Source organism: Tupaia chinensis, unplaced genomic scaffold (assembly GCF_000334495.1).
Source record: "Tupaia chinensis unplaced genomic scaffold, TupChi_1.0 Scaffold000541_1, whole genome shotgun sequence".
Lineage (NCBI taxonomy): Eukaryota > Metazoa > Chordata > Mammalia > Scandentia > Tupaiidae > Tupaia > Tupaia belangeri.
The window spans coordinates 2,893,929-2,956,322 of NW_006160054.1; the positions used below are offsets into that span (position 1 = coordinate 2,893,929).

Sequence of the window (62,394 nt, forward strand, 5' to 3'; positions counted from 1 at the left end):
GATAAATCAATAAAAAATAATAAACTGTGATAAATGCTAAGGCAGAAGTATGTACAATTACTATATTACACAGCAGTGGCAACCAGCACACTTCTTTTTTATTAATTAATTATTTTTATTATTATTCATACATTAAAATCTCTATACATCAGTTAGATTGTGAAGATAGCTTACCCAGCATGATATGCACCTCAGTACAGCCCAGCTGAGACTACCATACACATCCTTGTCAACAGATAATTAATCTTATCTGTGTCCCACAAGTGTCTTACCTCTCCATTTTTCCACCAAATTTCCTATGCTCTTCCCCTCCCACACTCTATTTCCACTTTGTCTCTAGGGTCCATTACAATTTTTAATACTTTTATGTTCTCTAGTCTTTCAGTCTCTACCATAGAATGCGGACAGTCAATATATGTTATGTGAAGACATACAATGTCTCTCTTTCGTAACATGTTCTCTTCACTCAGCAACAAATCTTCCATATTCATCCACTTTCTATCAAATTCTGGGGCCTTGTTGTTTTTTATGGCTGAATAGTATTCCATGGAATGTATGTGCCACAATTTTTCAATCCATTCATCTGTCTGTGGACCTTTGGGTTGATTCCATGTCTTAGCAATCATGAATAATGCTGAAATGAAAAGAGTGTGCAAGTGCTTTTCTAACTGAGTGCTCTGCTGTCCTTTAGGTAGATAACCAGGAGTGGAATTGCTGGATCATATGGTAGTTCTATTTGAAGGTCTTTGAGGAGCCTCCATAGTGGCTGGACCAATTTATATTCCCACCAACAGTGTAGGAGTGTTCCCCTTTCACCACATCCCCTCCAGCACTTATTATTATTTGTTTCTGTAATCTTCACCATTCTGACTGCAGTTAGATGGTATCTCATTGTGGTTTTGATCTGCATCTCCCTTACAATGAGGGATGTTGAGGTTTTTTTTTTTTTCATATGCTTTTTGGCTATTTGTATGTCTTCCTTAGAGAGTTGTTTATTCAGCTCATTTTTCCATCTTTTACTTGGCTTAATCATTTTCTTCTGGGTAAACAGCTTGAGTTCCCTGTGTATTCTGGTTATCAGCCCCTTAACTGAGGCAGTTAAAAACATTCTCTCCCATTCTGAGGGTTGTCAATTCACTTAATTACAGTGTCCTTTGCTGTGGAGAAACTCCTTAATCTTGTGTAATCCCACCTGTCTATTTGGGGGATTATTGCCCATGCTTTGGGGGTCTTGCTTAAGAAGTCTTTGCCTACCCCAATATCTTCCAGAGTCTCTGCAGTATTTCCACCAGTAGTTTTATAGTTCGCAGTCTTAGGTTTAGATCTTTGATCCACTTTGAGTTGATTTTTGTTAATGGGGACAGATAGGAGTTCAGAGTTCAGAGCTTTCTGCAGGTGGATACTCAGTTTTTCTAGCACCATTTGCTGAAGAGGCTTTCCTTTTCCCACTGGATTAACTGGTAGCTTTTGTCAAAGATAAGTTGGCTATATGTTTTGGGGTTTATTTTTGGAGTCTCTACTCTGTTCCATTGGTCCTCATGTCTATTTTTGTGCCAATACCATGCTGTTTTGATTATCACAGCTTTGTAATATATTTTGGGGTCAGGAAGTGAGATGCCACCTACTCAGTCTTCTTGCATAGGATGGCTTTAGTAAAACAGTCTTTTATGGTTCCAGACAAATTATATGATTGTTTTTTTCTAGATCTGTGAAGAATGTCTCTTGTAATTTTATAGGGATTGCATTAAACAGGAAGATTGATTTGGGCAGGATTACCATTTTTATTATATTGATTCTGCCAATCCTGGAACATGGGATGTCCTTTCACTTTTTAATGTCCTTTTCGATTTCCTTTTTAAGGTTTTCATAGCTTTCCTTGTAGAGGTTTTTTACTTCCTTGGTAAATTTATTCCTAAGTATCTTATACATCTTGTGGCTATGGTTAATGGAATTACATTCTTTGGTTCTGTCTCCACCTGCTTGTTGTTAGTTTACAGAAATTCTGTAGATTTTTCTAAGTTAATTTTGTATCCAGCTACTTTACTGTATGCCTTTATTACTTCCAGAAGTTTTTTCAGGGATACTATTGGGTCTTCTATGTATACAATCATGTCATCTGCTAACAGAGATAATTTCAGCTCTTTCCTTCCCTATTGGAATGCCTTTTATTTCCTTCTCTTTTCTGATCACATTGGCTAGAACTTCCATTACTATATTGAATTGGAATAGAGAAAGTGGGCAGCCTTGTCTTGTACATGTTTTTAGTGGAAAAGCTTTCATCTTTTCCCCATTCAGTATAATGGTTAGCTAGCACACCTCTTTGAGAATGTGATAGATGAGCTGAGATACAGGTTTGATACACCCAAATACCCAGTGAAGGAATTACAAGCAGTTTACTTTGGCTGAACCAGACAGATGAAAGATATGGGGAATAGGCAGGGTGAAGATAATTACATGGGACTGTGATAACTATTTAGGAATGATATTTGGAGGTAAATAGGTAATAGATCATGAAAGTTTGTGCAATCTATGCTAAATAATTTAGACTTAAGCCTTGAAGAATTTTGTGTTTGGAAATTATAAGATTCATAATTTAGAAAGCCAACTGGTTGTATTGTACTGTACCTACTGAAGAAAGGACAAGATGATTCATCTCTAGGAAGACAAGTTACATCTTGTGGCAGTAATCCAGGTGAGCAAAGATATGTGCCAAGGGACATATAGAGACATTTATAGCTCAGAAAGCTTAGAAATGACCGGAATTGTTGACAGGATGGATATGGATATGAGAGTAAGAATAAGCCCCATTTCTAGACTTTGGGAAAAGTTTGTACTGTACTCTGAATTGTGAAATAAGGAAGAAGACTTATTTGGAACAAGAATAGTTGAATAATGGTGAATATAGTTTGGAACAGGTTGATACTGAAGAACACATGAGGCCTGGTTGTAAAGGCCCAGTAGCAATTACATATTTAAATCTGAATCTCAGAAGAGATCTGGGCATGTGATATAAATGAGAGTATTGGGAGTCATTGTTGAAACCACAGGGATAAATGAGATCACCTCCTAAATATGATCTAAGATCACCTCTTCTAAAAAGAGAAGAAAAAGAAGAACAAAGAAAGGGAGGAAAAGTAGTATGGGGAAGGGCAGGAGGGGAGAGTAAAGTGGGTTAACATTAAGAAATCCCAACATGTAAGTGGCATGCTAGAGGCTTAAGGAGTTTCAGAAAAATACAAACAAAAGTTTGAAGGAAAATGAGAAAGTGTGGTGTGAGGAAATTTGTAGAGGAAATTACTTATAAAAGATTAAGAGAAAGGTTAGAGATGGGCCAGCTAGTGGTTAATGCAGCTGGATCCCACATGGCCAACTATATGGTATGAATCCCAGACCCAGCAACCTAAAAAGCATACAGTCTTCCTCAGATCACTAGGAATGTGGTGCTGAGAACAAGACAGCTAGATACTTAAAGCTAAATAGAAACAGCTATTTTTCCTTTGACGCTATGGGTACTTTAAGGAGTCCTCAAACAGTTTGTGGGAGATACGTATTATGAAATAACTATACATGGATTTCTAAATTTTTTGTACCAAATAAATTTGAACTTTCAATATTTTTTTGCAAAAGTTTTTAAGTGCCCTTATACACTGGAAACGACCATGTTTCTATTAAAATACCTAAGTCAGGAACAAGTAGATCTTTTCATAACCTCTGAAGACTTGCCTATAAATTTAAAGCTAACATTATATAGAAAATATTTTTTATAAAAAAAAATCTTTGGAATTTTCGATGAGTAGAAAATATCTTCTCAATAATTACATATCAATTTATATATATATGATTCTTTTAAAATCTGAAAACTTATTCATAATTGGATGACCCTTAACTTACCTGAACAAGAGATCTTCCTTTGTTAAATGTTAGGCCTTCCAATAAATATTACAAAGTCCAGGAATATTTTTCAGTCCTAAACCTTGCAACCAAATAGAAAGGGATTTTATTGGTCAGAACTAGCCTAAAGAAGAAAAACCTAGTAATCATTAGTGATGACAGGATTCATGGGCTGAGAAAGCTGACTGACCTAAAGTTGACCCATACTGTAGGGAGAGACTGAAAATGCAGGTTGCAAGAGAGCAACCAATCAGAATAGCACCAGGTTCAAACCTTTATTTGCATAGAGAGCTTAATAGAACAATGGGACAGTGGCTCAAGTTGCAATTCTTTATTTGTTTGACTGGACCTGACTGAAAACTTGGATAGTAACTAAATCAATTAAAGACTTAGTCTTTTTACATTTGGGGATGCATATTTGAGATGTGAGTTGTAACACTGAGTGGTACTTGCCTGCAAGTCATGCAATTAAACTGTCTTGTTTGCTTCAAGATTCAGTAGCATGTTGATTAGCATATATTACTGACTTTCAAGCATATCTGACTATGGACACCACCTCCCTTGAGTAGTAACAAGGAGTTTTTGTTTTTGTTTTTAAGAATTATTTTATTTTATTTATTCATTCATTTATTTTTAAATTTGACTTGGGGAGAGAGAGAGAAAGTGAGAAAACAAGCCACCAGGTCCAGGACTTGAACCGTAGTCAGTCATATGGGAGTGTCTAGCACCTTAACCACCATGCCACCTGCTGGTCCCCATACAGGGAGTTCTTAAAAATATCTTTCTGAATGTTCTTCTCTGGATCCTGACATGAACTAACATTCATGTCTCCTAAATTTGAGAGCCTAAATGTACTTATAAATCATTCTTCAGCTGAGTAAATTATGGCCCAAATTTAATTTATGCCCCTTAAGCACAAATTTCTAGAATCCTCATCCAAAATATAGGGTCCTATTAATGCAACTAATAGGTAAACTCATATCAAAGCTATAGAACAAAAACCATTAGAGGTGAAATTGCATTTCTATTTCAAACCTTCTCAAATAAACTAAAATGGCATTACTTTTATTTCTATCTTTCCTGTATACTATAACTTAACTAAGTTAATTTCATGTGGTCAGGTTTTAATTCACTGTTTTACTCTACAGTCTTTATTCTTCATTTTACATCTTTGAACACCATTGTATTGCAGGGAAGTGACCAAACAATGAAAATCTCATATCTCATGTGCAGCCTAATGACTTTTTGGTCAACAAGGGCCTGCATGAAGGATGGTGATCCTGTGGGAGCATATACGCTATGCCATATAGCCTAAGTGTACAGTAGACTGTACCATGTAGCTTTGTGTAAGTGTACTCTATGATGTTCAACAACAAAATTGCATAATGACACACTTCTCAGAATGTGCATCTGTCATTAAATGATATATGACTGCATCAGGAACAATAGTTTTAAGATTATTTTCATATATTAATTTACTATTTACTAAAATCATATTTTAGGCACCAGGGATACACCTGTAAATAACGAGTAAAACATTTCCTCTTATTTACATTTTCAAGCATTCAGAGGTTAAGAGGTAAATAGTAAAAAGCAAGTGAATAATGCAAATAATTAAATGAATAGCACAAATAGACAGGTGACCAGAAGAAAATACATTTGAATCTGTGATTTTAAAAAAGAGGGCTAAAGGGACCAGTAAGTGGTGTGATGATTAAGGTGCTGGATTTTCACATGGCCAACTATAGTCTGAGTCCCAGAACTGATGGCTTGAAAATCACATGGGGTACATGTGCATGACTGTCCAAAATCCCAAGAAGAGAATGGAGGAGAAGGGATTATGGCATGGCCATCCTCCCTGAGGGGTGATTTCTCACTTACTTTCTCTCTCTCTCTCTCTCTCTCTCTCTCTCTCTCTCTCAGGAACATGCCCTATGGAAAAAAAATTTAAAAATTAAAAATAAATAAAGAGGTAGGGTGAAGACCACCAGACTAACTGATTGGGACAGCTGAGACATGACATGCTAGAAGGAACCACCCAGGCATCAAATGGTATGATTAGAAAATTACAGATAGAGAAGAATAAATAAACCATTCCTAAGTCTAGAACTACACTTATGTGTTTTAGAAATAGAAAAAAAAAAAAAAAAAAAAACAAGATATCTAGAACATGTAGTGATGATGAGAGAATAAGAGATAACAGAGAATGGAGGAGCCAGGAGGTAGCACAGTAGTAAGACAGCTGAATCCACATGGGAGGTTTCCTAGGGTCAAGTCCCAGGTCCTCTCTGTACACACTAGGTACACATGTGTCAATGGTCTGGGCTGGCTAGGACTGATGGTGCTTCACAGCACGGGTACTCTGTTGCCTATTTGTGGTACCAGTCTCTCTCTCTTCATTCTATCTCCCAGTTTCTCCCTCTTTCTCTCGCCTTCTGTCTCTTTTTATCATGGAAAAAATAGGTTAATATTTAAAAAAAAAAAAAAGATAATGGGGACCAAATTATTTTGGTACTTTGAAGTTATTTTAAAGATGCTTGGAGTTTATTCCAAGAGCCATGAAAACTCCTTGATAATGAGACAGGGTATTGAGAAGGGTTCAAGGAGAAGACTGACAAAAACTAATTCATATCATGATGATCTTTCCTGGTTGCTATTCAGAGAGTAGACTGCAGAGGAGCAAATAGGCAGCAAGGAGACAGTTGGAAAACCATTTTAATAGCACATTCAAAGGTAACTGGCTAGAACTAGGATGGTTTTAGTGAACCTTGAGAGAGTCAGCCAGACTCAATACAATTTTTTGTGTTCTTTTTTCTTCTTTCATTGAAGACTAAATATATAGGATTTACTAATTAACAGGGTATGGGAGATGATATTAAAAGGAGGAATCAGGATTACTCTTGATTTTCTGCTTGAGCAACTGGAGAGTTGGCTGATCAAAAGAGGTAAGAGTTGGACAGGCAGGAAAATAGCAGTATATCTTCTTGACCAACGTAATGTGGGCTGTTACATGATTTCTCACTGCAGTGAGCAAGTCTGGGCTGGTATTATAAACAAAAGAGATAAAAAGAGGTAATGTTTCAACTTGGAAAGAATAAACACTTAATAGGATTCTGTTAAGAAGAGAAGCATGAGCAAAGTCCTGCTAGATTTAGGAACTTTATTCTGAGAAGATTTTTTTTTCTTTGAGAGTTTTTTGTGCTAGAGGACACATGTGCTCGCCAGAAATACAGAGAGACAGAAAGTATGAAATCACCCCCTCGGGGAGATGGACCCAACACAATCCTTTCTCCTCCATTCTCCTCTCAGGATCTTGGGCATGCATGCACACACACCCAGTGTGAGTTTAAGCCACTGGGCCCGGGGCTCAAACTGAGAGACTGGTACCACCAACAGGCAACAGAGTACCCATGCTGTGAAGCACCATCAGTCCTAGCCAGCCCAGACCATTGACACATGTGTGCCTAGTGTGTACAGGGAGGACCTGGGACTTGACCCTAGGAAACTTCCCATGTGAATTCAGCTGTCTTGCCACTGTGCTACCTCCAGTTTTTTATTGGTGAATTGGGGAGGGGAAGTTCCAGCATGCTTGGAGTGTCCTATCAAGGAAGGAGCTCAGTGTGTTCACCCTAATATGGAGCTGGCAGAGAAGCAGGAACTCCAGTGTGCTCAAAGCCTCCAGCCATTTAACAGTTCAGGGAAGGGACAGCTAGATTACTGGGGAACAGAAAGCCCAGGCAGCTATCATCCCTGGGTTGCTTCAAGGTTGTTCACAAATTCCCCCAAATCAGAACAGAAGGTTCAGGCAGTTATCAGCCTTGGGTTGCTCCATATCATTCCCCACTCTTGAGCCTCCTTGACCATTACTTGAGGAGGGTCAATTAATAGGAGGGCAGTAAACATAGCTTCCTAGGGTAGCCACAAACAGTTGATATTTGATGGCTTCAAAGTGGGAGGTTGTAAGGGTATTGCTGGGATGCCATCCATCACTGTTCTTCAGTTTCTACTGTGTGTAGATTGGTCAGCATCTGGAGTGACCAAAGTAGGACTGTAGTCTCCTCAAGCTTCCACTGTGCATAGAATAGCCAGCCCAGGAGTGACCTCAGCAGGGCTGTAATCCTGACAAAGGGTCCTGGTCCTCTGGAAGGTCACCTTGGTCAGCTGCTCAGGACAGCTTAGCATCATCCAAGTCCCAGGGTCCTCTGGTATTGCGGCTCACTTCACTCATGAGTGATAGATCAATGGGGCTAGCCCTGCAAACTTAACTGCAGTGTGTGTGTGTGTGTGAGGGGGGGCTAACAAGCACAACAACATATGGCCACAACCAGGTGGGCTGCAATGATTTTTTTTTTCCAATTTTTAACCCACATAAAGTCCCCAAGCTCATGTTTGTTTATCCTGTTTCCATGGGGAATAGAGGTTCTTTCTAAGGTTACATAGGCTATTTCCTTTAAAGTTTTTCCAAAGGTCACCAGATCCCGAGTCAGGATTGCCTCACCTATCTGGGCCTGGGTGACTAGAGGGGGGTGGCCAGCCAAACAGGATCTTATTCGGGGAATAACTTTTTCTTTGGTGGGTACAACGAACTCAGAGCAGGGCCAATGGGAGGATATCCACCCAGGGGATCCAGTGTCCTGACAGAGCTTAACCAAGGTGGACTTGGTACAATTCATTCATTCAACTCTCCCAGAGCTCTGAGGAAGGTAAGCAGTGTGAAGTTTCCATTTTATGCCCAAAACCTTGCCACTTCTATGTAACTTCTGCCATGAAAGCAGGGCCCATTGTCCAACTCAATCATAAAGAGAACCCCCAACAGAGGTATAACTTCCTTCACAAGGGCTCTAGTGACTTCTCTGGGTTTTTCAGTGACTTCTCTGTTTTTTTTTTTCAGTTCAGAAGGCTTCTACTCAGCCTGAGTAAAGACTAGTAAGTATTTATAGCTCCAGCATGGTCACACTCCTGAGAAGTCTGCCTCTAGTAACTCCAGGAGAGTTGTTCCCGTGGCTTGTATTCCAGCCTGCTTAATTGGCCTTTGGGTGGGGTTATTTCTGGCACAAGTCTTGCACCACATGCTCACGGTTGTGCATAATGATGGTAGGTGACTCAAGAAAGAGTATCAGCTCAATAAGCTCTCCAGTTTAGTCTTTTCCCAGTGAGTCAACTCATAGCGCTGCTTTATTAATGAATATCCCAGAGACTGAGGTATGTATATTTTTTATCTGTCCATCTCCAACTTCGTCCTCTTCCAGGGTTGATCCCTCTGACTTTGTCCAGTGATGTCCCTCAGAGGTATGGTGGTGGAGGGCTTTTGGGAGACTCGTGAGTGGCAACATGTCAGTTACAATGGTCGGGGCTTGGTTGGCAGCAGTCTTGGCTGCCTGGTCTGCCAACTGGTTTCCCAGGGTGATGGGATCCTCCCTGCTCTGGTGTTCTCTGCAATGGATGATTGCCACTTCCTTTGGCTCCCAGATTGCTTCTAATAATTGGCAGATATTTTTTTCTTTGTTTCCAACTGTCTTTCCTTCTGCCAAGAGGAGTCCTCTCTCTCAATATAATGCCCATGAACGTGTAGAGTGGCAAAGGCATGTTGTAAGTCCATGTAGATGTTTACCCTCTTATTGGCTGCCAATTTTAGGGCTTGGATTAGTGCCCAGAATTCAGCCTGCTGAGCTGACCATCCTTGGGGCAGTGTCCCAGGCTTGACACTGTATCTTGAGAGGTAATGGCATAGCCAACATGTTGAATTCCATCCTTCATGTAACTGCTACTATCAGTGAAAAGGGTGATCTTGGGTGACTTCCAGATACCACAGGGTCAAGTCTCTTAGACAGGTAGGCAATGGGTCTCTCTCAAGGTCCAATGGACTGAGTCAGAACTCCTAGTGCTATCTGACCTTTTTATACATGAACAGACTGAATTCTCAGGTGATATCTGAGAGTCCCAAAACTGGGACTTTTCCAAGACTTGACTTGAGATCCTGGAAAGCCTGCTCTTGGAGGGGTCTCCATTTGACAGGGGCCTCTTCTGGGCCTCTGAGTAGCTCCTACAGTAGTCTGGCCTTCTCACCAAAGCCCAGAATCCAAATCCTACAGAATCTTGCTGCTCCCAGGAACTCATGCAATTGTCTCCTGGTTGTGGACTGAGGCAGCCCACAAACCACCTATTTGTGTTTGTGCCTGAGAGCACAGTGTCCTTTAGTCAGAATGAATCTTAGGAACTGCACCTGAGTACAACAGATCTGGACCTTCTTCATTGAGACCTTGTATCCAGTATGGGAGAGAAGCTAAAGCAGTGCTTGAGTTCTCTTCTAGCAATTCTCAGGTCGCTCTGGTGAGCAGGAGGTCATCAACATATTGGAGCAGAGTACACCCAGTTTCCTGACCTAGAAAATTCTCTAAGTCAGTAGCAAGTGCCTCTCTGGGGGCGAATATTAGCCATTCTTCCTCTTAGGGCATTGTTGTAGTCAGGATTTGGGCAGGCTGACAGTCAATGCAGCAGAGCTTGATGAATCAAAGCTAATTTGCACTCTAAGTTTAGTTAACAGGTCTCTTCACAGCAATGGGACTAGGCAATCAGGCAAGTACAGGAACTTTTGGGTAACCAGGTGCCCCCCAGCTAGCAGCTTCTTGCCTCTAAAAAGGGCTGTCTTGATGTTTCCAGTGGCCTCCATGATGTTGGTTTCTCAGCCCGACAAGGGGAGCCAGGGGCTGGGTGACAATAGATTGTTTAGGTCTGATATCTACCATAAATGCCACTGGCTAGTCCTCCACTTTAACATTGACCAGGGGCTCCCAAGGGCCTAGGATCATGGAGCCCAGTCAGCCCTATTCTGATTTCATCATAGCCAGGAGGTCTCGTGGGGGCTCTGGCTGGAAAGTCTTGTGAGCTCCTAATTGTTCTTCCTTGGTTTGCCTTCCACTTGGGTCATTCTCCTTTCCAGTGTCCATTCTTTTTACAGTATGCACACTAGGTTGGTCTAAGCCTGGGGCAGGGCATCCGGTTGTCTGAGGGCAATGGTCAACAGGGTTGCCTTCTACTTCATCCACTGGTCTGCTTCTTTTTTTTCCCTTTCAGTCTCGGTTCACAAAGACTCAATTAGCAATCTCCAGGAGCTGGGTGGCATTTATTCCAGCAAAGCCTTCCCACTTTTGGAGTTTTCTAAGGATGCTAGGGGGTCAATTGGGTGACAAAAGCAGCATTAATCATCTGCTGGCTTTCAGAACTCTCCAGATCAAATGGAGTATAGATCTAGAGTGCTTTGCAGAGCCTCTTATAAAAATGCCCCGGTGGCTCATCTGTCTTCTAAATTATTTCTGTAGTTTTTCTGTTAGTAGATTTCTTTGCACCAGCTTTCATTCTCTGCAGGAGTGCCTCTCTATACTTGCTGAGATAGGTATGTCCACCCTCAGTATTGAAATTCCACTCATCCATTAGGAGAAACAGGTCTGAGCCAAGTCTCGGAATCTACCACATAGTTGGGGCATGCTCTTGTAGCCATTTTTTTGCTGCCACAAGGACTCTGTGGCACTACTTTGTGTTAAATAGGGTGAGGAGTAGTTGCCAACAGTTGTCCCAGGTGGGATGGTGGGTTTGGAGTATAGACTCCATGAGATCTATCATTGTCTGGGGCTGTTTCGAGTAGGAGGGGATGTGATGTTTCCATTTAAGTAGATCAGTGGTGGTGAAGGGCTGGTAATAGAGAGTTGCTCTGCCTTCTGTGATAGCCCCACCCCTCGGGGTGAGCCCTTGGGTCTCCCAGAAGGGCATGTGAAGAGTGAGGTTGCCCCTGGCTGCAGCAGTTTCCCGGGTGATTGTGGGTGAGACAGAATCTGGGCACGGGATTTGAAACAGTTAGTAGCCTCTGCCCTGAGCTGGCAGAACTGGTGCTGGCTCTTCAGGCTGCTTTTCAGATCCAGGGAAACAGACAGGGACAGGGTTTCAATTATTGGCTCAGCCGGGACATATTGGGGTGGAGCTGCTAATGGCGTCTCTTCTGAGAAGCCCTGCAGGATTGGAACCATGGGTTTCTTTTGGTAAGAGGCGGGAATGGGCAGCATAGCACGAGCAGCCAAAATAGTCCATTGGTTTTTCCCTCTTATGCAGATTTGGAATGTCTTGGGCTACCTGTAGCCAGAAGTCAGCATAGGAAAACTGGTTGGGATGGCCTGGGGTGCCAGTGACCACATTGTATATTGCCCACACAGTGGGGAGATATAATGTTTCCTCGAGTAGCCATCCCACTTTAAAAGAAGGCCATTAATCTCATAGAGGGCTCTTAACTCCTCTGGTTTCAATTTTACTCTACAATCACCAGAGAAATCCTTTGTGAAAATTAGTCAGCATACAATCCAGCACAGTAGGCTTGGAAGACTTGTATTGAGGTTTTCCCATCATATCCCAAATATCTCTGACCTCTCTAGCTATCAAAAGCTTGCACTTCCCAGAAGGGTTGGGAGTATATGATTAATGGATTAATGCTGCCAGGCAGTGCTCCATTGATGTTATTTTTGAGTCAAAAAGTCAAATTTCAATTATTTAATTTGAACATGATTAGGTAGAGGCACTTGGCAGCACACATGCTCAGTTCCCCCTTTTTTGTTTTGCATAAATTGTGAGAGTTTGTTTTATATGTTGATGCATATTTTACAAACAAACAAAAGCTGTTCAACAAATTTCTTAAAATAGAACAAAACATTCTTATTGATAACAGTTTAAGATTTTAATCATTTGAAAAAAATCTTTAGAAGGCAAAAACAGAAATCTCAAACCAACTGCCCATGAATAGAAAGTCCTGAGCACCCTAGGGATGAGAAGGGGTTAACTCAGTGTCTGTCAATACTAAACAGAGTTATTAGACTGTTATCAGGGATACGAGGGTTTTTTTGGGTTTTTTTGTTTTGTTTTGTTTTTTGTTTTTTGAGGTTTCTGCTATAGGGCACGTGCACACCCCAGAAAGTCAGAGAGAGAAAGTGGGAAGTCACCCGCCAGAGGGATGGCCATGCCACAATAGCTTCTCCTCCATTCTCCTCTTTGGATCTGGGCATGCATGCACATGCACCCAGCATGAGTTTAAACCACCACGACCAGGACTTGAACCACAGTCTACTACATGGGAGTCCAGCAACATAGCCATTACACCAACTGCTGGTCCCAGGGGATATGAGGTCATTAAGAATTGCTAAGTTGCTATGGAGACTGAGCTACAAGGTCACCACAGACCATAAATTTCCTTTAACATTTCTTGACAATACACATTAGCATTTTCAAAGACCAGTTGCTTCAACAAGGTCACAGCTACATCTACATTCTCTACCTGCCTTTGTAAAGATTTTTGCAACCTATCCATAAATGAGACACAATTGGTAGAAATTTGTGTACTAACTTCCGGGGGCAAAATCTACAACCTGACATTCATTTTTCTGCCTACCCACCTCTAAAGGGAAAATCCTCCCATCGGCCTTTGTGTCCCCCCTCCCATGAACAGTGTCATAACAGACAAAGGAGTGAGTGACCCCCAGAGGGGATCAATCAGGCATCTGTCTGGCCATGTCCTTCACGGGCTTTGTGTAGTTCCTAGGCAATAAGCAATTGGATATAGAACCTTCATCAGATTGAATGTATAGAGAGGGTCCCACAGTGCCATTTCTGCCATCTAACCTTTATGGAACTATCATGGAAATGCTAACAGACCCAACCATGCTCCATAGAGAGAAGCCATGGAGCCACAAACATTTGCTCATCACAAACACTCACATTCAGAGGTTATACATTCCCTCTCCACACCAGCCTGGTCCTGCGACCAAAGGAGAGGATCGGGTCTCCTCTTCTACTCAATCCAAGTAAGTCTGTCTGACTAGAACAGTACAGATCCCCAGGGTCTTACTAGATTACTAGAGTTGACTATGGTTGATGCATCAAGGTCCACAAGTTGGTCCTTCTCTCCAATTGGAGTCCAATGATCTAGGAACACTCAACCTCTGGGCAGGCATCCTAGCTGAGGAATGCCATCAAACAAGATGGAGGTGTGCCTATCTATCTCTTCACACCATAGTGGCCGTCCTGGGGAAAAATGCCCTGGGATTGGTGGCTCTAAGGGCCAATCTGATTTCATTTCCAGGGCAATGCACCAAAATGTTGCAGAAAAACAGATGCCAAGGAATGAAAAGCGGCACTACAGAGAGAAAGAAAAACTCTTTAATTCATCGGCGGGCACAGAGGAGTTAATATTCTGAATCTCTGGTCTCGACTGAGAGTTGGACAGTCTTTTACAGGTAATTAGGGAGAGGCAGTTTCAGCACACTTGGAGTGTCCTATCAGGGAAGGAGCTCAGTGTCTGCCCTAATATGAAGGTGGCAGAGAAACAAGGACTCCAATGTGCTCAAGGCCTTCAGCCATTCAATAGTTCAGGGAGGGGCAGCTAGCTCATGGGGTAACAGAAAGCCTAGGCATCTATCAGCCCTGGGTTGCTTCAAGAATGTTCACAAGTTCTTCCATATCATAACAGAAGGTTCAGGAAATTATCAGTCTTGGGTTGCTCCACATCAAGACACAGGGTTTTTTTGTTTTTTGTTTTTTGCTTTTTTTTTCGCTATAGGGCGCATGTGCTCACCACACAGACCGAGAGAGACATAGAGACAGAAAGCGAGAAATCACCCCCCAGGGGGAATGGTCACGCCACAATCCCTTCTCCTCCATTCTCCTCTCAGGATCTTGGGCATGCACGCACACGCGCCCGGCATGAGTTTTAAGCCACCGGGTCCAGGATGTGAACCGTGGTCGACTACATGGGAGTCCAGTGACATAGCCATTATGCTTACTGCTGGTTCCCAAGACACAGGTTTTATAAATATATTTTCCCCATATGCAATTTGCCTTTTAATTTTATTAATGGTGTCCTACAACAGCAACAAAATTTAGTCTTATTAAAGTCCTAATGTATCAATTTTTAGATTAATTAAGATATTTTAAGATGTGGAAAAATCAAAAAGGAATGGAGAGCAACTGTGGATACCAAAGACAGTGTTGAGGAGGATGAGAAATGGCAGAGGGTGAGAAATACAGAAATATAAATATATAGATTATAACATGTATGACTAAGCCACTTTACAGTGTATTCTGGATGGGAAATTGCCTTGTGTATGCTGTGATGATGTTCAGTGAAAGAATGTAAAAATTAATTAATTAATTAATTAAAAATTGGATCAATTTTTCCTTTTCTTACAGTTAGTGCTTTTTGTTAGAACTAAGGAACCTTGGGACCAGCAGTTAACATAATGGCTATGTCGCTGAACTCCCATGTAGTCGACCATAGTTAGAGTCCCAGACCCAGTGTCTTAAACTTATGCACTCACATGTGTATGCGTGCGTGCCCAAGATCCTGAGAAGAGAATGGAGGAGAAGGGATTGCTGTGTGGCCATCCCCCATGGAGTAATTTCTTGCTTTCTTTCTCTCTGTCTCTTTCTGTCTTTCTGGCAAGTGCACATGCCCTATAGCAAAAACCTCTTCCAAAAAGAAAAAAAAAAAGAAGAACTAAGGAAACTTGCTTTCCCATAGTTCATGAAAATATTCTCCTGTCTTCTTCAAAATAACGCCCTGATTTCACCTTTTATATATATAATCCATCTACCTCCATCTATCAGCTTATTTATCTACTTCTGACAGTCTGTATGTACCAATATTTTGTGACATTAAGAAAGTTTGTTTTCAAATTTTCTATGTGTCATATAGAAAAGAAATTGTCAGAGCTTGGTTTCATCTATTCGGTGGTTAAGCTTAACCTTTTTTACATATATTTTAATAGTATATTTACACTTTTTATATGCTCTCAGTTCATATTTTATGTACATATTTATTCCTTTTTTTACTCCTTTCCTACTTTCTATTGGGTAGATTGAGTTATCGCCTGTTGGTTTAATAGTTATATTAAATAGTAATAGTAATACTGGTTGTCACAAAAATCATGATGTATTTTTTCTGTCAATATCTATATCTTCTCCCTAACAAGAAATATCTGTTGCTAAATCTCATGTCTTTTTGATTTCCAAAGTCTTATGTTTATAATGTCTACAATTATAGTTTGTTTTTTGTTTTGTTTTGTTTTGTTTTGTTTTTGTTTTTTAGAGGGAGATGTTTGCTATAGGGCATATGCATTCACTGGAGAGACAGACAGCTAGAAAGTGAGAAATAATCCCTCCCAGGGCGGATGGCCACACCACAACACCTTCTCCTCCACTCTCCTCTCAGGATCTTGGGCACACACACACACAGGCACCCTGTGTGAGTTTTAAGTCACTGGGTCCTGGACCAAAACTGCAGTCAACTGCGTGGGAGTTAAGCAACATAACCATTTTGCTACCTACTAGTCCTTACAGTTATAGTTCTTGATTAATGGAATTTATGGTGACTTTATTCTTTTACTTGTTCTTAGTTTTATTTATTTTCTTGTTAACATGGCATTTATTGTTGTTCGGGGTTTGTTTTTTGTAAAATAATAAACTTTACCAAGACATTTTATCACACATAATTCCTTGCAGTGTCTCCAAAATCTATTTGTCTTCTAGGAAAACTTTCTCCAAAAGTATTTTCAGTGTGTGCTTTATGTATGCCCGTAAATATTTTTATGTACTAACATTTGAGTGAAAATCTGGCCAAATATAAAATTATGAGTCCAATTTTTTTAATTTTAAAATATTTTATATGACAGTCAATCTGTAAAATTCAGTCTAGAGATCTAATGTATAATGATGACAAAAATTAATAATTTTGTACTACATATGACATTCATGCTAAATGAGTATATTTTAGTTGCTTTTATCCTAAAAATCAAACAAATTAAACAGAAAACACTGTAACTGTGAGATGACAGACATGTTAATTTGCATCACCATAGTAGCCTTTTTGCTATTATGGTGATTCAAATAACATAACATCATATCGTATACCTTAACTATACATAATAAAATTTATTTTTAAAAAATCTCTGCATTGTCACTTTATTATTTTTAAGTTATGCCACTCATACAACTCAATGAATCATCACAAAACAAATGCATACATGTTACCACCACTGAAGCAAGAAGTAGAACACTATTAATATTCTCAAAGCCCCCAACATGGCTCCTCTCAGTCACCCTCCCACTACCTCCTGAAATGTAGCAAATATCATACTTCCAGTATTATAGATTATGTATAAGGAGTTTTTTTTTTTTTTTTGAGAGATTTTTGATATAGGGTACATATGCTGGTTAGAAAGACAGCAAGACAGAAAGCAAGAAATCATCACCACCACCACCCGCAGCCTCTCCACCCCCACAGGAGGACAGCCATGCTGCAATCCCTTCTCCTCTTGAGACTTTGGGCACACATGCACAAGTGCCATTGAGTCAGGACTCAAACCATGGTGGACCACGTGGGAGTTCAATGCCTGACCACTACACCACCTACTGACCTCACTGTGGTATGTGTGTGTGTGTGTGTGTGTGTGTGTTTGTGTGTGTGTGTGTTTTAAATAAATAGAATTAGGAGATAGAAGAGAGAAGGAGCAACAGGTAGGCCCAAGACACTTGGCTTGAGCTCCTCAGGATCCTTGCCGAGCCTACTGTGGTGGAGGAGGGACTACTGTAGCCTTGTTTTAACCTCCAAGAATCAAAACTTGATTCCTGCAATCCCAGAGACAGAAAAGATAGAAGGTAGGAACTACTGTCCCACCTGTGCTGATGCTGTTCAGCCCCTCAATCATCTAGGAGCAACAGGGAGGCCAAAGTAACATTCTTTAGCTCCTCAGGTACCCCTATTTGGCCTATTGTGAGATAGGAGAGGATGCTCTGACCCGTGTAGCTGCAGACCTACCATCTTCCTTTCTACCTGTCTAACTGAACCTCCAGCCACAGTGAGGCAGAAAGGTTTAGTTATACAGGAATCAAGCACCTGAAGAAAGGAGACTCTGGAGGAATTCTAGCCTCACAAACCCCATAGTTGTAAAAGGAGAAAAACTCCCCTCTGAAAACCAGAACCCCAAAATCCTACTGTGGATTCCACACTTCCACCCCAAGTAAAGAAGGAAAAGTGGTACGGTGCTAACACACACTATAGGGAAGAGCATGAGCACACAACTACAGAAACATACTCTATAGGAATAGGAAGAATTGAGTATATTAACCAGATGACTAAAAATCAAAGCAGAGCCCCCAAAATAAGAGGAAACTAAGAAGTACCTACCTCTCTACAACAAAAATCAATGAGATGCAAGGAAAACAGACAACCAATTCCAGGAGATGAGAAAATCCTTCCAGGACTTGAATGAAGAATTCCATAAGGGATAGACACACTGAAAAAGAATCAAATAGAATTTCTGGAGATAAAGAATATGATGCAGGAAGTTAAAATCTGTCATGAAAGTATCAACAGAAGATTAGACCACACAGAAGAAAAATCTTGACCTTGAAGACAAAACCTCCAATTTAGTCCATGTAAAGTCCTGTACAGTAAAACTCTCCTGAGTGACCATTTGGTATCACTGCAGGCCTGACAAGGAACCAAAACCTAACTTCTGCATAACTGGTCTTGGCAAGAGCCTGCACTCCAGGTCCTAATACTGCAAGGTCACACAGACCCAAGAAGTAGCAGATAAAGACCCAAATCGAGTACTGGGAGGTCTAAGCTCCCTAGGAATGTATCCAAAAAGACCTACTAAATGTTTCATATATGCTTATCTCACTATGCCTAACTCCCCTGCATATCAGTCACATATACGGTCTCTTAGAATACATTAATTGCCCTATAAAAGGAGCTCCTCTTTTCTGGTGGGGGTGAGGAACCTCCGGTTTCAGTCCCTCCAGTGCTGTTTATCTCAAACAACTTTCCTTTTTTCCTGAGATGATGTCTCCTGAGTCTTACTCCAGACCATGAGATTTGGTACATTGGCCAGGAAGACTCACCAGAGGTCTCAAGAAGTATTCATACACTTGCCAGAACTCTCTGCTGCATACAATACCAGACCTCTAATTTGGGTGAGTGATGAGACTGTAGCCCCCACAACCAGGAGGTATCACCTGGGGACCAGATCTTCTCACCATGAAAAATCCTAGCCGTAGGTCAACACGTCTTCTTTGCCAATTGGGGCCAGGTCCCTTACTGACCCTCTTGAACTGGGGGAAGCCCCTTTTCAAGTGAGGTCCACTGCTCACTGTCAGAGAATTTTCAGACTAAGTGATGCTCTGTCCACTAAATTATCCTTTTATGTCTCTTGTTCTGTCACTTCTCCCATCATGAGCAACACCCAATCACATATTCCAAAGGACACCCTTTGACCTGTCTCCTGGAAAACCTCAATGCAACATACCTCTGAGGTAAAATCAAACCCTGCAGTGTCATCTTTGTCTGTAACTTGGTATGGCTTCAATACAAGCTTGACAATTATTTTCAATGGCCAGAAAATTATACTTTTTATATCCAATTTCTTTGCAATCTTAAACTTTTTCTCCATCTTAATGGAAAGTGGCCTGAGGCTCCATATCATCAGGTCTTTTTCTATCTGCATGCCTCCCCTCTTTGCCAGGCCAGTACTCCTTACCAGTTCCTCCTTCTCCAAGAACTTCTTCCTGCCCTCTGAGAATCCAGATCTCACAGGTCCCTGCAAACCCTGAAGATTCCTTTAACCTGTTGATTATACTCCCCTCCCTACAACCCTTCTCCTCCTTTGTTTCTGTTTCCCCATTACCAGGAATCTGTCACCTTCCTCCCCCTCCTTTTCTCCTTCCTATACTTGCTCTTGCATCCTTTCCTCTTGTCCTGATAAACCCCCTGCTCCTCTCCTGCCTCTTCAGAAAGTTGTAGGTGCTGAGGGCATTATTCATGCCCATATTCCCTTCACCCTCTCTGATCTCTCTCAAATTTAAAAGAGACTAGGTCCTTTTTCCACTGACCCCACTTTGTTTATCAAAGAATTTCAACCTCACTCTATCTTATGACCTCACCTATCAGGATACATATTTTATACATTCCTCAACCACGACCCCCAAGGAAAAGGGCTGCATTTGGAGCTTAGCCACAGCTTTTTCATACTCCCTACATACCCAGAGACCTAACAAATATCCCGCAGGCCCCGATGCAATCCCCCTGATTGGCCCCAAGTGAAAACATCAGTCAGAATTCCATGATCTTGACCTCATGCTCATTTTTCAATCTGTCTTATTAAAGGTATGAATAAGGCTGCCCTCAAAGTTGTTAATTATGACAAAATTCAAGAGGTTACTCAGCACCCTGATGAAAATCCAGCAGCTTTCATGAGCAAATTAACAGAAGCCCTTCAAAAATGCATTACTCTAGATCCTAATTCTAAGGTGTTCCTCTTATATCTCCATACTTACTTCATTTCCCAGTCCTACCCAGATGTTAGTAAAAAAAATTCCAAGGCTTAAGAAGTATCTGCAAACACCATAAAAAAGACTTTATTAAAATATCCTTTAAAGTCTTTTACAATAGAGATGAGGAAATGCCAAACAAAAACTCATAAGAGTTCAGGCTAAATTTCAGCTGCTTGCCACCACCATCCAAAGCAGCCATATGAAGACAACAAAGTGATTACCAGCAGCACAACCACCACCAGCACCTTGCTTCAGGTGCAGCAAACAAGGCCATTAGACAAGCACCTGCCCTATGACTCCACCTGGGTCATACCCAGTGTGTAATTTTCAGGGAATTGGAAGTCAGACTGTTGCAGGAACAATGTCTGGAGGCCACCCCTTTAAGGCCCTCAGCAGAGCCAGGGTTCTGTCTGCCAGAGCTGCTAGGCCTAAATATAGAAGATTGCCAATACCCAGGATCAGATACCCTCACCTTAAACCATTACCAAGGCTGAACCCAGGGTAAATGTTGTGGTGGCAGGAAAGTCAATCTCCTTTCTATTAGATACAGGGGCTAAATGTTAGGTCTTACTTAATTATGCCAGACTCCTAAATCTTTCCTCAGTCTCTCTTGTGAGGGTTGATGGTCTTATCTCAAAGCCTTTACAGACCCCTCCAATCCCTTGCCTCATTGGAACTACACCCTTCACCTACTCCTTTCAGGTTATATCCACCCACCCTACCCCCTTAGTCAGGAGAGACTGACTTTGCCAAACTACACACCTCTGCCGTCATTAAGCCCAATAAAAACCTCATTCTGCTTCTTTCTATGCCTTCCCTTGAGCCTTTCCTCCAGGAACACCCCTCAGAACCTCCCTTTTTTTTTTTAAAGAGAGATTTTTGCTATACGGTATGTATACTCTCTGGAGGACCAGAGAGGTAGAAAACAAGAAATCACCTTCCAGCGTGGATGGCCATACCAAAATCCCATCTCCTCCATTCTCCTCTTGGGATTTTAGTCATGCATGTACAAGTGCCTGGTGCGAGTTTTAAGCTCCTAAGTCCAGGACTTGAACCACGGTAGACTACCTGAGAGTCCAGCTATGTTGTCATTATACCCTCTGCTGATCCCAACCTCCTTCTAATATTGCAAAACCAAGTGGACTCCAAGGTATGGGACACTGACCACCCAACTATAACTACCCACCACTCTCCTATCAGAATCATCCTCGAATAGCCACACACAGTTGTTAGTAAGTCACAGTACTCACTGGGAAATTTATCTTCACAGGGACTCCTCTCAACCATTTACAAACTCATAAGGCATAACTTCTACACCTCATTGAATCACCCTTTAATATTCCCACTTTAGCTGTAAAAAAAAAAGCCTGATGCCTCTTATCACCTAGTTCAGAACATACAGGTCATCAATGACATTACCCTCCCATGATTCCTACTGTACCTAATCCATTCTCCTTCCTTTCATCTATTCCCCCAAACACCACCCACTTTTTTTTTTCTTGACCTCAAAGACACCTTTTTCACAATTCCTTTAGAAAAAAGAATCACAAAATCTCTTTGCCTTTACTGGTTGGACCTCAATACTGGAAAGGCCATCCAATTAACATGGCAGGTCCTCCCCCAAGGTTTTCAAAATTCTCCCCACTTCTTTTGCCTAGCCCTTTCTTCAGATCTCACTCAAATGTCTCTTCAGCTTAGTATCCTATACCAATATGTAGATGAACTACTTCTCTGCAGCCCTTCCCTAAAATTCTCTCAACTACACCCTATTTCTTGCAATAATGGGCATATAGAGTATCCCCTAAAAAGGGCCAATTCTTTACATCTGAAGCAACCTATTTCGGTATTCACCTCACCCTCTCCCATTGGAGAATAACAAATAAACATAAACAATTAATCTCTTCCTTATCACTTCCAACTCCCAAATTGGAATTACTTTCCTTTATAGGTTTAGTAAACTTCCACAGGCTTTGGATCCCAAACTTGGTGTCCTTGCTAAGCCTTTATCACCTCACAAAAAGGGACCCCAATGAGCCCATAGACCTGCCCCAGGCCACTCCAAAGTCTTTCAACTTAAACAGGCTCTGCTCTCTTCCCTTGCTCTAGCATTGCCTACCTCATCTAAGTCTTTTTACTTCTTCATTGAAACGAGACAGGGCCATGCACTGGGATTACTGACTCAGTGTTATGGCCCCACTTACAGGACAGTGACCTATTTCTCTAAATCCCTGGACCAAACAGTACTGGAATGGCCAACTTGTCTCAAATCTCTTGCAGCAACCGTAGTACTTATTCAAGAAACTACTAAACTCACACCCTTCTCTCATCTCCATGTCTACTCCTCTTACACTATTCAATCCTTACTCTTCCTCTTTCCATGATTTCTACAACCAGATTGCAATCTATACATCGACATCTCTGAAAAAAATCCTGCTGGGACCTTTCACAGCTGCAGTTCTATCAATCCAGGCATTTTATTACCTCTCCCAAACAATTACGCTTCCAAAACACAGAGCCACATAATTGCTCAGAGATTATAGATCACTTCCTTATCCCGTTTTCCAATATTCTAGACACAGCTTTACCATTACCTGCAACAACCTGGTTTGTTGATGGTAGTGCTTCAAAGGGCTCTCAGCCGCAAGCAGGCTACACTATACTCACTCTTCATGAGGCACTTGAATCTGACCCACTTCCACCAGGTAAAACTTCCCAGCAGGCTGAACTCATAGCTCCAATACAGGCCCTAACATTGGCAAAAGTAAGACATATTAACATTTACACTGACTCAAAAAATGCCTGCCATATCATTCATTCATATGCCTCAACTTGGAAAGAAAGGGGATTTCTCACTGCATCAGGAATCACCATTACTAAACACAAACTCATTTTGTCACTTTCAATATCTTTTTTAAGATTTTCATAGTTTTCTTTATAAAGGTCTTGGATTTTCTTAGTTAGGTTTATCCCTAGGTATCTTATACACCTTGTGGCTACAGTGAAAGGGATTCCTCTCTTCAGCTCTGCTTCATTCAACTTGTTGCTCATAAATAGAAATGCTATAGATTTTCGGATATTGATTTTGTATCCCGCCACCTTACTGTATTCACTTATTACTTCAAGAAGTTTTTTCATGGATACCTTTGGGTCTTCTAAGTATACCATCATGTCATCTGCAAATAAAGATATTTTCAACTCTTCTTTGCCTATTCGAATGCCTTTAATATTGTTCCCTTCTCTGATTGCAATAGCTAAGACTTCCAGTACTATATTAAAGAGCAGTGGAGAAAGTGGGCAGCCTTGCCTAGTACCTGTTTTCAGAGGAAAAGCTTTCAGCTTTTCCCCATTCAGTATAATATTAGCTGTAGGTTTTTCATAGATTGCTTTTCTTGTGTTCAGAAATGACCCTTCTATACCAATCTTACTGAGAGTCTTAATCATAAAAGGATGTTGTATTTTATCAAATGCTTTCTCCGCATCAATTGAGATGATCATATGGTTTTTATCTTTCTTTCTGTTAATGTGGTGTATTACATTTATGGTCTTGCGTATATTGAACCACCCTTGCATCCCTGGTATAAAGCCTACCTGGTCGTGATGAATGATCTTTGTTATATGTTGTTGGATACGATTTGCGAGTATCTTGTTGAGAATTTTCGCATCTATATTCATCAATGATATTGGTCTGTAGTTTTCCTTTTTTGTCATATCCTTATCTGTTTTGGGGATGAGGATGATGGAGGCTTCATAAAATGAATTTGGAAGGTTTCCTTCCTTTTGAATCTTTAGAAATAATTTTAGTAAGATAGGGGTTAATTCTTCCTTGAAAGTTTTGTAGAATTCACAAGTGAAGCCATCTGGGCCTGGGCTTTTCTTTGTTGGGAGATTATTAATTACTGATTCAATCTCCTGGCTTGTTATAGGTCTATTCAGATTCTCTATGTCTTCCTGATCCAATCTTGGTAGTTTATATGCATCCAGGAATTTGTCCATCTCCTCCAGGTTATCTTGTTTGTTGGCGTAAAGTCGCTCATAGTATCCTCTAATGATATTATGTATTTCTGCTATGTCCGTGGTAATATTGCCTGTTTCATCACATATTTGATTAATCTGGTTTCTTTCTTTCTTCTTCTTGATCAGTCTAGCCAATGGAGTATCAATCTTGTTGATCTTTTCAAAGAACCAGCTTTTGCTTTCATTTATTTTCTGTATGGTTCGTTTATTTTCTATTTCATTTATTTCTGCTCGAACCTTTATTATTTCTTTTCGCCTGGCATTTTGGGGGTTCGTTTGTTGTTGTTTTTCCAGTTCTCTGAGGCATGATGATAAGTTATCTACTTGCCATCTTTCCATCCTTTTCTTATGTGCACTAATTGCTATGAATTTCCCTCTTATGACTGCTTTTGCTGTGTCCCATAGGTTCTGGACACTTGTGTCCTCATTATCATTTGTTTCCATAAATTTGTTTATTTCAGCCTTAATTTCTTCAGTAGTGAAGAAGTCATTCAGAAGTAGGTTGTTCAGTTTCCATGTGTTCGTGTGTTTTCGGGGTTGTTTCTTGAAATTAATCTTGAGTTTAATTCCATCATGGTCAGAGAAGATGCTGGGTACAGTTTCTATGCCTTTGAATCTGTAAAGGCTTGATTTGTGTCCTAATATATGATCTATCTTTGAAAAGGTTCCATGTCGGGGTGAGAAAAATGTATATGTTGTGGATGTAGGGTGGAAAGTTCTATAGATATCTGTCAAGCCCATTCCATTTATAGTATCATTTAAGTCCTGTATCTCTCTATTTATTTTCTGTCTAGAAGATCTGTCTATAGGAGATAACGGGGTGTTGAGATCTCCAACAATTATAGTATTTTTCCCTATGTCTCCTTTTAGCTCCAGCAGTCTTTCCTTCACATATTTAGGCGCACCTGAGTTGGGTGCGTAGATATTTATAAGGGTTATATCTTCTTGCTGGATTACCCCATCTACTATTATATAATGCCCTTCTTTGTCTCTTCTTACAGTCTTTGTTTTAAAATCTATTTTGTCTGAGATCAATATCGCTACTCCAGCCTTTTTCTGATTTCCATTTGCATGGAATATCTTTTTCCAGCCCTTGACTTTTAGTCTATGTATATCTTTATCCATAAAGTGAGTTTCTTGTAGGCAACAGATAGAGGGTTTCTGTTTTCTTATCCATTCAGCTAGTCTATGTCTCTTAACTGGGGAATTTAATCCATTGACATTCAATGTAATTATCGATATTTCCATACCTGATCCTATCATTAAGTGAGCCATTTTCTTAGTTGTTTTTTGTTCTCGTATAACTGTCTCTGATTTTTTAGTTTTCCTGGTATAGTACTCCCTTCAAAACCTCTTGAAGAGCTGGTCTGGTGTTGGTAAATTCCTTCAAATTTTGTTTATTTGAGAATGTTTTTATCTTTTTTTCCCATATAAAAGATAATTTTGCCGGGTATAGTATTCTTGGTTGAAATTGTTTTTCACTCAACACTTTGACTATGCTTCCCCATTCTTTCCTTTCCTGCATTGTTTCTGCTGAGAGATCCGATGTTAGCCTGATGGGGTGACCTTTGTAAGTAACCTGGCGTTTCCCTCTTGCCAACTTTAGTATCTTGTCTTTATCTGTTGTTTTTGCCAGTCTGGCTATGATGTGCCTTGGAGATGATCTTCTTGGGTTGATTCTACTTGGGGTCCTCTGTATTTCTTGGGTCTGGATATTTGAATGCCTTTCTAGATTTGGAAAGTTTTCTTCCAGGATCTCATGGAATAAATTTTCCAGGCCCTTATTATTTTCTTCCTCCTCCGGAATACCAATTATCCGAATGTTGGGGCGCTTGATGGTGTCCAGTATTCCTCGTATATTATCCTCATTTTTCATGGTTGTTTTCTCAATCTTCTTGATACTTTTTTCTAGGTCAGATATTTTGTCTTCTACATTAGAGATTCGATCTTCTGCCTGGTCTAAACTACTTTTAATACTTTCAAGGGAGGTTTTGATTTCCTGTACCACATTCTTCAATCGTAGAAGTTCCATCTGGTTCTTGTTTAAGGTATCCATTTCTTCTTTCAAGGCATGAAAGGACTTCTTCATCTCCTGGAGCTCCTTGTCTCTTTTCTCTTCCATCTCAGTTAGTTTAGTCACTACAAATATTCTGAATTCCTTATCAGACATGTCCACGACGTCCATTGTATTGACTGTGGGTGATGTAGGTTTGATGATTTCCCTTGAGGGAGAGACCTTTTGTTGGTTGCTCATATTTCTTGAGCCTCTGTGATTGTTCCTAGTCATCAGGTAATCTATATGTTTCTTCCTAACTTATTTAAGGTATCTCTGATTGTTAAAAGTTGTACAGGATTAGAAAATTGATGATTTCTCTTATGTTTGGCCTACTTGTTGCTCACAATTACCATTAACTGTTGCCACTAACCCTGGATAGCCCAAAGTTCTTCCTGTTTCTAAGGAGTGGTGAGCCTCCAACTGACCTAAAAATCAACTACTCAAGAGCAAAGAAAAACAAAATGAAGAAAGGAAATTGTGTGGCACGCAATGTGCACTGCATGCTATTCAAATCACCAAAATTCAAAGAGTCCAAAGGCTAGTGGGAAAGGGTCAGAGGATGAGTGACAGGACCAGGTTGGTCGGGCCTGCAGCCTTAGTCCGCCTGGTGTCTGGAACTATTGGCCGGCTTGATCCGGATTGCAGGTGGGGTAGGGGGGGAGTTCACCTTAAAGTCCCAGACAACCAACCTGGGGTGCAAGGAGGAGTAACGGTGGGGATGCGTGAATATTCGGAAGGGTCGGGCCTGTAGCCTCAGTCTGCCTGGTGTCCAGAACTGCTGGCTGGCTTGATCAACACAAACCCATTTTAAAATCATTAATAGCAGCCTCATATCCAGCACAAGCTGCCATTTTACACTGTAGAGGTCATCAAAAACCAATGCCCCTGTAGCCTAGGGCAATTATAGAGCCAACAGTGAGGCCAAGTTACAGGCCACAAATATCCACATTAAAGTTCTTGCCTTGCCATACTGAGCCCTTCCTTATGGAGACCAAGAGGCCCAACATTTGGTTAGGGCAGGAGCTAAACAGTCTGAAGGTTGGTTCACAACAGATGGAAAAGAAATTTTACCTAGAGAATAGTAACATATCATCTTAACTCATTTTCACGATCAGTATCATGTAGGACCCAAAACTCTTTACCATCTCTTCTCATCTGTTATCCTTAATGCTTCCCTCCTTGAAGACCTAATACAAATCACCAAACATTGCTAAATCTGTCATACTAACTCCCCTCAAGGAGGTCTTTAAATTCCATTTAAGGTGAGAGGAAGGAAATCAAGGAGAAAAATAGAGAGGCAAGACATTTAAGAGATACAGAAATAGAGGATTGTCTGTTGATAACATGTATAATATCTTTTACTGAACTGGTGTGCAGTATATTCACGCTAGGAAAACTCATTTTATTAGCCATTATGAGGTACAATGATTGAATGTATACTTTTTTTTTTTTAATTCTGTTTAAAACTCACCAAATGAATGGCTATTTCCCTGGCCAAGATTGATAGGTAGACTTCATTCACATGCTGACAATTACAAAACTCAAATATTGGGATGAGCAGGTGGCATGGTGGTTAAGGCACTGGACTCACATGGCCGACCCAAGGCTTGAGTACTCGACCTGGTAGCTGGAAACTTAAACCATGTACATGTGCATGAATGCCCAGAATCCCGAGAGGAGAATGGAGGAGAAGGAATTGCTGCCTGGTCATTTCCTCCTGGGCAATGATTTCTTGCTTCCTTTATCTCTCTGGCAAGCACATGGACCCTATAGCAAAACTCTCAACAACAACAATAAAACTCAAATATCTCCTAGTTTTTATAGACACATTTTTAGAATAGGTTGAGGCTTTCCGGGTTTGCCAGGTAACCGAACACCTCCTTACAAATACCATTTCCCAATTTTATCTCCCCCACTCCTTACAATCTGACAATGGAGCTGCATTCACAGCTTGGATAGTTCATGAGATAACACAGTCCTTAAGTATTCAATGGAATCTACATATCTCATATCACCCCCAATTCTCTGTCAAGGTTGAGTGAATAAGTGGGTTTCTTAACAACAGTTGACCAAATTAGCTTAAGAGACACAAACTGACACTTTTATCAATTGCATTCATATGCGATCTCTCCCCAGGGCTCCCCACTACCCAATCTTCTTTGAAAACTCCATTATAGTAATGTATAGCTGTCAGTAACACTGGCTAATATCCACTTTTTTCATCTCCACTGTTAGATTACTTCCAGTTTTTATACAGTTTTCTTAACTTTTAAAACACTGGGCCAGTCAGATTTTACCTAAAACTCCCTCATATTCCCAGCCATCCAGGATTACTCCTGGAAATCTGATATATGTACAGGGCCTTAAACCTCCTTGACCTTTATGACAAAGATGGGAAGGGCCTTACATAGTCTTACTAACTACACCAACAGTTATAAAGCCACAAGGTGTCCATCCCTGGAAATACCTCACCAGATCAAAAATTGCATAACCTGAACTCTATTCCAAAGGAGTCTGACATTCCTTCCTTGAGAAGATAGTACTAAGAACTTCTCCTATGAGCCACCAAACAGATTCAAACTCCATTTCATTCAAAATACCATTAAATAATTATCCCCAAACAGGTTGAGAACATCTTGCTCCTGTAGAGCATACTATTTACACCTGTCTCTGGAGGGCCCACATCTCTCCCCATCCTCCTAAGAGATAATGCCCCCTATTAAGCAAACAGCATCCCCAGAAGACTGACTTCAATCTATACCTCTTCCCTAGCTCCAACCACTCTTTCTTTCACCTATTTTTCCTATACATATATTAAAAGGCTGGAAATGTAAGATCCCATACAGTAAAACTCTCCTGAGCTCTGTTTGGTATCACTCCAGGTCTGACAAGTAACAAAGGCTAAAGTTCTGCATAATTGGTCTTGGTGAGAGTCCACATTCCAGTTGCTGCTACTGCAAGGTCACATTGACTGAGGAAGGAGCAGATAAAGACCTAAAGTGACAGGGCCAACAGGTGGTATAGTGGTTAATTTTCTGGACTCCCATAGTTCAAGTCCTGGACCTGGTTGCTTGCTTTCTCACTTTCCTTCTTTCCCTCTCCCTCTGTCTCTCTCTGCTGGCTACAGCAAGTTAAATAATAAAACAAATCTTTAAAAAAGAGACCCAAAGTGAGTACTGGTGAGGTCTGATCCATCCCCAGAGTTGGATTAGAAAAGACCCACTAAATGTTTCATGTATTCTTATCCCATTATGTCTAACTCCCCTACATATCAGTCACACATACGATATCCAAGAATGGTTTGATTGCCCTATATAAGTAGCCCCTTCCTTCCTGGTGGGTGGGTTAAGGTACCTCTGGCTTCAGACCTCCTCAGTTTATTTCTCTCAATAAACTTTCCTTTTTTCTTGAGGTGATATCTCCTGAGTCTTATTCCAAATCATGACAGTCCCAGCAATCAAAAGCAATGGAAGAATAAACACTGAAAATCAGGACAACAGATGGAAAATCCTAAACACTATTAAATGGCCAAATATTCACATAATAGATATTCTATAAGGCAAAGAGACAGACAAAGGCATAGAAAATCTCTTTCATGATATACTATCTGAAAACTTTCTGAATCTAGAGGGATGTGAGGACATCCAAATCCAGGAAATACAAAAGACACAAAATAGACATAACCTAAGAAGATTTTCTCTAAGGCATACATAGCCAAATTGGTAAAAATCAATGACAAAGGCAATATTCCAAAAATGGCAAGAGAGAAACTCCAGGTTACTCACAAAGGTTGCCCCACTAGACTAGCATAAAATCTCTCAACTGAAACAATGTAGACAAGGGTAAAAAGGGAAGACATTTAAAACACTGAAAGGAAAACAATTTCAGCCAAGAGTACTATACCCAGAAAGACTATCCTTCGAATGAGAAAGAGAAATAAAATAATTTCCAGGTAAACAAATGCTGAAAGAATCTGCCAAAACTAAACAAGTCCTTTAGTAAAAACTTAAGGGAATACCACACTGCCAAAACTACAGAGATAAATGGAAGTGAGAGAACACAAATAAGTAGGAAAAAAAAGTAAGTTCACACATATTTATAATAACATTGAGTAACAGGAATACATTTCTCAACTTAAAAGTCAAGAATTCAGATTCAACTATTTTACACACAAGCAGGTTTAAGACTAACTATATTTTTTTGTGTAAATACTTAAGATTTACTCTCTGAGCAAATTTAAACCCTATAATACATTATTATCTACTATAGTCACCAAACTGAACATTAGGTCTCCAGAATTTATAATTGTAAGTTTGCACCCCTTGACCAACATTTCCCATTTTCCCCAATCCAACCCATGGCAACCAATTATACTCTACACTTCTATATATTCAACTTTTTAAGATTCCACATATAAAGGAGATTATCTAGTATTTGTCCTTTTGTGCCTGACTTACTTCACTTAACATAATGTCCAATAGGTTCATCCATGTTGTTGTAAAAGGCAAGGCCATCTTATTTTTTTATTTTATAATTTCTGATTTATATTTAATCATACACCTTTGTCGGACAAAATATGATTTTTCAAACCATACATTCAGTGTGTGATAATCAAATCAACATATTAACATATTCTTTATCTCCAACAAATAACATTACATTATGTTGTGCATCTTTGCTATTCTTTTCTTAAGACTGAAAATTAGCATCATGAAGAGATATTTATGTTCCTGTATTCAATGCAACATTATTCACAATAGCCAAAATATGAAAACAACCTAAGGATTCATCAACAGATGAATTAATAAAAAAATAATTTTGTGATAAATAATTTAATATTATTCAGTCTCTAAAAAGAAAATCCCGCCATTGACAACAAAATAAGTTAAACTGTCAGGCATTAGAATAAGTTTATTTTTTTATGTATGGTATAAGATAAGCTCTCATTTCACTCTCTCACTTGTCAATACATTGTTTATCCAACACTATTTATTCAAGAACTTTTTTTTCTCATAATGTACTCTTGATGACCTCAATGAAAATTACTTGAGCATCTGTACATAGGTTTATTTCTGGGCTCTATGTTCTGTTTCATTGGTCTAGGTATCTTTTTATGGCTAGAATATGCTAATATTTAACTTTAATAGATAATACAGTAGAATTCACCTCCCCATGGTTTCATATCCTGAATTTTGGTCTTTCTGGTCCTTGTTACTGCAGCTGCTTTCCAAGACTTTGAAAGAATAATTTTACATTTCATGTGGCTTTTTTAATTGTTTATAGTAGAAGTGTTATTCTGCTTCAAGATAACTCAGAATGTTATAAAGCATAACTAAAGTCATTTTGATTATCCTTTAAGTAATGAAAATATTTGACTAATTAATTTACTTATAAATATATCCTTGAATTTATCCATATGCCATACATTTATATAAAGTTTTTATTTTCTAACTATTTTCTTTTAACTTTTGAACAACTAGGGAACTAATTTTAATGTTTTCATGGTTAATTGTGACCTCCCAAGTCTACCCTGTTTGTTAGTTAAAAATTTAAGAATTCAGAGAATGAGGTAATTTTTTTCACTAAATTATTAAAGACAACCACATTACCTGCCATAATTCACTGAAGAATTTTTAAATTGTCAAGTTGACTAATTCATACTCATTTATCAAATAATAAATTGCACAGCACACTTTTGAAAGACTGTAATTCTTCTTTTAAATATGCTACTGAATTTCGCTACTGGGCATTTTCTTTCACTAGGTTGTCACTTACTAATATCTTCAGGGACATGAGAGAGGAAGGTAAAAATGAGCAAATGGCATAGCCGAGGGATAAATCTTGACCTTAAGATAAATCTGGGATCTTAAGCAGGAATTCCAAAGGGGTGATAACAAAAGAAGATAACATTAGTTAGACATCTCTCTCTCAAAATAATCAGGCTTACTGTCAAAAAAAGAAAATGGAGAGAGAGTAACTAAATTCTTCTATTAACAATTTTTTTCATGGTATAATTGAGTTAAGTTAAACATGATAAGTAAATAGTTCTCTCTTTTTATAGAGCATTCACTTGGTAAGCAAAGAAATGAAAATTTGCCTCATAAAATATGCATCAACTTCCAGTTATTAACATTTCATATAGCACATTTTCATTAATTATGTACATTAATAGTCTTCTATTTTATTGTGCCAGAGATCACTAGTTATTAATTGAATATTTCTTCTTCTTCCTGAAATCAGGGCACTTCTCATTTTTTAAAACATGTCTACATTTAAAACCTACATTTCTCAACTTCCTTTAAAACAGAGATAGCCACAGAACAGACATTGATTTATAAACAGGTCTTTAGAAAGCTCATTAAGCTTGGAAGAGGTACCTTTGCCTTCTCTCCTTCTTCAAAGAAGAAACCATTTACCTCATGGTTTCTTGAGGTCATTTTGGGAAATGTAAAAGGTCCTATGAAAGAAAGGTGTGTGCCATACTGTAATAGTATATTCTGAAGCTGGTAACAGCAATAACATGCAATGTGATTCTCATAATTTGGTTTCACAGTGTTCTACATTAATTATAAGCTACTATCTGTGAATATTTGTATAAGTAACTCACGAGGTAAAATTTAGATTTTGAAATAAGCTAACAAAAAAGTATGTATTATTTCAAACAAAACTATAATTTTCTGACTTGATACAAAGTACTAAAGTAGAATGGAAAATTTAAAAAAAGAGGTAAGACATTTGTGAGACACAAACATGGTTTATTATCCGTTGATGAGGATGTGTATGTATAGTATTCTCAACAGGACTGAATTGAGGTTTATATCATGCTGAGTAAAGTCTCCCAAAATCTAAATGATGTACAGCAATTGAATGTATAAAGAATAATAATAATAAAGAAAAAAATTTTTAAAAGCACAATAAGATTCATATTCTTGTGGAGTGTGTGTGAGTATGTGTATATTTGGGCTTTTAAAACTATTTTGACTTCTTTCTAATATATGATCTACTTGTAGACAAAAGCACAGGAAGCACTTTCACTCTAGTTTTTAATCTTTCAGCTCCTGCTTAGTTTTAGCTACTAATATTTCCCAAGGTCGTATCTCATAATACTTTATAGTTTGTGTAATGTGAAGAAAATGGAACCATTAATATTTAAGTTTGTGTAGCAATCAATATTAATGGGAATATTTTCCATTTGTCTTTAAATAATATGCACTATTGTTTTCAAAAGAATTAGAATATATTTATAATCCTTCACAGTAGAATTGTGAACTATATAAATATCTTATAATTGTTAATTATTGGAACAGTGAAGCCTTATTCATTTATTTTCCTTAATTGATAATTAATGCCAATTTGGATAAGATGGATATTGTAGTTTATATTTACAAAACTTGTGTAATAAGAACTTCTTTTAAAAAAAGAAAATTGATTTCAGGGAGTATGTAAAGGTATAAAGAAAACATATTATATGCTTAATTTTGAGATAAGACCCACAGAGGCCAGAAAACTCTCTAATGTCATGGATAAATAGAAAACTTAGACATACAATTTATATTTCCTAACAGGAATATAATGCTTTTTCCCAAAGTTTCTCTAAGTTTTAATGCCTTTGACTAATTCTATCAGTGAGAGCATCTTTTTACTTGATTCTCTTCAAATGTTAAATATATTTCTTGAATATTTTCATCTCAGCTTAGTATGAAATTGGAAAAACTCAAAGGATTGTAAGATAGATACATATTAACATAGCATGTGGATATATATTTTAATCATGTATGTATGCTCAAATATAAAACACATTTTTATATTCAGCATTTATGCCCAAATATACATATGAATTTTTATCATGTATGTAAGAAACTTTTTAAAAATGAAAACAATTAAATATTTGCCCCCTTAAAAGATAATTTTATTGGGGCCAACAGATGGTGTAGAGTTGAGTCACTGGACACCCACATGGCTGACCATGGTTCAAGTCCCAGACCTGGTAGCTTGAAACTCATGCCAGCCATGTGTGCATGTATGCCCAAGATCCCAAGAAGAGAATGGACAAAAAGAGATTGCAGCGTGGCCATTCCTCATGGGGAATGATTTTTCACTTTCCCTCTCATTGTCTCTGTCTCTCTCTCTGGCAAGCATATGAATCCTAAGGCAAAAACCTCTTAAAGAAATAAACTTTATAAAAATAGCTTAAATTTAAAACACCAATCAAGCCAAGGACCAAGGATTAGCAAAAATGTAAAGCAAGGGCCAGCTCATGGCATGGTGGTTAAGGAGGCTGTGTTCCACATGACCAACCACACTGTTTGAGTCCCAGAACCCACAGACCTATATGATGTGTGTATATGTCCAAGATCCTAAAAGGAGGGAAAAATGGAAGAGAAAGGATTTGGGCATGACCATTCCCCAAGCAGAGGTGCTTTCTCACTTACTTTTTCTCTCTCTTTCTTTCTGTCTCCCTCTAGCACATGCAACTCTGGCAAAAATTTAAAAAACATATGTAGAGCGGGAACCAGCAGTTAGCGTAATGGCTATGTCGCTGGACTCCCACGTAGTCGACCGTGGTTCGTGTCCCGGACCCGGTGGCTTAAAACTCACGCCGGGCGCGTGTGCATGCGTGCCCAAGATCCCGAGAGGAGAATGAAGGAGAAGGGATTGCGGCGTGACCATCCCCCCGGGGGGCGATTTCTCGCTTTCTGTCTCTATGTCTCTCTCTGTCTGTCTGGCGAGCGCACGCGCCCTACAGTGAAAATCTCTCCAAAAAAAAAAAAAAAACATATGTAAAGCTATGGGAACCCTTATATACTTGGGCTTGTATAATGGTTTAAAAAATAACAAAAATAAATAAAAATAAAGCACTTGTAAATGACTTGGTAGATTTATACAAAGTTGTATGTACACCTAGCAGATAACTATTGCACTCCTAGAAAAATGGAAAAAAAATAGTAAAGACTTGTACATGAGTGTTTCTAGAAACTCTATTTTTAAATACCTAAGATCTGAAAACAACCCAAATATCCAATAGCAAACAAATGGATAAACTAATTGTGATCCATTCAGACAACAGAAGTATACTTAAAAATAAAGAATGAACTGTTATGAAACTCAAAATAACTATGCTTCATGAAAGAAGCCAGATAAAGAACAATGCATATCATATGATTCCATTTTATATAAAATTCCAGAAGATGCAGATTAATCTTTAGTGACAGAAAGAAGATTAGCGGTTGGTGGAGATGGAAGGGCATTGTTATTGGGAAGAGAGAAAAGGAGAAATTTAATACAAAACATGAAGAAACATTTGGGAGTGAAAATAAGTTCATTATATTAAATGCAGTGACAGTTTCACAACTTTATACATACTCAAAATGATAAATTATATACCTTAAATATGAGCAGTCTATTATACACTGTCATTACCTCAACCTGTTCAAATAAATTCCATTGAATTAGAAGCTAAAAGACATATATAAAAATAGTTTATATTTTACAAATATAAAAGTTCTAACATTTAAAGAAAAATATTTGCACAGCTTGGGGTTTATTTAAAAAAAATAATAAATATACAAAGTACAATCATAAAAGTGAAAGCTGGAAATTTTGACTGTATTATTTTTTGAACTGTAAAAGAGAAGTCACAATAAACTAAAGCATGGCCAGAAAACAGGAAGCTTGTTTCTAGAATGAAGAATTTTTTTTATTTAAATTTACTTATTTTACATTTATTCACTGTACACCGTTACAGCATACAAAATGAGTTTTCCCATCCAGAATACACAGTAGACTGGCTCAATCAAAGAACAAGCCACAGTGGCAATGCAACGCTGAGGCTACATCGCGAGGTCCCGAATCTGTGAACCAAGATCTTCCTGCACACACCACGCATGCACACGTGTGTGCCTGTGATCCGGGCTGGCTGAAGTTGGGGGAGGAATTATAGAGTGAGAACTATATTGCAGCCTCCTGTCCTTGTTTCTCTAGAAATAAATAAACTTTTAAGAAAAAGAACTTTTAAAACAAATGAAACCTAATTTGAAAATAGGAACAGGATATGAGTAGGCAATTCACAAAACAGGAATCAAAAGTGGTTAATTAAATGTTGAAAAGATGCTCACCCTCACTGGTAACCATGGTGATAGAAATTAAAATTATCTTAAGTTACTGTTTGTACATGAGAGACTGATAAGAATTTTTAAAGTCTGATAAAATAAAATATTGGCAAAGACATGAAACAACATAAAGTCTATACATTGCCATTGATTGTTTAGATTTGTTTAATTATTTTCAAGTTATTGATGTTCCTTTTGAATTTGAAGATGCACATTCTTAGCAAATATACTAGTAGGTATGTACTTTAGGAACATTCTTATGTAAGTACACAGGAGATATGTACTATATCTTTGCAGCATTTTTGAGATACTGAAAACTATAAACAGGCTAATTATCCATCAAATGAGAATTAATAAACTTTTCTTAGAGTGTTTTACTACACATTAATTTAAAACAGCAATTCTAAACTAGGTCATTTTTGCCTATTAGGGATCATTTGGCAATGTCTGGAGACATTTTTGGTTGTTATAACTGGGAGTGGAGGATGCTCTGTTGCTATGGTTACCAGTAAGATAATGGCAAACACCTTTTCAAACATCTTTTTAATAGGCAGAGACTAGAAATACTGCTAAACACTCTGCAATGCAAGGACAGTTGCCTCCCAACCATTATCTGGCCCAAGATGTCAGAAATGACAAGGTTTAAATTGATTTAAATTAGTTAGCAAAATTTATACAAAAGGGATTTCAAAAATTTTCTTATGGAAATAGACCATAAAAATTAAACACACACACTTTAGTTCTCAGCATAAATTCCATCAAGTTCAAGACACTTTTAAAATGATACCAGTCATTTAGTCCATCACAGAACTGAGGGCCCTAGGGATTTTTTTTTTTCAATTCACCCATTGTATGTCCACATTTAATATATACTAAATGTCTGAACTCTACGGCAGAAACTGGAAGATATAAAAGCATGAGAACAACTATGGATACTAGAGACAGGAGGAAGGTGTGAATTGGGGCAGGTGAGTGGAAGGGAATGAAAGGTAAGAAGAAAAAAAGCAAAACATTTAAAGGCCACAAAAATGGAAAATTATCTCTTGATGATAATGTGTATGATAACATCTTTAATATGTAGTGTTTTCATGCTGAGAAAATTCATTTTGTATGGTGTAATGATATATGGTAATTAAGTGTATAAAAATACAAAATATGTTAAAAAAGAAATTAGTAATTTCATGATAAAAATATTTATTTTTACATTGTTTTTAAAAGCGAGTACTGGAAATGTGATTCTTTGTTGCTTTTTTCTATGACTTACCCTGCCAAGCCTCTAGAGCTTAGCTGAATTACAATGATGAATATTTACAACTAAACAATAAAAATTTAAAATTTAGTTAGTGTTTAAACATTTAGATGGTTATGGAAATAAAATAAAGTCTGAAATGATATTTTCTGTAGTACTCAGTGGTCACTGTGGATCTTAGTTGGCAGATATTCCTAGAAGCCAGTCATGGGCTGGGAACATTTGCAAGACTCACAGTCATTAAATGTTGATTTTTTCATAAAAAATTTTTAGTGGACCATTATAAAGTTCAATAAAGCTCTGGTCAAACATTTACATCAATAACTAATGCTGCTTCTGAGCCTAAATTTTTTATGTATAATTTTGGTAAGAATTATCAAAGCACATTGTGACAGAATACTGATCTTTTCTAAATATATTATTCTGAGTTCCATCTACAATGTGTGTGTATGTTGAGATGTAAGATTAATCTAATTACTATTTCTTTAAAGAATTATTTTATTTAACTTATTATTTATTTTAATTTGACCAGAGAGTGAGAGAGAGACAGAGAAAGTGAGAAAGCAAGCTGCCAGGTCCAGAACTTGAACCACAGCCTACCATGTGGGAATCTAGTGCCTTTAACCACCATGCCACCTGCTGGCCCCATCCATTACTATTTATCACCTATGTGTGCTTAGATCTGATATGCACTCCTAGATGAAATTTTGGGAACTTCATATACTATCTCATTCAATTATCTTTAAATAAAGAACTTCTGCCACCTGAATTGCCTAATAATTAAGTGGCAGATCCTCAGAATTCTAAACGTATTTCATATACTAATGTATAGGTTTGTATCACTATAGATAACAGTATCTCAAGGTTCTCACAAAGTCCTGGGTTTGGGATATTGATGGCACCGAGATAAATGGTACACAAATATCTCCTAGCTGACACAACTTTCACTCATTTATCCCTTTCAACAATTAAGTGATAAACAAGGACAAGAATGGAAAAGGGAGAGAAGGTATTAACTTCCTGGTCCAAGGATTCAGTTTCTGCTCACCTTTGACCCACATATCTTGAATCAATGAACTTTTTCCTAACAAGTGATCACTGATTGTGATAGACCCGATTCATTGGGGAAATGATCTTTTAATAACATTCAGTATTTGGTGATGGATTTTTTTTACAATAAAAAATAATAAGTATATGGTATATTTCCTAGTGAGCCACATTGGATTTTTCCTAAAGTAGCATTGTTTTTGTCTATTGCCGCACTATTTCTCAAGATTTTAGAATTTCGGTATGAATAGGTAGAGCATTAATGCTCAAAGAACAGCACTTTGCTATTGTCTCAAAATAGCTTCTGTAGGATCAGTGGTCATTACAGCAGAGAAATCCAGCTGTGGTTACACAGTTCATCACAGCTGCTTGAGTCTAGAGTAGGAGTTTTGGTTTCAATGACAGGGTTTTAAAGTCAGTTCCATAGAGCACCAGAGCCCGTTTCCTGCTGCTCAACACAAGTGATTCTATGTCTTGAATGATGAAATTTCCATTACTTGCACTTATTATGTTTTGTAGTGAACATGTCATATATTTTGTTGCTAATTTGGGGACCCAAGGGTACCCATCATTTCACAGATGAACATCTGAATCACACTTGGTGAGTTTAAATCACACAAGTCCTGCCTCCAAATGATATGCTATGTTAGTTTAATGATTTTATACAATTCAGGATAAAGATAATGTTTAAAAATTAACAATTGTTAAAAGACTTTATGTTGCATAGTCAGGCTCATAACATAGCCTAAAATTTTTTTCGAATATAGTACAAAAAATTAAAAAGTAACAGGGGGGAAAAGCTCTTATGGTCCTATCACCTGCAGGTAAATATAGTTAGCACTTAGGCATACTTGCTTTTAACTTTTATTTACACTTATTTATATATTTAATATCATGATATATTTACTATTTTCATTTTTAATATTATAAGTATTTTATTTGTACTTTAAAACATCCTGTCCTTCTTTAAAATATATGTTTTATGTTTATTATTAGTTTTTGCATTCAAAATTGCATGTCTTTAGTGGACATACGGGTTGGTTCCATATCTTAGCAATTGTGAATAATGCCACAATAAACATCAATATGCAAGTAGTTTTCTGAGTGTGCTCCTATCTTTTGGGTTGCTAGATCAAATGGTTGTTCTAGTCGCAGGTCTTGAAAGAACCCCCATATAGTCCTCTACCATGGCTCTACTAATTTGCATACCCACCAACAGTGTAAAATAGTTAGTTCCCTTTCACCACAGACTCACCAACACTTACCATTTTGTTTTCATCTTATCCATTCATACTGGAGTTATGTGATATCTCACTGAGATTTTGATTTGCATTTCCCTTATGATGAGATATGTTGAGCATTTTTACATATGCTTTTAGGCTGATCATATGTCTTCCTTATAAAGTTGTTTGTTTAGCTCATTTTCCCACCTTTTAATTGGATTGATCACATTTTTATTTTCAGATGAGGAACTGCTTGATTTCCCTGTGTATTCTGCTTATCAGTCCCTATCTGAAGCACAGTTTGCAAATACATTCTCCCATTCTGAGGGCTGCTGATTTACTCTAATTATTGTTTCTTTCACCATGCAGAAGCGTTTAAACCTGATGCAGTTCCACTTGTCTATTTTGGGGATTATATCCTGTGCTTTGGGGATCTTATTCTATTATTGGGGATCTTATTCTATTTGGGGGGTCTACTCTATTATCTCCAAGCTTTTCCACCATGTTATTCAACAGTAGATTTAAATATTGAGGTCTTAGATTTAGATCTTGGATCCATTTTGAGCTATTTTAGTTAATGGTGAGATATAGAAGTTCAGTTTCATCTTTCTGCAGGTGAATGAATACCCAGCTTTTCTAGCACCATTTCCTAAAGAGATTTTTTTTTCCCCACACTGGATTGATTAGTGCCTTTTGTATAAATCAGTTGGAATCAGGGAGTTAGATGCCTCCTATTCCACTCTTCTTGTGCAGAATTGTTGTGGCTATACATGATCTTTTATGATTCCAGACGAATTCTCTGATTGTTTTTTTAAATCTGTGAAGAATATCTCTGGCATTTTGATTGGGATTGCATTCAATTTGCAGATTAACTTGGGTAGAATTGATGTTTTGATATATTAATACTTCCAATCCAGAAATATGGGATGTCTTTCCACTTTTCTGTCTTTCCAGATTTTTATTTCTTTTTTTATTTTTTTATAGCTTTTCTTGAAAGGTCTTTGACTTTTTCGGGTTAGCTTTATTCTGAGGTAGCTTATACTTCTTATGGCTACTGTAAATGAGACTGGTTTCTTCATTTTGCCTCAGTCTGTTCTTCGTTCATGTAGAAATGCCATAGATTTTTGAATGTTGATTTTGTGTTCTGTCACTTCACTGTATTCATTTAACACTTCCAGGGTGTGTGTGTTTGTGTGCGTGTATTCTTTTGGGTTTTCTATGTATATAATCATGTCATCTGCAAACATTGATAATTCACTTCTTCCCCTATTTGAATGCTTTTTATTTTATTCTCTTTTCTGATTGCATTGGCTAGGACTTCCAGTACTATATTGAAAAGAAGAGGCGAAATGGGCAGCTTTGTCTTGTTCCAGTTTTTTTCAGTTTTTACCCATTCATTCAGATATTAGCTATGAGTTTCTGATATATGGCTTTTATTGTGTGGAGAATTGTGCCCCTTATACACCAATTTTGATGAGAGTATTAATTATGAAGGGATGTTGTACTTTATCAAACACATTTTTGGAATCATTTGATATGATCATATGGTTTTTATCTTTCTTTCTGTTAATATGATGTATTACATTTATGGTTGAAGCACCCTTGCATTTCTGGAAAAAAACCTACCAGGTTATCATGTATAATCTGTTAATGTGTCATTGGATACAACTTGCTAAAATATTGTTGAGAAATTTTGCATCTTTATTCACCAGAGACATTGGTCTGTAGTTTTCTTTGTTAAGTCCTTTTTTTTGTTTGGGGGATGAGAGTAATGGAGACTTCATAAAATGAATTTGGGAGAGTTCCTCCCTTTTCGACCTTTAGAAGTACTTTGAGTAGAATGGGGGTTAGCTCTTCTTTAACAGTTTTGTAGAATTCAGAAATTAAACCATTAGGGGAACCAGCAGTTAGCGTAATGGCTATGTCGCTGGACTCCCACGTAGTCGACCGTGGTTCGTGTCCCGGACCCAGTGGCTTAAAACTCACGCTGGGCGCGTGTGCGTGCGTGCCCAAGATCCCAAGAGGAGAATGGAGGAGAAGGGATTGCGGCGTGACCATCCCCCCTTGGGGATGATTTCTCGCTTTCTGTCTCTATGTCTCTCTCTGTCTGTCTGGCGAGCGCACGCGCCCTACAGTGAAAATCTCTCTCAAAAAAAAAAAAAGAAAGAAAAAAAGAAAGAAAGAAATTAAACCATTAGGACCTGGGCTTTTCTTTTTTAGAAGATTATTTGTTACCAATTCACTCTTATTGCTTGTTATTGGTTTATTCAGGCTTTCGATGTCTTCTTGATTCAGTCATAGTAGCTTATATGTCCAGAAATTCATCCATCTCATCCAGATTTTCTTGTTGGCAGGCGTATAGTCACTCATAATGTTCTCTAATGATCTTTTGTAATTCTGTTATATCTATTGTAGTATTTCCTATTTCATTGTGAATTTGATTTATCTGGTTCATTTCTCTTTCTTTTTAATTTGTCTAGTTAACAGTGTATCAGTTTTATTTATCTCCTCAAAGAACCAGCTTTGGGTTTCATTTATTTTCTGTATGGTTTGTTAATTCTCTATTTCATTTATTTCTTTTCTCCTGGAATTTTTTATTGTTTTGTTATTTTTGAAGTTCCTAGAAGTGTGTTTTCAGGTTGTCTATTTGCCACCTTTCCAGCTTTTTCTCATGTGCACTAATTATGACTACTTTCACTATGTTCCATAGGTTATGGAAACTTGTGCACTTGTTATCAATGGTTTCAATGAATCTTTTTATTTCATTCTTAATTTGTTCAATGGTTGTGAAGTCATTGAGGAGTAAGTTGTTTAGTTTCATATGTTTGTGTATTTTTGAGGGATTTTTCTGACATTAATTTCCAGCATAATTATTTCATGTCAGAGAAGATGCTGGATATAGTTTCCATGGCTTTGAATTCGTAAATGCTTGTTTTGTGCCATATCATATAGTCTATCTTCAAAACGGTTCCATGCAGGGGTGAGAAAAATGGATATTTTGGATTGTATAGATGTCTATCAATCATTTGATGTATAGAGTTGTTTAAATTCTGTATATCTTTTTTTTTTGTATAGATAATCTGTTCAAAGGAGATAGTAGGGTGTTGAGATCCCCAACTATTAGTGTGTTACAGTCTGTCTCTCACTTTAGATCTAGCAGTCTTTTTTTATGTATTCAGATGCTTCCAAGTTAGGTGCATAGACATTTATAAATGTTATACCTTCTTGGTGAATTAGGCCTTTAATATTTCCATTCTTCTTTGTCTCTTCTTAAAATTTTTCTTTTAAAGTCTATTTTTCTGATTTCAGTATCGTGACTCCAGCCTTTTTGATTTTCATTTGAGTAGAATGTCTTTTTAGCCCTTCTTTTTCTGTCTATATATGTCTTTATCCATGAAGTATGTTTCTTATAGGAGCAAATAGAGGGTTTCTGTTTCAAAAATCCATTCAGCTGGTCTGTGTGTTTTGGTTGAAGAATTTAATCCATTAATATTCAACATTATTATCAATATTAGTAGGTTTGTCCTTAACATTTTGTTAGCCATTTTCTTGGTTGGTTTTTATTCTTTTATTTCTGTCTGTCCCTCTTTAGTTTTCCTGGTATGATATTCCCTTGAGTACTTCTTGAAAAGTTGGTATAATACTGATTAACTCTTTTAGTTTTTGCTTGTCTGAGAATGATTTTATTTGTTTTTCCTATTTGAGGTATCATCTTGCCAGGTATAGTATTTTTGGTTGAAATTGTTTTTCTGTTGGTATTTTGAATGCCTTCCCATTCTTTTCTTACCTGCATTGTTTTGTTTGAGAGGTCTGATATTAACCTAATATGATAACCATTGTAAGCGATTTGATGCTTTTCTCTTGCCATTTTTAGAATCCTGTTTTTGTCTGTGATTTTGACCAATCTGGCTATGATGTTCGTTGGAGAGGATCTTCTTATATTGATTCTATTTGTGGTCTTTGTATATAGTGAGTTTATATAACTGAATACTTTTCTAGATTTGGGAAGTTTTCTGCAAGCATTTCATGAAATAGAACTTCTATGTCCTTATCTGATTCTTTACCATATGGAATACCTATTATGCAGATATTTGGGTGTTTAATAGTGCCTCGTATATCCTGTATGTTGTGCTCAATTTTTAAATTATTTTTTTATTATTTTTGGTGGTTTTTATCTAAGTCAAAGGTTTTGTCTTCCAGATCAGAGAGTCTGTCTTGTCTTTGGTCAAATCAGCTATTCATATTTTCAAGGGAGGTCTTGATTTCCTGTATTACTGTCTTCATCTCTAGATATTCTTATTGGCTCTTTTTCATCGTGTTTATTTCCTCCTTCAAATCCTGAAAGATTTCCTCACCCCTGTCACCATGAATATTCTGAATTCTTTTTCTGACATTCCTATGAATTCTTTTGTGCTATTGTCTATTGTTGAAGAAGAGTTGCTCTGTACACTTGAGGAAGAAATGTTTTCTTATTTCCCATATTTATTGTGCCTCTGTGCTGGTTTTTATTCACCTGATGAATTATTCACTTCTTCCTACTTTTCTGGTGTTGATTCTGGGGCATTTGGAACACAGTGGGAGGTCTGAGGCAGTCTTGCTGTTCTCAATTTGCCTCATGGATTGATGCTGCTCCCTGCTCTATGATGCAGGTTTGGGAGATTGAAACTTTTAATTTCAAATTTTAAGGGAAGCCACTGATTTTTATCTGGCATTGTCAATCTCTAGTAAAAATATGGAATTGTATAGTAAGACTGAACAAAAATATTAATACTTTATAGAAACTTCTCATTTATAACAGGATTTAATAGTATCCCTTTTTTAATTTCAGAATAACCTATGATTAGGTTTAAATATATACATTTTAAACATGAGGAAAGAGTTTAAATAACTGTAAAAGTCATATCTGGGTTTTAACATCAGGGAATTTTTTTTTTAGCAATTAACAGCCAGATATATTCTCCATTATATTAAAGTTACCTTTATATTGCATATAACAACTTGACATAAATACATCTCAAATAGATTTATTTTTAGTTTTCATTTACATATTTGATGTAATACTAAACGATTTATTTTTAGTTTTCATTTACATATTTGAAGCAATAATAAAAGTCCTACATGCTGTCCTGATGCAATGAACAGAGCATAAGATGTGTATCATATGTGAATGTGCCTCCTGTGAACTTAACCAGTTATCATCAAGAACACTCCTATAGCAAATCCAGACATGGTGGCACCTGCTGCCAGGATGCTGTGCTCTGCATGCTGGGATCACATGAGATATTCAGGTTCAATTTCCAGCCTAAACTATATAGACTGGGCACAGTTATGTGTGCCCTTCATCCCAGCTGACTAAAGCAGGAAAATGGTGAGTCGGGGCAACATGGCAAAGACCCTGTCTTAAAAAGGATAGTTGTAATTACAGCTGGAGACTGAGACAAGAAGTTTTCTACATGATGAGACTCTGTCAGAAAAAAAATTAAAGAAATACCCCTATATCAATTATATAATGCTCAACACATTACTGTGACTTTTATCCTTTGACTTCTACATGGGTGATATTTCCATAACTTTTATGAGTTATCTGTGAATGCCTTTTCTGGCATTATCAGTTTGCTGTCCTATCAAGATATAGTCATCAAACACTAAAAAAATTCTCAAAGCCAGAGAAATCTTTTGTGTTGGACATTGCAACATGTGTTCTTGAATTGTGGGGTACATGGAGTTTTTGTTATAATCCGTATTATGGGATTCTGGGCCTTCAATGAAACCCATGTTGTATTTAAGTCTTTGAGTCTTACAGTTGTCTATAAATACTTTAGAAAGTCTCCATCACCCTCATTCTCAAAAAAGACAAGGACACAGAAATTTTAAATCTTGCATTTGTCTGTAGGCACACCTGCAGACTATCCAAATCAGGAACTTCTACCTCAATTAGAAAAAATCATCTTTTACATTTAATTTTTAGGAAATGTGTATTTGCCCTCTAGATCCCTTCTACTTAAAGTATACAAAACAATAAACAATGTAAGATGTCTGTACTTCACTTTACTACCTGTCAAAAAACTCAACATTAAATTGTCCTCATATAGTTACTATAAAAATCCACTTGAGACAATTGGTCTTCAGAAGAAATAATCTGGAAAATACAGTCAGTGGTTTCTTTTTCTTAGTTTTCCAATTTCATCTCTGAAAACTATTCTCAGCTGAAACAAAATTCTCAAGTTCTTTTGGCACATCATTGTGTTCAGAATGTTATCTCCTTCTAGCATGGTTCTTCACCTTCTCTTTGAGATACTCAAACAGAAATCTGTGTCCAGATGATCTGTTCTAATCTACTCAAGCAAGCTCTATCTTATTAGTAACAGAGATATCACTGGATGTTTCCAGAAAAAAATAATGATTTTTAATACTCTTGAACTCTCAGAAAGAGAGCTACCATTGCTTTCACATATCTGAAATAATTCTTACACAGAAATACTCTGATTGGCCTTACCTGGATCATGTCCATTTCTGTACTGAACATGTAGAGATAGGATACTGTCATTGAAGCCCTGGTCTCATGATGTCTAGACAGTGATTATCTAGCCAGACAGAGAGAAGTGGTTCACAGGAAAAGACTTCTTAAGCAAGACCCCAGAAGCACAGGCAATAATCCCCCAAATAGACAAGTGGGATTACATCAGACTAAAGAGCTTCTGCACAGCAAGGATACTGTAATTAATGTAAATCAACAACTCTGGGAATGCGAGAGAATTTTTGCGAACTGTGCCTCAGATAAGAGACTGATAACCAAAATACACAGGGAACTCAAGCAGCTTACTCAGAAGAAAATGATTAATCCAATTAAAACATGGGAAAAGGAGCTGAATAAACAACTCTCTAAGGAAGACATACAAACAGCCAAAAAGCATATGAAAAAAAAAAAAAAACCCTCAACATCCCTCATTGTAAGGGAGATGCAGATCAAAACCACAATGAGATACCACCTAACCCCAGTCAGAATGTCGAAGATTAAAAAAACAAATGATAAGGGCTGGAGGGAATGTGGTGAAAGGGGAACACTCCTACACTGTTGGTGGGAATGTAAATTGGTCCAGCCACTGTGGAAAATGATATGGAGGTTCCTCAAAGACCTTCACATAGAACTACCATATGATCCAGCAATTCCACTCCTAGGTATCTACCCAAAGGACAGGAGAGTTGTCAGTTGGAAAAGCGCTTGCACATCTATATTCATTGCAGCCTTATTCACAATTACTAAGACATGGAACCACCCCAAATGTCCACAAAGAGATGAATGTGTGAGAGGGGAAGAGGGTAGGAAATTTGGGAGGGAAAAGGAGAGGTAAGACACTTGTGGGACACAGATATGGTTTATTATCTGTTGACGAGGTTGTATGTGGTGGTCTCAACTGGGCTGGACTGAGGTGTATAACATGCTGGGTGAAGTCTCTCCACAATCTAAATGATGTATAGCAACTTAATGTATGAATAATAATACAAAATATATAAATAAAAAATATATAAAGAGTTACACATGATAAAAAAAAAAGAGGAATCATCTTACTGGAGGGGAGGGAAAAGGAAACTAAACAAAAACATTTATCGACAATGCAAACATCTTAAGGGCCCATGAGCATCATCCTCTATGTGAAACTTTCCCATGCTTATTCCTCTGAGATAGATATGAAATATGGCTTAGTCAACATGATCACAGCACAGTGTATTAGTCTATTCTTTCCCCCTCTAGACTTTAATTCTTTGAGGACAGAACTCATATTTTAGCTGTATGCTCAATGCATAGATAGTGTTGAGCATAGAGTAAACCCTAAAAATTGTTCTTTATACTTCATGAAAAGCATGAGTTCTTTTGTCTTCTTCAACGCTTGCACATATTCAGAAAAGCATATATGTGAACAATTACTTACCTCTGAAAAAAATCCTTTGCAGAAATATGATTTCAATATAATGGTTTTGGCTTTAATATGAAAAAAATTGTTTCTTTATCTTCTGTAAAATAGTTCCTGATTACAAAGTTCATTATTTTGATCAATGTCCTTACTTAAAAACTTATTTGAAAGCATATTTAAACGCTAAAAGTGAAAATTACTGTTCGAATTCATTGTTAATGCAAAATATGCCTCTCCTTATCACTTGATATATTTCTTTTTGCTAGATAATGAGAAGTCAGTAATGCCTGCTTCCATTTGCCTTGACTATCAAGCAAAAATGATAAAATTTAAGTTTAATTGCCTAAGCATGATTCCAGAAATTATTCTGGTGTATTTGTTTCCTAATCTAGCTCTCCATGTATAAAAGTTACTTGGGAAACTTGTTTAAAATCCACTTTTTTACACCTCACTCCCTGAGATTCTCATACTATTAATGATTATCTTTTGTATTTTGAACTTTTGATGTTTTAAAAACCAATAGGCAAATATGTATGATTTAACTTCTAGGAAGCTGAGGGGGAAAAAAATATATTTCAAACAAGCAGAGGTACAAAGAAGAAAAAATAAAGGACAGTACTTAGCCACTCTAAAAGAAGGCAAAAAAGAGCACACACACACAAAAAAATGGACCTCCTCTGTGTGAAAGGAGTTAAGAACTCAGGGCATTTGAGAAAATTTCCCCCCTCTAAGTTTTGCTTTGTTTTTGTTTTATTTTTTTCTTCATGAAGATGTAACTCAGATACAAAACTACTTCATTAAGAAGATAGATCTCTGAGGGGCCAGCAGATGGCATAATGAATACATCACTAGACTCCCACATAGATGACCACAGTTCGAGTCCCAGACCCAGCAGCTTCAAACTCACACCAGGCGCGTATGCATGCAAGCTCAAAATCCCAAGAGGAGAATGAAGGAGAAGGGATTGCAGTGTGGTCATCCCCCCCTGGGGGGTGATTTCTCATTTCTGTCTCTCTGTCTCTCTCTGTCTCTCAGGTTAGTGCATGCATCCTAGAGCAAAAATCTCACTTAAAAAAAGAAGAAAGATTTCTCTTTAGGGTTCCTTCTAGAGTATTCACTCATATTAATTGGTGTATGTTTGTAAGGAAACTACCAAAGGTTAGGAAAAAAATGACTGAAAAGAAGTGAAAAGAAGTGTCTCCATTCCAAGGTATGTGGTGAAAGCATTAACAAATTGTATTAATAAAAATGACTGTGGGACCAGCGGATAGCATAATGGTTACATCACTGGACTCCCACATAGTCAACTGTGGTTTGAGTACCAGACCAGGTAGCTTGTTTGTCTCTTGGTCTCTCTCTCTCTCTCTCTCTCTCTTCTCTCTCTCTCTCTCTCTCTCTCTCTCTCTCTCTGTGTGTGTGTGTGTGTGTGTGTCCAGCAAATACACAAGCCCTACAGCAAAATCTCTCTAAAAAATAAATAAATAAATAAATAAATTTTAAAAATAAAGAAGAAGAAGAGGGACCAGCAGTTGGCATAATGGCTATATCGCTGGACTCCCATGTAGTCGACCACAGTTCAAGTCCTGGACCAAGTGGCTTAAACTCACACTGGGCATGTGTGCGTGTGAACCTAAGATCCTGAGAGGAGAATGGAGAAGGGATTGCGGCATGGCCTGGCCATCCCCCGTGGGGGGTGATTTCTCGCTTTCTGTGTCTCTGTCTCTGTCTTTCTGGCAAGCACATGCACCCTATAGCAAAACCCTTTTCAAAAAAAAGAAGAAGAGCAAAAGCAAAATAATAGTAAACCAAATCCAACAGAATGTGAGAATAACATAGTAAAAAGTAATTGCAGCAAATAAACCTAAACAAAATCATGTTATCATGTTAGAAATATTCCTTTTAGGGTCAGCGGATTGTGTAATGGCTAAGTGGCTGGAATTGCATATAGTTGAACATGGTTCAAGTCCCAGACCCGGCAGCTTCAAACACTCTGGGTGTGTATGTGTGCATGCCAAAGATCCCAAAAGGAGAACGGAGGAGAAGGGATTGCAATGCTGCCATCCCCCATAGGGGGTGATTTTTCACTTTCTCTCTCTGTGTGCCAGGCAAGCACACATGCCCTATAGCAAAAACCTCTAAAATAAATAAGTAAATAAATAAATAAATAAATAAATAAATAAATAAAAATTCCTTTTAAGGTGAGAAATGAGTTAAACCATTTTTATATGTTCCTGGTTTACCTATTTAAAAGCACGAGTTTGTGTGTGTGTGTGTGTGTGTATGTTTTCTTCTTTTTAACCCAAAAGTTAGCATTCAATTTGCACTCTATAGATTCTGTTTTTCTGACTTCACAATATATCCCAGAAATCACTTCATATTAGTTCTTAAGGGATTCTCATTCTTTTTATAGTATCCTGTTTTGTAGACATATCATGAATCATTCCTGTTTTTGAACATATAGGTTGTTTCTGTTTAATATTTTATAATTATAAATAATCCTACACTGCATAGTCTTTACTTTTTCGTATTGTTGGAGCTATAACTTAACTATAAATACCTAAAGTAGAGCTATACCTTAACTATAAATCCCAAAAGATAACTGTGGATCCAGGTTTTTTCAGATCTTGTCAATTTCCTGTCATAGCAGTAGAAACATTTCACATTCTCAACAGCAATGTATAAGAGCATTTGTTTCCCCACAAACTTGCCATCCAAGTATGTATTCTAGTTCTTATTTTTATTGTCATTTTGATATGTGATAAATGGAATCCCAGCGATTGAGTTTTCATTTCTATTTTTAAGATCGCAAACAACCATTATGATTGCAATTGAAAATCTATTCCTGTGTTTAGGGAACATTTTAATATTTGTTGTGAATTGTCTATTTTTTCCCCATTCTACAAAATAAGACTTTCAGTCAGGAATTTGTGGAGAGGAAAAGAGCCTTTTTTCTATTGGATTTTTTGTCTTCTCCTTCCATTTTTAATAGTTCTTCATATATTAGAAATAATAGCACTATGAAAAATGGTTTCATTTTAAAATGTATTACTTGATAGTTTCTTAGTATTTCCTTGTGCAAAAGCTTTTATTTTTATGATGTCAGATTGGCTTTTGCCTGACTGACCCTGGATTTAGAATCAGTTCAAGTTCTTACATTCAAGCCATAATAGTTCTCCTATGTTTACTATTTATTCTGGTATGGTTTGGTTTTTAACTTCATAAATCTGATCTACCTGAACTTAGTTCATGTACATTATGTTGGGCAGGACTCAACCCATAAATAGCAATATAAGGGTCGGCCCATGATCTATTGGGTATGGGAGCTAGATCCCACATGGCTGACTGCTAGTCAGACCCAACAGTTTGAGAAACATGCAGGTTGCATGTGTGTGTGAGTGTGTGTGTGTGTGTTCATGCATGTGCCCAATATCCTGATGGGATGGAAGATGGAGGAGAAGGAATTGTATGTGACCTTGACCCATTTGAGAGTGTGCTCTCCCTCTTCCTCTCTCTCTGTCTTTCTCTGACAAGCATATGCACCCTCTGGCAAATAAAAAATAAGTAATGAATAAATAGCTATTGGATTGTTGGAAAAGTCATGATGCACTTCTTTGTTTTTCTACGTGAAGTGTGTCATGACTTTTCCAACAACCCAATATGTAAGAAGATAACTAGAAATTAATTACTTGATCACTGGAAGTGTGGGGAAAGGGAGTAAGAAACAGTTGAATGAGTTACACCTGAGTATGTTTTTACAAATACCTTTGAAACTCTATTAATGCTTTATATATTTAAAAAATTATAATTACGCCAACACAAATGAGGGAAAACACAAAATATTTATATAAATTGAAAAAAATCATCTTAAATTTGTATACCAAAAGGGTAATATAACCCATGGCAAGTGAAAGTAAAAACACTAGTTCAAATAAATGTAACAGTTTACTCAAGGTTCTTAGACTAAAGACAAAAAGAAGAGTAAAGAAATCTTAAAACTCCCATGTAGTCGACTGTGGTTTGAGTCCCAGACCCGGTGGCTTAAACTCATGCTGGTTGCATATGCATGCGTGCCCAAGATCCCCAACAGGAGAATAGAGAAGACATTGTGGCATGGCTATCCACCCCCACCCAGGGGGTGATTTCTCGCTTTCTGTCTCTCTATCTCTCTTTCTTTCTGGTGAGCACACATGCCCTATACCAAAAACATCTTCAAAAAACAGAAGAAGAAGGCTGGAGAAGAAGCCGAGACTAAGCCCATGTTCCTCTCCAAGGCTGAACCAGTGACTGAAGCTCCAAAGTGGAGGCACCAGAAGGCAGAAGAGCAGCAGAGGATACTTGAAGAAGAGAAGAGGAAACAGTTACAAGACTTGGACAGGAAGATGTTAGAAGACTTTTCTATGCCCCTACACATCTTGGAGGTCATTGATAAATGTGGCTACAGAGAGCTGACACTTATCCAGCATCAGACAATTTCCATAGGGCTACAGAATTGAGACATCATTGGTGAGGCTGAGACTGACCACAGTAAGACAGCAGCCTTCCTCATTCCATTGCTGGTCTGAATCACTACTTTGCCCAAAATTGAAAGGATCAAAGAGGCCAGCTAATGCCATTATCTTTGCTCCCACTCATGAGTTGGCTCAGCAGATTGAAGAAGAGACTATCAAGTTTGGAAAGCTGCTGGACATCCTCACTGTGGCCACCACTGGTGGCATCTCCAGAAAAGACCAAGGTTTCAGGCTATACATGGGCTTTGAGACTGTGATCACTGCTCTGGGATGTCTGATTGATGTGCTGTAGATCTGCCACCTGGTGCTGAACCACTGTAACTATGTGGTTCTGGATGAGGTGGACAGGATGACTGACACGGGTGGCTCGCCAGATATCCAGAAGATCTTGGAGCACATGCCTGTCAGTAACCAGAAGCCAGACACAGATGAAGTTGAAGACTGTGAGAAGATGTTGGCCAACTTAGTCAGGAAAACATAGATGCAGCCAAACAGTCATGTTCATGGCCACCATGCCTTGGGTGGAGGATCATCTATCCAGGAGCTGTCTTTGACAACCTGCCAAGGTGTACGTTCCTTCTCCAGGCAAGCCCCACAAACATGTGGAACAATAAGTCTTCATGTCAGAGTCATTAAAGAGGAAAAAGCTCCTGGCTATCTTGGAGCAAGGCTTTGATCTGCCCATCATCACTTTTATCAACCAGAAAAAGTGTGCAATGTGTTGGGCAAGCCCTTGGAGAAGATGGGGTACAGTTTTTGTATGTTACATGGTGGAAAAGGCGAAGGGTAGCAAGAGGCTGCACTATCCAACCTCAAGACTTGAGCCAGTGATCTTCTGGTAGCTACAGATGTGGTTGGTCATGGTATAGACTCACAGGTACACCCATGAGTTGACTTAACAGATTGAAGAAGAGACTATCAAGTTTGGGAAGCTGCAAGGTATCTGCACTGGGGTTACCATGGTGGCATCTCCAAAGAAGACCAAGGCTATGTATGGGCTGCGAGATTGTGAAACACATCCAAGAGATGTCTATGGTCATCAACTATGATATGTTCAAAAATACCACATTGGATGCACAGGATGAGCAGGCAAGTGTCATGTTGTCATCACTTTCCTCACCAAAGAAGAGTCTTCTGTGTTCTATGAGCTGAAGCAAGCCATCTGGAAAGCCCAATGTCTTTCTGCCCCTCACAGCTAGCCAACTTCCCAGACACCCAGCACAAGCCAAGTACCATCCTCACCTAGAAATGCTGGGAAGATATCATCTTTGCCTGACACAGTTCTCTTCCCATGGGTTTAACTGCATGCACTGAAGCTGCCCACTGCTGCTTCTTCAGAACCCTCACATCTCTCCTTCCAGGTCCTCACTTTGGAGTTATGGGGGCTCAGTCTCCTGGCCCAGGTTTTCAGGTATGGAGCCTGAATGTGGGGCTGTAAAAGGAGGAAGATGCTGGAGGAAGGAGGAGGAGCAAATTGGCCCAGTTTTGCCCCTCTAGGAGGCTTGGAGACTGCACTGAGTCATTGGCTCTTGACTCGTCACAGAAGCAGCCAGGTGGCCCCCCCCGGCTGCCCAGTGGGACCTCCTGAAGCACAGATCTGATGTGCAAATGTGCAGACTGAGACATCACTGTTGCCCTAGATGGTCCAGGGGATCTGGCACTGTAAGGATCATGGAGCTTGGATTCTTGCTGTCACTTTGACAGTTGTTTCTCACTTGGCTTCTAAGAAGTCAAAGCCTACAGAGCTGTGCATGGCCCCCTGCCTAGGGGTACCATACACTCTAGGCATCCCTCTCTGCTGGGGATTTCTAAGTGGGTGTAGAGACAGAGTGAGTTGGCTGTGTCCATCTTCAAGTCACTAAGTGGAAATTTTTTTCTCTATTCTCTGAGAAGATGAATTTGTATGTTCTGAGAATAAATATTTTAAAATGCATAGTCATTTCACAGGGGAAAAAAAATACACTTACTCAATAAATACCGAAAAAGGTATGCAATCTTATTAGCCATAGGAGACTACAAATCAATTCTACAATGTGATCTCATCAAAATAGTATTGAGAAATATAAACGACAGTAAGGTTTGGGCAAGGTGAGAATTAGTGGTCTTTTATACCGCCATTGGATTACAAATTGGTTTTAAAAAAATTGGAAAGCGGTTTAGTCTTATAAAATCAACATTTACATATTCTATGCCTCATAAATTCTACTCTTGGATATATACCCAAAAGATACTCTCACATTGGGGTGGTGGGGGGGAATCTTCAACAAGTTCATAGAAAACATGTATTATGAGAAAACTATGCATGGATTTCAAAGTTTTTTGCACCAAAATAAACTTGCACTTTAATTCCATTTTTTCATGAACTCTTTGCAGTAGTCTCATACATTGCAGGAGACTTGGGAAAGTATGTTCAATGCAACATTGTTTGTAAGAGCAAAAACTCAGAACCAACTAAACTCTGTTGCCCATCAATAGAAGACTAGATAAATAAAGTATCATATATTTACACACTAGAATATTACACAACAGCAAAAATGAGTTAACCATATGTAATGGGTGGATCCTAGAGATTTTCACACTATAACAGATTTTCTGACATATTTCATTCTTTTCTGACATATTTCAATAAATATGATGAAGCTTAAGATTATTTGATATTTCAGACATCTGAAGTTTTTATATAATTGTTCTTTTAGTTGACGAAAACAGAAAAAGACATGTTATGGTTAGTTATTGTATGTTTTCCTGGCAGGTAATAGAATGTAACATAACTTAAATGTCTTAAGAAAGTAAAAACACCAAGGTGGGGCCTCGGTGGGGTCACAGCAGTGAAACCTAACAGTCTACCAGGCTGACCTTCTGGAAGGTACCTGAGTATTCCCTGCACACACATGCCCTTCCATGATCTGGACTGGCTGAGGCTTGGGGTGTATCACAGTGTTACAACCCTGTAGAGAAGTGTTGTCTCTCTCACTCTCTCACTCATGCTTTTAAAAAAATAATAACTTATAAATATTCTAAGGTAATACAAATTCAGCAAGATAAAACATAGCCTTCAGTTGAGAGGTAAGTCTTTTTTTAAAATGAAGCATTTTTTTTTAAAGACTGACATTTTATTATAACTGTGGTCTATTTAAATTTGGTATTCCCTAAAGGGTGTTATTTTAGCAAAGAAATGTGAATTAAATTAGCATATCTTTTTGAACAGTATGCCTGGCTGGGTTTTATGAAAAAAAAAAAAAATCTGGTCAGCACAATTATAAATTCTTAAATAATATTATCAGAATATTTTTCCATTTCAATTAATCTTTTTATTTTTAATGCATTGTAAATGTAAATGGGAAAAATTGAAATGTCCTTTCTTGAACTAGCTATCTTCTATCACAGTGGTCCCCAGACTCTGGCAGGCATAAGAATCACCTGGAGCTCTAGCTTGTTAAAAAGATAAATCAGCTGAGTGTGTGTGTGTGTGTGTGTGTGTGTGTGTGTGTACATATCCAAAATCTCAGGAGGAGAATGGAGAATGGATTTGGTTTGTATGGGGAAAGGGGTTTCTCACTTTCCCTCTCACTGTCTCTCCAGTAAGCACACAAACTCTGCTGCAAAAACCTAAATAAAGAAAAACCACAGGGCCCCAACCCCAGGGTTTCTGAGTCAGTAGCTCTGGGATGGGGCCTGAGAATTTGCATTTCTGAAACATTCCCGTGAATTGTTATTGCTATTGATCTGGAACTACAGTTTAAGAAGAAATGCCAGGCCAGCAGGTGGTGTGGAGGTTAAGGTACTGGATCCCATATGGCCAATGATCCCACATGAGCAGTTCAGCAACTTGAAAAACATCTTGGGCATGTGTGTATACAGGCCCAAAATTGTAAGAGGAGAGTGAAAGAGAAGGGATTGTGATGAGGTCATCCCTCATGATGAGTGATTTCTCACTCTCTTCCTCCAACACACACACAGAGAGAGAGAGACACCCTCAGACCTAAATAAAGAAAAACCACAGGGCCCCAACCCCAGGGTTTCTGAGTCAGTAGCTCTGGGATGGGGCCTGAGAATTTGCATTTCTGAAACATTCCCGTGAATTGTTATTGCTATTGATCTGGAACTACAGTTTAAGAAGAAATGCCAGGCCAGCAGGTGGTGTGGAGGTTAAGGTACTGGATCCCATATGGCCAATGATCCCACATGAGCAGTTCAGCAACTTGAAAAACATCTTGGGCATGTGTGTGTACAGGCCCAAAATTGTAAGAGGAGAGTGAAAGAGAAGGGATTGTGATGAGGTCATCCCTCATGATGAGTGATTTCTCACTCTCTTCCTCCAACACACACACAGAGAGAGAGAGACACCCTCAGCTCTCTCTCTCTGTTGAGTGCACATGCCCTAAAGCAAACCAAAATAAAAAATTAAGAACAAAAATAACTTTAAAAAGAAGCAGCAGCAATGCCCACTAGTGTTCAGATTCCCACCACCTGGCTCCTTCCCAGGAGCTCCCAGGGTGCCGGTGACCTGTGAACAGGATGTGTTAGATTGGAAGTCATGCGACCTAAGTTCTGCTTGCTGGCTGTACTCAGCCATCATGTTCACAGTTTCATCATCTGTATAAAAAGGGATTGGGTCCAAAGGTCTCTAAGCTCATTTCAGTTCTGAAATTTTATGACCCCTTTCTCTTCTAGGATTAGTTTCAAAAGTCAGGGAATTTGTCAATTTTCATATGCCTTGATATTAGCTGCCAGGTCATTCGCCAATTTGAGTTTGTAGAAACCTCATCAACATCTAATACTCTTGTGAAAATCAATATCCAGGAGAAAATTCTACATGCAGAGTTTCCTTATTTTTCTGTAAATTCTTGATCTAAAGAAGTGGTAAGGATTTGCAAAAATCTACTTAGACACTTATGAAAGCCTTACTTGAAAGTTTTAGGGGGTAGACAATGCATTATTTATGATATGAGAGTTCACTATGTTTAAAAAATCGGTCAAGTAACTTTTAAATGGATCCTGACATAAATTTTAATATGGAGTTTTCTTCTGGATGTTGCCATAAGGAATAATGACCCCACATTCAGGGAATTTCCTAGATCTCAGACGTGTGAAGCTGACTTACAAAGGCAAGGTGAGAATCGATTTTGATTTTTCACCAGACATAGTAGTGTCTAGAACCTGACCACAGCAATCTAATGCCAGCATTTGTGTCCTGGCCTCACCCTCCTCATCTGTATCCATTAATGTAAATGAACCTAGAGACACAGGTATCTTCCAAGTAGGATATAGCCACTCTGGAGGAAAAAAATGTGCAGCTGAAATAATATATGTGGGATGTTTCTGCAAACATTTTTTATTCCCTTGTAAACATGCACCCTAAGAGTCTGTTAGCATATTTATAGATACCATCAAGAGAAGATGAACTGTTTGGTCTCCACATAGGTGTGACAAACAGTAGCACAGGCAATGATGAGAATGCAAGCCAGATCTACAGCCATTTATTTCAGGCTTTGCTGCTCCGAAGTTTCAGCCTACAATCTTAATAATATCCTTTGGTGATTAAAAGTGTCTGCAGGGGACTAAAGATGATTTGAGGCGAGAGAGTTCAGAATACTGATTCTTCTTTAATCATAGTTCCTGCTCCTTCCTTATTTCTGGTAATGGGTCTGATAATCTCCTGACACAGTGTTAACAAGGAATATTGTCTGTAACGCTAATGCTCCTCCCAGGCACAATTTTTAAATTATTACGATAGAAACTATTTTGCCCAATTGGTGGTAATTCTATCCAGATGAGTAGTAAAAGTTCTTTTTTTAAATACTAATTTAGGAGGAAAAAATACTATATAGTAAAATTTTTACACTTAAAAAATGTGCATCTGGGACCAGCAGATGGTTCAGTGGTTATGTCATTGGACTCCCACATGATTGACCACGGTTCGAGTCCTGGACCCAGTGGCTGGAAACTCATGCAAGGTGTACATGCATTCACACCAAAGAGACCTGGAGGAGGACAGAGGAGAAGGGACTGCAACATGGCCATTCCCCTAGGGGGTAATTTTTCACGTTCTCTCTCACTGTGTCTGTCTCTCTCTCTCCAGCAAGTGCACACACCCTAAGGCAAAAACCTCTTAAAATAAATAAATAAAAAGGCAATCAGACTATTTTGTATATCAGGCACTCAACCTATAAAAAAAAACATTATGATATTGTGAGTTGTTTTTACATCTACTAATTGATTCAGATGAGCTGTAAAAAAAAAGAATATGTTCAATATATGTATTTTTGTTTTATTGTACAGCCCTAAATCATTTTCTTCTCAAGTGGACAATCTACTAACTGTTGCTTATATTTTTTTTCCCATTTTAGGCCTGATTTTAACCAGCACCCTAGAAAAATGAAAAACATTCTTTTGGCTCTAGGCATTATCCATTAAACCAAAAAGTTTGTAGTTCATTTCCCGATGCATTTTAACCTAGGTCAGTTTAAATCACAAATGTGTGTGTGTGTGTGTGTGTGTGTGTGTGTCTTTATGGAAGGGCTGACCTTCCCCCACAGCCTAATGACCCACAACTGAGGCAGCAGCTGTAGCTTTCTGCAGTTTATGAAGGATAACCAGCTGCAGCTACTCAGCAATGGATCTGATTCAAAGGAAGGAAGTACATTTGGCAGGTGTCACACTAACAGCCATTAAGACAAAGTTGTTTGCAGTTTGTTATGTAGACAGAGTGCCCCATCTTTTCCAAATAAAGACCAGCTGAGGGCCAGACAGTAACACAATGATAACACAATGCTTTGCGAGATGACCCACATGGGAAAGTTTAGGTTTCACATTTAGAGATGTCTATGCACAATCTGGATGCATACACACCCATGATCCAGAACTGTCTGAAGCTGGGTGTGAATCATCATGTGAAGACCACTGTTGGGGTCTCTTGCTTATATTCTCCTCTCTCTTTTTTTTTTTCTTTTTTTTTTTTTTTTTTGAAGAGGTTTTTGCTATAGGGGGACAGAGCGAGACAGAAAGTGAGAAATCAACCCCCACCCTTCCCCAGGGAGGATGGCCACACCGCAATCCCGTCTCCTCCATTCTCCTCTCAGGATCTTGGGCGTGCACACACACAAACTTAGAGTGAGTTTAATCAGGTCCGGGACTCGAACCATAGTCAACTACATGGGAGTCCAGCAATGTAGCCATTATGCCAACTGTTGGTTTCCTCTCTCTCTCTTTCTTTCTGTTGCTCACAGAAGAAAGAAAAAAAAAAGAATTTTTTTAAAGTCCATGCATTTTAGGACAAGGGGAAGAAGAAAATCTGTAAAAATCAAAGTTCTAGTTATCATTTATTCCTACAAGTCATTTTATACTTGAGCCATTTTCACTGATCATGGGACTAAATGAGGTACACATGAATTTTCTGAATTGCTATGCACTACTGAGCCACTGAAAGAAGCTATGGTGGTTACTGTCTCCCTTTACCCAATACTTTTAAAATATTAATTTCATAGGTCTATATTTGGGAACATTTGCCATGACAACAAAATCTACCTCCTGTAAAACTATGGTGGAGGTCATTTCTGCTCATATTGCGGTGAAGATACAATTTCCTATCTCCTATGATTGTTCAAGAATCTGAGTCTCAAGGAATTATATGACTTGTTCAAGGTGATGAAGCTAGTGGTAAGACAAGAAAGTGATTTTCTGACTCTGAGTAAATCTTGTGTTCATTTTTCACTTCACCTGTCAGAAGTTAGACATCCAATCCATCAGTTTATAGCATTATTTTCCAGTTGTATCATCATCATCAATCTCAGAGTGGCTCTAGCACTTTCTTCACTGACATTATGGAGATCTCACTTATGGGAAACCCCATGCAATATTTTTCCTACTTTGGGTGAACTTTCCCTTATCACTACTAATTAGATAGAAGGTAGATGTAGCTTTTTACTTCATAAACCTTGGTTCATAAGATTTTCTCACTTATTCCTCCAGGAAGATGATCCCTTTACTTTATGTGGGGCAGTCCAGATTTATCCCCTCCAAAAAATTACATTTAATTCATGCTAGATAGTGAGTAAAGATCATGGAACTAGCTACATGAGGAACTTCAAAAAGGTTGTGGAAACTGGGGAACCAGCAGTTAGCGTAATGGCTATGTCGCTGGACTCCCATGTAGTCGACCGCGGTTCGTGTCCTGGACCCGGTGGCTTAAAACTCACACCGGGCGCGTGTGCGTGCGTGCCCAAGATCCCGAGAGGAGAATGGAGGAGAAGGGAGTGCGGCGTGACCATCCCCCCTGGGGGGTGATTTCTCGCTTTCTGTCTCTATGTCTCTGTCTGTCGGGCGAGCGCACGCGCCCTACAGTGAAAACTCTCTCCAAAAAAAAAAGAAAAAGGTTGCGGAAACTGGAGTTAAACTACAATTTTATTTAGGTTCAAAAAATATTTGAAACAAATTCATAGTTTTTTATATGTATTCCCCAAGAACTTTTTGAAGTCCCTTGGCATATGGTTGAATGACATAATTATGTACCATCACAGTTTCTACGTCTTCTGAGTGTGCCTTGATCATTGTGTAAAGTCCTTTTGATGCTAACATCTGGGATTCCAACCCTAATTATTACCCTCTATACATCTACCTTAAAATGCTGACATGTTTTGTGAGTGTATGTAAAACTCCAGGTCCTAGAAACATGAGGAAATTTGGGTTTGAACCTCAGTTGTCATTATCTGGATCTGAGAAAGTGGATAAGGGCTTACTTTAAAGTAGTTTAAATAATTGATAACTTTTTTTCATGTATATGTTTGTGTCACTCATATTTGATTGGAATACAAGGTGGTGATTTTTTCACTACCCCAGGATCATCATCTTTTGTTTTTGTTTTTGTTTTGTTTTGTTTTATGCTCTAGGGTACATGCATTCATCAGGAGAGAGGCAGAGAGAAAAGAAGGAAACGTGAGAAATCACTCGCCCAGAGGGGTGCAATGCCACAATCTTGACTCCTTCATTCTCCTTTCAGGATTTTGGACACACACTCATGCCCAGCATAATGTTTAAGCTGCTGGGTCAGGTCCTTGAACTATACAGTTTGCCATGCGGGATCCAGCCATCTTAGGCTGACACAGGACTCATCATTTTAATACAGAAACATTTGCTATAGGGTGAAGTGAATTTGAAATCACTCATCCAATTTTGTGTATGCGTCACTAAAGCCAGGTGATAAACTTATTTCAAATGAACACCATAAGAATGCCATTCAGAGTCTTCTTCCAGCACAGTTACACTATTAGAGAAGAGGATTTTCCAGTTTGTTTGTTTTTAAGAATTATTGATTTATTTGATTCCATTTGTCACTATTATTTTTTAATTTGACCAGAGAGAGGCAGGGAAAGGGAAAGTGAGAAGGCAATCTACCAGGTCCGGGACTCAAACCACAATCGGCTATGTGGAAGTCCAGACCCTTATCCACCAAGCTACCTGCCAGCCCCAAAAAGGCAACAGAAATCTCTTGCTCAATAGATTTCACTTTGTAAAAGCAGAACATACTGCTCAGCCCTTCCTGTACTCAGGACCAAGCACTTCCGGCTGAGTCACCCCTCCCCTTCCGGAGAAACACAGCAGCACCACAGGCACTTGTCAATCATGAGATGATGTGACTGGACATGGCTCTGCTGAGGAGATGTGAGATTCTCTAAAGAGGAGGCAAGGTGACGGTTGCAAATAAACATAGAATCATTTCAGGTATGTCAGCTTTCTCAGGAGCCTCCTCTCACGCAGTGAATGGGCAGCACTGATGTCATTACTTCCTAATTACTTCCCCTGTAGACAGGTGTCACCTCCCAGCCTGGAATAACTCTGGTGGCAGATTCCATAGTCTCTCTCCTGAGAGTTTCAGCATGCAGATGTGTTCTTGTAGTTTAATGAATTTTTTATATTTCAACTATGTTTGCTTCGCTACACTTTAATCACTTTTTATTTCCTACTAATTGGCACTTGAACTCTTAAACTCATGCCTGTGTGCTTTCCTGCTGCCACTCTTT

General features: G+C 38.4%; 1 pseudogene; it reads left to right on the forward strand.

Moving 5' to 3' along the window:
- Positions 1–16,341: 16,341 nt before the first annotated feature.
- On the forward strand, positions 16,342–53,651 carry LOC102499654 (putative ATP-dependent RNA helicase DDX23; annotated as a pseudogene).
- Positions 53,652–62,394: the final 8,743 nt, after the last annotated feature.